This window comes from Dendrobates tinctorius, unplaced genomic scaffold, assembly GCF_039654945.1.
Source record: "Dendrobates tinctorius isolate UK_male_01 unplaced genomic scaffold, ASM3965494v1 ptg000159l, whole genome shotgun sequence".
In the NCBI taxonomy this organism is placed as follows: Eukaryota; Metazoa; Chordata; class Amphibia; order Anura; family Dendrobatidae; genus Dendrobates; species Dendrobates tinctorius.
Window position 1 is genome coordinate 12,154,252 of NW_027361826.1, and position 72,089 is coordinate 12,226,340.

The window sequence follows — 72,089 nt, forward strand, 5'->3', positions numbered from 1 at the left end:
AGATTTAGCCCAATCAAATGGAATAGCAGGAATATTTTTTTTTTTTTTTTTTTAAAGACGTTCGGAGTAACAAAGATATTGATTATGTTAACCTCTTTTATATTTTGTCAGATATGTATGTTTCACTACTTCCATGCTCTTCACCTTCTTTTTTACTTCTCCCACACTTTCTCCTTCATGATCCTCAGCAGCAGCAGCATCTTTTTCATCAACTTCTTCTTCACCTTATCCATGTTCTTCTTCTTCACCTTCTTCCTATTATTCTTTTTTTGTACATTATTCATATTCTTCTTATTCAACGATTATTCTTCTTCATATTCTACTTCTTCATCTTCTTCCTATTCTTCTTCTTCATCATATTCTTATTTGTGACAGGCATTTCTGTAGTTGTTATCTATAAAAGTTTGAAGATTACACCTTCCGTTCTGCCTGTCACAAAAGATTTACAACAGGATTTGTAGGCGTTCAGTTTGGCCTGCAGCAGCAGGCATTTTCCAGGGGCACCACGAAGAGGAACGGACTCACCTCCATACACTGCTTAGTCTTCTGCTTAAAATTTAGATAATATATTTTGCTCTGATTTTTAGTCTTATGCTTAAACGTTCTTCTGCTTTTGGTCTTTCTGCTTTTTGTTATTCTGCTTCTTGGTCTTCTGTCTCTTGTTGTTCTGCATCTTGGTGGTTGTCTTCATGTTCATTGTCCTCTTGGTCATCTTCTTCAGGGTCATCTTTTTGGTCTTCTTCAGTGTGGTCTTCAGGGTCGTCGTCTTCAGGGTCGTCGTCAGGGAGATCCAGAGTGAGAACCAAAAACCATTTCCATAAGCGTGAACTTGGAAAGTAGCAGAAGGTACAAGAAGGCTGAGGAACTGCCGAGAACCAGCTGATGGTACTGGAACCCGGAGAGGCAGCAGAAGGAACAAGAGCCAATGGCACAACCGTGGACCAGCTGACGGTGCTGGAACACGGTTACTAAGCAGGAGGTACCTGTGCAAGAAAGCACGACCAAGGACCAGCAGACGTTGCTGGAACTCGGATACCGAGAAGGAGGCACCTAGGCCAAAGGCACTGCCGAGAACCAGCTGACGGTGCTGGAACCCAGATGGGTAGCAGAAGCTGCAAGAGCAAATGGAACTAGCGAGGACCAGCTGACGGTGCTGGAACCCGGAGGGGCAGCAGAAGGAACAAGAGCCAATGGCACAACCGTGGACCAGCTGACGGTGCTGGAACATGGTTACTAAGCAGGAGGTACCTGTGCTAGAAAGCACGACCAAGGACCAGCAGACGTTGCTGGAACTCGGATACCGAGAAGGAGGCACCTAGGCCAAAGGCACTGCCGAGAACCAGCTGACGGTGCTGGAACCCAGATGGGTAGCAGAAGCTGCAAGAGCAAATGGAACTAGCGAGGACCAGCTGATGGATGCAGCAGAGCCGTGTGTGTAATTGTGTGGGGTCAGGAGGGGTTTTACAAGGTGGATGTAGCAGAGCCGTGTGTGTACTTGTGTGGGGTCAGGGAGGGGTTTACAAGGTGGATGTAGCAGAGCCGTGTGTGTACTTGTGTGGGGTCAGGGAGGGGTTTTACAAGGTGGATGTAGCAGAGCCGTGTGTGTACTTGTGTGGGGTCAGGAGGGGTTTACAAGGTGGATGTAGCAGAGCCGTGTGTGTACTTGTGTGGGGTCAGGAGGGGTTTACAAGGTGGATGTAGCAGAGCCGTGTGTGTACTTGTGTGGGGTCAGGAGGTGTTTTACAAGGTGGATGTAGCAGAGCCATGTGTGTACTTGTGTGGGGTCAGGAGGGGTTTTACAAGGTGGATGCAGCAGAGCCGTGTGTGTACTTGTGTGGGGTCAGGGAGGTGTTTTACAAGGTGGATGTAGCAGAGCCGTGTGTGTACTTGTGTGGGGTCAGGGAGGGGTTTACAAGGTGGATGTAGCAGAGCCGTGTGTGTACTTGTGTGGGGTCAGGAGGGGTTTTACAAGGTGGATGTAGCATAGCCGTGTGTGTACTTGTGTGGGGTCAGGGAGGGGTTTTACAAGGTGGATGTAGCAGAGCCGTGTGTGTACTTGTGTGGGGTCAGGAGGGGTTTACAAGGTGGATGTAGCAGAGCCGTGTGTGTACTTGTGTGGGGTCAGGAGGGGTTTACAAGGTGGATGTAGCAGAGCCGTGTGTGTACTTGTGTGGGGTCAGGAGGGGTTTACAAGGTGGATGTAGCAGAGCCGTGTGTGTACTTGTGTGGGGTCAGGGAGGGGTTTTACAAGGTGGATGTAGCAGAGCCGTGTGTGTACTTGTGTGGGGTCAGGGAGGGGTTTAACAAGGTGGATGTAGCAGAGCCGTGTGTGTACTTGTGTGGGGTCAGGAGGGGTTTACAAGGTGGATGTAGCAGAGCCGTGTGTGTACTTGTGTGGGGTCAGGGAGGGGTTTTACAAGGTGGATGTAGCAGAGCTGTGTGTGTACTTGTGTGGGGTCAGGGAGGGGTTTAACAGGGTGGATGTAGCAGGGCCGTGTGTGTTCTTGGGTGGGGTCAGGAGGGGTTTACAAGTTGTACGGAGCAGAGCCGTGTGTGTACGGAGCAGAGCCGTGTGTGTACGAGGTGTACGGAGCGAAGCCGTGTGTGTACGAGGTGTATGGAGCAGAGCCGTGTGTGTACGAGATGTACGGAACGGAGCCCTGTGTGTACGGAGCTGAGCCGTGTGTTTATGGAGCGGAGCAGAGCCGGGGGTGTACGGAGTGAAGCTGCGCGTGTACAAGGTGTACGGAGCGGAGCCGTGTGTGTACGAGGCATACAAAGCGCAGCCGTGCGTGTACGAGGTGTATGGTGGGGAGCATTTATACCTCCCGAGTCCCAACTGTCCCGGATCCAGCGAGACAGTCCCGATTTTGAGAGAGAGACTGCCCCAGCCGGGAGCTTACTTTCCCCGCGGGACACAGGAGTACACAGCGAAGCCCCAAGGAGCAATTTAAAACTTGCACGTAACGTTCTACCGGAAGTGACGTGCTGGAAGCTGACCAGAAATTAGGTCATTTCAGTAGGAGATTGTGACGGAACCATGGAGGCACTTCAGGGAATGCTTCAGATTCATCACCGTGTCCTCCTCTGACAGCGGACAGCGAGATCGCCTTGGAATCGGGGATGTCGGCCATGTGAGCGGATCATGATATGTCCTGCACCAGGAGGCTCAGGTGGGCACTACAATGGGAGCTGGGCTGCTATAGTATCTTTATAGAATTTTTCTTTCTCTGTTTCTTTCTCTCTCTGTTCTTTCTCTCTAATCTTTTTTTTCTCTCTCTCTGTTCTTTCGCTCTCTGTTCTCTTTCTTTCTTTCTGTCTCTGTTCTTTCTCTCTGTCTGTTCTCTCTTTCCTCTCTTTCTTTCTCTCTCTCTGTTCTTTCTTTCCCCTCTTCCTCTCTGTTCTTTCCCCTCTTTATTTTTCTCTCTACCTCTCTGTTCTTTCTTTCCCCTCCTTCTTTTTCTCTCTCTCTCTGTTCTTTTTTTCTGTCAACTCTTTTTCTCTCTCCGTTCTTTCTTTCCCCTTTTTTCTCTCCCTCTCTGTTCTTTATTCCCCTCTTTCTTTCTTTCTTTCTTTCTCTCTGTTCTTTTTTTCTGTCCACTTTTTCTTTCTCTTTGTTCTTTTTCTTTCTTTCTTCTTTCTCTCTGTTCTTTCTTTCCCCTCTTTCTTTCTCTATCTGTTCTTTCTTTCTTTACCCTCTTTCTTTCTCTTTCTCTCTGTTCTTTTCTTTCTCTCTCTGTTCTTCCTTTCTTTCTCTCTGTTCTTTATTTTCTTTCTTTCTTTCTCTGTTCGTTCTTTCTATGTGCTTTCTTTCTTTCTCTCTCTGTATCTTTCTCTGTTCTTCCTTCCATTCTTTCTCTTTCTTTCTCTGTTCTTTATTTCCCCTCTCTTCTTTCTTTCATGCGTACACTACTAATCAGTAGCCTCCATCACATGAACGTGTTTTGCCACAGAGCGAGTGTCCGTGTGGATCACATGCGTGTCCGTGTGATCCACACAGAGAGAAGTCCGTTTTTGGCCGTCACCACGGATGTCACACGGCATGAGTCGTGGTATGTGTTAAGGGGGGGCCAACTGAGACTTTTTCGCCCGGGGCCCTCAAAAACCTGGAGCCGGCCCTGTGTGCTACAAAGCACTACCAACGACCAGCAGACGTTGCTGGAACTCGGATACCGAGATGGAGGCACCTCAACCAAAGGTACTGCCGAGAACCAGCTGACGGTGCTGGAACCCGGATGGGTAGCAGAAGCTACAAGAGTCAATGGAACTACCGAAAACCTGCTGACGGTGCTGGAACCCAGATGGGTAGCAGAAGCTATAAGAGTCAATGGAACTACCGAGAATCTGCTGACGGTGCTGGAACCCGGAGTGGCAGCTGAAGGAACAAGAGCCAATGGCACTACTGAGGACCAGCTGACGGTGCTGGAACACGGTTACTAAGCAGGAGGTACCTGTGCTACAAAGCACTACCAAGGACTAGCAGACATTGCTGGAACTCGGATCCCGAGATGGAGGCAACTCAGCCAAAGGCACTGCCGAGAACCAGCTGATGGTGGTGCTGGAACCCGGATGGGTAGCAGAAGGTACCCATCAAAAACAAAGTTGCAAGGCCGCGAGCCGGCGATCTGTCACAGGCATTGAAGCAGACTTCCTCGTGCCTGCGCTTTGCAGGCACTGAGGAAGCCAGCTGCCTGCAGGCCCCCGGAGGTCCCTGTCACCATCTTGGACCTGCAGGGATGGAGCCGCCGCAGCAGCGCTGCACATTGTGTTGCTGTGGGAGGCCAAGGAAAGCACGGAGGGAGCCCCCTCCCTGCCAATGCTTCCCTTTAACCCCCTGTTACACCGCGATTGTGTTTGATCACGGTGTGCAATGGGCTAACGTGTTGGGGGCGGTCCGTGTCCGCCCCTGACACATTGTGCCGGGTGTCAGCTGTGATAATCAGCTGACAACCGGCTGCGATCAGCGGCGCTCACCACGTGAGCGCCGCTGATCGCTGTGACGTACTATCCCGTCCCTGGGAATTAAGTCCCAGGGCACATGGACGGGATAGTACATGACATGGCAGAAAGGGGTTAATGTCCAAAGAAACTTACAACTAGAACACAAAAGGTATCCTCTGGATCGCAGCCGGGAAACAAGACAGTCTGTAACCGAGACCGGTTGCCATGGGCGACTGCACCACTGTGTCATGTTGAAGGGTGCCAAGCCTTTTGGCCTGGCTTGGCTCCGTGTTACCTCACACAGACTGAGCTCTGCAGAACCTCCTGCTCTGCATGCTTGCAAGCCAAAACTGACACACCCAACCCTCTGCTGCAGGGGTTTTTACAAGGAACCTGTGGCCACAGGCCACTTGGAAGACCTGGCCGGGAGGAAGCGGTCCACCTCACTACCATCCTGTAGTCCGCTTTAAAAATAAAAGACCATGGCAGGTTTTCCTAAATCTGCCTTGAGCAAATAGCTTGTCTGAGACCAAAACTCACTTTTATTTTGCATTGCAATCACAGCTATGCCTGTGACTGCAATACACTCCCGCGGCCTCAATATGCTTCTGTGCGCATCCCAGGGGACACATAGCGACCCTCGCATATAACAACGGTCACTGCCTCACAACCTATAAAATGAAGAACATGTGCATATAATGTATTCTTTTCTGGTTATTTCACCATCTTTACCTCTTGTTTTCACTATTTTCAGAGCCTCCAAGGTGGGAAAAATTGCTGAAGAGCTCTATACAAGGAGTCGGGTCTGAGGTTATCCTGAACTGTTCAGCCACGGGGACACCTGAACCGGAAATCCAGTGGCAAAGAAGTAGAATCTCTATGAAAAGTAAAATCAAAAATTATGAACTGAAAGTTTCTTGTGTAATTGTAGTTATTTTGTGTTACCTTTGTGAGATCTCAGAGTACTTTGCTTCATGCGTTATTTTATTTTCAATACCTAATGATAAATCTAATAATCACATGTGGTACGATGATTAGATGCCAAGCGTCTGAGAAGAACCTGAATTTCCATGGAAGTGTCCCGGCTTTTCGGCAGTTAGCATTCCTCCATCCCTTTCATTTTTTCTTGAAAGACAGGTCTAAAATTCTAATTCTGGAGCCATCATTAAAACGTAGTTAGAGAATATTTGGGGAAGGTGAACTGACAAATTCAATGAAAGTAAAAAGGGCAGAGAGCTTTGGTGTGAAATGCTGTCCCTTCATATTGACTCACACCCATCAAAACTTCTCACATGTCGAAAGTTTGAAAAGCCATTGGAACCTTTTAAATATTCTTACGTGTCACATATATATAGAGTGGCTATGTGGCGGCTCATACTATATATAGAGGCTATATGGGGCTGATACTATTTATAGAGTGGCTATGTGGTGGCTCATACTATATATAGAGAGGCTATGTGAGGGCTCATATTGAATATAGAGAGGCTATGTGGGGGCTCATACTATATATAGAGTGGCTATGTGGTGGCTCATACTATATATAGAGGCTATGTGGTGGCTCATACTATATATAGAGTGGCTATGTGTGGTCTCATACTATACACAAAGGGCTATGTGAGGGCTCATATTGAATATAGAGAGGCTATGTGGGGGCTCATACTATATATAAAGTGGCTATGTGAGGGCTCATATTGAATATAGAGAGGCTATGTGGGGGCTCATACTATATATAAAGTGGCTATGTGAGGGCTCATATTGAATATAGAGAGGCTATGTGGGGGCTCATACTATATATAGAGGCTATGTGGGGGCTCATACTATATATAGAGAGGCTATGTGGGTTCTGACAACGTATATAGAGGGGCTATGTGAGGAATCGTACTGTATGTAGGAAGCTAGGTGTGAGCTCTTACAGTATAAAGAGGTATAGAGGAGAGCTGTATATGGGCTCATATGGTATGTATGGGGTGTCAGCATTTTTAATTCTGCTCAATATTAAGTTATAAAATTATTATTAATATAAAATAATAATTGTAATTAAAATGTTACAGTCTCTCATGTAGCCCCTTGGGATAAGTAATAGCCCAACCCTGGTATATAGTAACATTATCCTACAGTAGCATGTCCACCTCCCCATCCAACCATCCATATAATCTAATCTTCTATAATACTGGGATATATGGGTTATTATTATTGATTTATCACTGTTCAAATCAGTAGGAACTACTCCGGAATTACAGTGTATGGTAACATTGTGGCATTTTATAAAAGTTTTAAGAAGCGAAGGTGGATAATTAGAGTCCATTTTATGTATATGGTAATGAATTGGTTGTATGGCCTGCTCTGGTCTCTTTAAACAGCTGCTGCTCCTGCTGATGATGTCACGGAATGTTGAGGTTTCTGGCTCCGCCCCCTTGCATTATGACATCACACACAAACATTGTGTAAAGAGCTGCAGAGCCAACATTCCATCTGACAGTTGCAGACGGTGGAGAGAGAGGTAAGTCGGTGCTATGTCATCTCTTGTTGTGTCCTTCATTTTCTTCTATCATCTATTTCTCATGTATTTTTTATTCATTAAGGAGTCTTTATTCTCTATAATACAAGCAGGTCCAAAATAAATAGTCAACCCCTCATATTAGGAGATGTCCAAATTTTACAGCCTTTCTTCCAACAGTAAAGAGATACATAGGACGTGACGGGATTTATCTTCAAGTACAGAAATGACAATGATTTACCAATTATCCATCACATTTTACTGGTTTCTGACTTTCTTGCTCATCAGGTCCATAGATTAGTTATAATTGAGAGAATCCCCTCAGCCATAACTGGAACATGACGACTTCTCGATTTTTAGGCCATGTATTGTTATAGAATCATCCAAATCTGGGAGATTAAAGTTACATCCTGTAAAGGGAACACATGTAACATGAAGATAATTATGTAATTGTCGGATGTTATAGAGACACATAGTAAAATACAGTCCAGGTCAAAAATATAAATCCAACCAATATTGGGAAATCCTTGTACAACACCGATGTATATACATATTAGCTCCATATGTAGTAAAACTATTCAAATATTCCCCCACATTGGTAGGATTCATATAGTTTGATCTCTAGTATATTGGACAATGCACTTCAGTGGAAGTGAGGTTGTTGGATCCGCACCCACTAGCTGATACTTGTGATGTCACGGAATGTGGTGATTGTTGGCTCTGCCCACATTAGCTGTTCCTTGTTATGTCTTAGAGCAGCGTTCCCCAACTCCAGTCCTCAAGAGCCACCAACGATTCATGTTTTCAGGATTTCCTTAGTATGGCCTACGTCATAATTGCAGTACCTGCACAGGCAATAATTCCATCACCTGGGCAATACGAATGAAATCCTAAAAACATGAACCGTTGGTGGCTCTTGAGGACTGGAGTTGGGGAACACTGTCTTAGAGTGATGGAATAGTTGATCCGCCCCAAATAGCTGCGTCATATGATGTCACGGAAGATTATGGTTGTTGGCTTCATCCACATTAGCTCTTATTTTTCATTTCACGGAATGTTTTGGTTGTTAGCTTTGCCCCCATAAGACACTACTTGTGATGTCACTAAATGTTTTAGTTGTTGGTTTCACCCCCATTACCTTCTACTAGTGATGTCACTGAATGAATACAGGTAATAGAAATGTTAAGCTAGTCCTACCTGTATGCCTCAAATTAATGGTCTTGTTGTGGATAAATTTTATATTCTGTCTTTATACTAATGATCACCCCGAAGACTTATAATAACGCACAATTTCATCTGCTTTTTAGGTGGAAATTGGTCCCCTTACCTCTTGTCCTGTCTGCAGTTGTACAAGTTGCACCAACATGTCCGCCCCTGTCCACCCCTGAATGGAGCTATAGGAAGGATGACACTACAGCTACAGAGGTGACAGTATGATAGCCTAGCTTGACTATCCATTTCTCACGAAGACCCTTTCAGCTTTTCAGACATGGGTGGAGGACATGATCTATGAAAATAGGGTCCCACAGCTGCACCCCAACAGTTTGAGCATCACTCTTAGATGAGTACATACCATCAGAGCAGAAGGCAGAGCATCGCCTCTCACTGTGTCACTGAGGAGGATAGCATTCGCTAGGGATTACTCCGGAGTGGTTGTTGTGGTGGGATGCAGGTCTGGACAGCTGTCGTCATCCTATTAGATAGATAAGAGTTTATATATGTCTGTTTATGAATTAAACTGAATCTGTCACCCCCTGCGAGACGAATATGGCCTATTAATATGTGCATACAGGTAATAGAAATGGTAAGCTAGTCCTACCTGTATGCCTCATATTAATGGCCTTGTTGTGGATAAATTTTATATTCTGTCTTTATGCTAATGATCAGCACAATGACTCATCATAACGCACAGTTTCATCAGCTTTGGAGGTGGAAAGTGGTACCCGTTCTTACCTCTTGGCCCATATGTAGTTGCACAAGTTGTACCAACAACATGTCCGCCCCAGTCCACCCCTGAATGGTACCATAGGAAGGATGACACTGCAGCTACAGAGCTGACCGTCTGATAGCCTAGCTCGATTACCCACCTCTCCTGAAGACCCTTTCAGCTTTTGAGACTTGGGTGGAGGACATCATCTCTGAAAATAGGGTCCCACAGCCGCACCCCAACAGTTTGAGCATCACTCTTAGATGAGTACATACCCTCAGAGCAGAAGGGGGTGCGTAGCCGCTCACTGTGTCACTGAGGAGGATAGCATTCGCCAGGGATTACTCCGGAGTGGTTCTTGTGGTGGGATGCAGGTCTGGACAGCTGTCGTCATCCTAGTAGATAGATAAGAATTAATATATGTGTGTTTATGCTTTAAATGGAATCTGTCACCCCCCGCGAGACGTATATGGCCTATTAATATGCGCATACAGGTAATAGAAATTTTAAGCTAGTCCTACCTGTATGCCTCATATTAATGGTCTTGCTGTGGATAAATTTTATATTCTGTCTTTATGCCAATGATCAGCCCAATGACTCATCATAACGCACAGTTTCATCAGCTTTGGAGGTGGAAAGCGGTACCCGTCCTTACCTCTTGGCCCATGTGCAGTTGCACAAGTTGTACCAACAACATGTCTGCCCCTGTCCACCCCTGAATGGTACCATAGGAAGGATGACACTGCAGCTACAGAGCTGACCGTCTGATAGCCTAGCTCGATTACCCACCTCTCCTGAAGACCCTTTCAGCTTTTGAGACTTGGGTGGAGGACATCATCTCTGAAAATAGGGTCCCACAGCTGCACCCCAAAAGTTTGAGCATCAATCTTAGATGAGTACATACCCTCATAGCAGAAGGGGGGTGCGTAGCCCCTCACTGTGTCACTGAGGAAGATAGCATTCGCCAGGGATTACTCCGGAGTGGTTGTTTTGGTGGGATGCAGGTCTGGATAGCTGTCGTCATCCTTTTAGATAGATAAGAATTAATATATGTCTGTTTATGCTTTAAACTGAATCTTTCCCTCGTCCCCGGAAACGTATATGACCTAGTAATATGGGCATACAGGTAATAGAAATGGTAAGCTAGTCCTACCTGTATGCCTCATATTAATGGTCTTGTTGTGGATACATTTTAGATTCTGTCTTTATGCTAATGATCAGCCCAATGACTCATCAAAATGCACAGTTTCATCTGCTTTGGGGGTGAAAATGGGTACCCTTATCTCTTAGCCCATGTGCAGTTGCACAAGTTGTGCCAACAACATGTCTGCCCCTGTCCACCCCTGAATGGTACCATAGGAAGGATGACACTACAGCTACAGAGCTGACCGTCTGATAGCCTAGCTCGACTGCCCACCTCTCCTGAAGACTCTTTCAGCTTTTGAGACTTGGGTGGAGGACATCATCTCTGAAAATAGGGTCCCACAGCTGCACCCCAACAGTTTGAGCATCACTCTTAGATGAGTACATACCCTCAGAGCAGAAGGGGGTGCATAGCCTCTCACTGTGTCACTGAGGAGGATAGCATTCGCCAGGGATTACTCCGGAGTGGTTGTTGTGGTGGGATGCAGGTCTGGACAGCTGTCGTCATCCTATTAGATAGATAAGAATTTATATATGTGTGTTTATGCTTTAAGCGGAATCTGTCACTCTCGACACGTATATAACCTATTAATATGGGCATACAGGTAATAGAAATGTTAAGCTAGTCCTACCTGTATGCCTCATATTAATGGTCTTGTTGTGGATACATTTTAGATTCTGTCTTTATGCTAATGATCAGCCCAATGACTCATCAAAATGCACAGTTTCATCTGCTTTGGGGGTGAAAATGGGTACCCTTATCTCTTAGCCCATGTGCAGTTGCACAAGTTGTGCCAACAACATGTCTGCCCCTGTCCACCCCTGAATGGTACCATAGGAAGGATGACACTGCAGCTACAGAGCTGACCGTCTGATAGCCTAGCTCGATTACCCACCTCTCCTGAAGACCCTTTCAGCTTTTGAGACTTGGGTGGAGGACATCATCTCTGAAAATAGGGTCCCACAGCTGCACCCCAAAAGTTTGAGCATCAATCTTAGATGAGTACATACCCTCATAGCAGAAGGGGGGTGCGTAGCCCCTCACTGTGTCACTGAGGAAGATAGCATTCGCCAGGGATTACTCCGGAGTGGTTGTTTTGGTGGGATGCAGGTCTGGATAGCTGTCGTCATCCTTTTAGATAGATAAGAATTAATATATGTCTGTTTATGCTTTAAACTGAATCTTTCCCTCGTCCCCGGAAACGTATATGACCTAGTAATATGGGCATACAGGTAATAGAAATGGTAAGCTAGTCCTACCTGTATGCCTCATATTAATGGTCTTGTTGTGGATACATTTTAGATTCTGTCTTTATGCTAATGATCAGCCCAATGACTCATCAAAATGCACAGTTTCATCTGCTTTGGGGGTGAAAATGGGTACCCTTATCTCTTAGCCCATGTGCAGTTGCACAAGTTGTGCCAACAACATGTCTGCCCCTGTCCACCCCTGAATGGTACCATAGGAAGGATGACACTACAGCTACAGAGCTGACCGTCTGATAGCCTAGCTCGACTGCCCACCTCTCCTGAAGACCCTTTCAGCTTTTGAGACTTGGGTGGAGGACATCATCTCTGAAAATAGGGTCCCACAGCTGCACCCCAACAGTTTGAGCATCACTCTTAGATGAGTACATACCCTCAGAGCAGAAGGGGGTGCATAGCCTCTCACTGTGTCACTGAGGAGGATAGCATTCGCCAGGGATTACTCCGGAGTGGTTGTTGTGGTGGGATGCAGGTCTGGACAGCTGTCGTCATCCTATTAGATAGATAAGAATTTATATATGTGTGTTTATGCTTTAAGCGGAATCTGTCACTCTCGACACGTATATAACCTATTAATATGGGCATACAGGTAATAGAAATGTTAAGCTAGTCCTACCTGTATGCCTCATATTAATGGTCTTGTTGTGGATACATTTTATATTGTCTTTATGCTAATGATCAGCCCAATGACTAATCATAACGCACAGTTTCATCTGCTTTGGGGATGGAAATGGGTACCCTTATCTCTTGGCCCATATGCAGTTGCACAAGTTGTGCCAACAACATGTCTGCCCCTGTCCACCCCTGAATGGTACCATAGGAAGGATGACACTACAGCTACAGATCTGACCGTCTGATAGCCTAGCTTGACTACCCACCTCTCCTGAAGACCCTTTCAGCTTTTGAGACTTGGGTGGAGGACATCATCTCTGAAAATAGGGTCGCACAGCTGCACCCCAACAGTTTGAGCATCACTCTTAGATGAGTACATACCCTCAGAGCAGAAGGGGCGCATAGCCTCTCACTTTGTCACTGAAGAGGATAGCATTCGCCAGGGATTACTCCGGAGTGGTTGCTGTGGTGGGATGCAGGTCTGGACAGCTGTCGTCATCCTATTAGATAGATAAGAATTTATATATGTGTGTTTATGCTTTAAACGGAATCTGTCACTCTCGACACGTATAAAACCTATTAATATGGGCATACAGGTAATAGAAATGGTAAGCTAGTCCTACTTGTATGCCTTATATTAATGGTCTTGTGGATAAATTTTAGATTCTGTCTTTATGCTATTGATCAGCCCAATGACTCATCATAACGCACAGTTTCATCTGCTTTGGGGGTGAAAATGGGTACCCTTATCTCTTGGCCCATGTGCAGTTGCACAAGTTGTGCCAACAACATGTCTGCCCCGTCCACCCCTGAATGGTACCATAGGAAGGATGACACTACAGCTACAGAGCTGACCGTCTGATAGCCTAGCTCGACTACCCACCTCTCCTGAAGACCCTTTCAGCTTTTGAGACTTGGGTGGAGAACATCATCTCTGAAAATAGGGTCCCACAGCTGCACCCCAACAGTTTGAGCATCACTCTTAGATGAGTACATACCCTCAGAGCAAAAGGGGCGCATAGCCTCTCACTGTGCCACTGAGGAGGATAGCATTCGCCAGGGATTACTCCGGAGTGGTTGCTGTGGTGCGATGCAGGTCTGGACAGCTGTCGTCATCCTATTAGATAGATAAGAAATTATATATGTGTGTTTATGCTTTAAACGGAATCTGTCACTCTCGACACGTATATAACCTATTAATATGGGTATACAGGTAATAGAAATATTAAGCTAGTCCTACCTGTATGCCTCATATTAATGGTCTTGTTGTGGATACATTTTATATTGTCTTTATGCTAATGATCAGCCCAATGACTAATCATAACGCACAGTTTCATCTGCTTTGGAGGTGGAAATTGGTACCCTTACCTCTTGACCCGTGTGCAGTTGCACAAGTTGCATCAACAACATGTCCACCCTTGTTCACCCCTGAATGGAACCATAGGAAGGATGACACTAAAGCTACAGAGGTGACCGTCTGATAGCCCAGCTCGACTAGCCACCTCTCCTGAAGACCCTTTCAGCTTTTGAGACTTGGGTGGAGGACATCATCTCTGAAAATAGGGTCCCACAGCTGCACCCCAACAGTTTGAGCATCACTCTTAGATGAGTACATACCCTCAGAGCAGAAGGGGGTGCGTAGCCCTTCACTGTGTCACTGAAGAGGATAGCATTCGCCAGGGATTACTCCGGAGTAGTGGTTGTGGTGGAATGCAGGTCTGGACAGCTGTCGTCATCCTAGTAGATAGATAAGAATTAATACATGTGTGTTTAAGCTTTAAATGGAATCTGTCACCCCCCACGAGACGTATAGGACCTATTAATATGGGCATACAGGTAATAGAAATTTTAAGCCAGTCCTACCTGTATGCCTCATATTAATGGTATTGTTGTGGATAAATTTTATATTCTGTCTTTATGCTAATGATCATCCCAATGACTCATCATAACGCACAGTTTCATCTGCTTTGAGGTGGAAATTGGTCCCCTTACCTCTTGGCCCGTGTGCAGTTGCACAAGTTGCATCAACAACATGTCTGCCCTTGTTCACCCCTGAATGGAACCATAGGAAGGATGACACTACAGCTACAGAGGTGACCGTCTGATAGCCTAGCTCAACTACCCACCTCTCCTGAAGACCCTTTCAGCTTTTGAGACTTGGGTGGAGGACATCATCTCTGAAAATAGGGTCCCACGGCTGCACCCCAACAGTTTGAGCATCACTCTTAGATGAGTACATACCCTCAGAGCAGAAGGGGGTGTGTAGCCCTTCACTGTGTCACTGAGGAGGATAGCATTCGCCAGGGATTACTCCGGAGTTGTGGTTGTGGTGGGAAGCAGGTCTGGACAGCTGTCGTCATCCTATTAGATAGATAAGAATTAATATATGTACCTCTTCGTCCGTGTGCAGTTGCACAACTTGTACCAACAACATGTCTGCCCCTGTCCACCCCTGAATGGAACCGTAGGAAGGATGACACTACAGCTACAGAGGTGACCGTCTGATAGCCTAGCTCAACTACCCACCTCTCCTGAAGACCCTTTCAGGTTTTGAGACTTGGGTGGAGGACATCATCTCTGAAAATAGAGTCCCACAGCTGCACCCCAACAGTTTGAGCATCACTCTTAGATGAGTACATACCCTCAGAGCAGAAGTAGGTGCGTAGCCCCTCACTGTGTCACTGAGGATAGCATTCGCCAGGGATTACTCCGGAGTGGTTGTTGTGGTGGGATGCAGGTCTGGACAGCTGTCGTCATCCTAGTAGATAGATAAGAATTAATATATGTGTGTTTATGCTTTAAATGGAATCTGTCACCCCCCCGCGAGACGTATAGGACCTATTAATATGGACATACAGGTAATAGAAATGGTAAGCTAGTCCTACCTGTATGCCTCATATTATTGGTCTTGATCTGGATAGATTTTAGATTCTGTCTTTATGCTAATGATCAGCCCAATGACTCATCATAACGCACAGTTTCATCTGCTTTGGGGGTGAAAATGGGTACCCTTATCTCTTGGCCCATATGCAGTTGCACAAGTTGTGCCAACATCATGTCTGCCCCTGTCCACCCCTGAATGGTACCATAGGAAGGATGACACTACAGCTACAGAGCTAACCGTCTGATAGCCTAGCTCGACTACAGACCTCTCCTGAAGACCCTTTCAGCTTTTGAGACTTGGGTGGAGGACATCATCTCTGAAAATAGGGTCCCACAGCTGCACCCCAACAGTTTGAGCATCACTCTTAGATGAGTACATACCCTCAAAGCAGAAGGGGGCGCATAGCCTCTCACTGTGTCACTGAGGAGGATAGCATTCGCCAGGGATTTCTCCGGAGTGGTTGTTGTGGTGGGATGCAGGTCTGGACAGCTGTCGTCATCCTATTAGATAGATAAGAATTTATATATGTGTGTTTATGCTTTAAACGGAATCTGTCACTCTCGACACGTATATAACCTATTAATATGGGCATACAGGTAATAGAAATGTTAAGCTAGCCCTACCTGTATGCCTCATATTAATGGTCAGGTTGTGGATACATTTTATATTGTCTTTATGCTAATGATCAGCCCAATGACTAATCATAACTCAAAGTTTCATCTGCTTTGGAGGTGGAAATTGGTACCCTTACCTCTTGACCCGTGTGCAGTTGCACAAGTTGCATCAACAACATGTCCGCCCTTGTTCACCCCTGAATGGATCCATAGGAAGGATGACACTACAGCTACAGAGGTGACCGTCTGATAGCCCAGCTCAACTACTCACCTCTCCTGAAGACCCTTTCAGCTTTTGAGACTTGGGTGGAGGACATCATCTCTGAAAATAGGGTCCCACAGCTGCACCCCAACAGTTTGAGCATCACTCTTAGATGAGTACATACCCTCAGAGCAGAAGGGGGCCCATAGCCTCTCACTGTGTCACTGAGGAGGTTTAGCATTCGCCAGGGATTACTCCGGAGTTGTGGTTGTGGTGGGATGCAGGTCTGGACAGCTGTCGTCATCCTATTAGATAGATAAGAATTTATATATGTGTGTTTATGCTTTAAATGGAATCTGTCACTCTCGACATGTATAGAACCTATTAATATGGGCATACAGGTAATAAGGAGATTTTTGTGTACTCACCGTAAAATCTCTTTCTCTTAGCCTTTAATTGGGGGACACAGAACCGTGGGTGTTATGCTGCTGTCCACTAGGAGGCGACGCTATGCATAATCTAAAAAAGATTAACTTTGGCTCCTCCTCTGCAGTATACACCCCTGGACGGCGTCAGCCTTCTCCAGTTTTGTGCAACAGCATTAGGAGGAATATACCAGAAACATAACCATGCCTGTAAAAAAGGATACTATAAACAGGCTCAAACAACAATATGAGAACCCAACCTTAACAACGGCCCGCAAGGGCAACAGGGTGGGAGCTGTGTCCCCCAATTAAAGGCTAAGAGAAAGAGATTTTACGGTGAGTACACAAAAATCTCCTTTACTCTGTCGCCTTATTGGGGGACACAGAACCGTGGGACGTCCCAAAGCAGTCCCTGGGTGGGAAGCAGTGGACGAATATTGTGCTGACAGTCCCCTAGACTTGGGGTACTGCCGCCTGCAGGACCCGTCTACCCAGGCTCGCATTCGCTGAGGACTGTGTATGGACTCTGTAGTGTTTTGTAAATGTGTGCAGGCTAGTCCAAGTGGCTGCCTTACACACTTGATGTGCCGAGGCTTGATGCCGAATGGCCTAAGAGGCCCCTTCCGCCTGCGTAGAGTGTGCCGTGATACCGACCGGAAGGGGAGAATTGTTGAGGCGGTAAGCCTCTTGAATGGTGGACTTGATCCACCTAGCAAGGGTGGCTTTGGAAGCCGGTAGGCCCTTGCGAACACCTTCTGGAAGAAGGAAAAGTGAATCAGACTTCCAGAAGGGAGCAGTCCTAGACACGTAAATACGCAATGCCCTGACAAGGCCAAGCGTATGCAGAGCCTTCTCTACCCTATGAACGGGAGCCGGGCAAAGAGACCGTAGTGATATTTCCTCATTGAGGTGGAAGCTGGACACGACCTTCGGAAGGAAGGATGGTACTGTACGGAGAACCACCTTGTCCTGATGAAAAACCAGGAAGGGTTGTCTGCAGGAAAGAGCTGAAAGTTCAGACGCCCTGCGTAGCGAGGTGATTGCCACCAGGAAAACCACTTTCTTTGATAGAAAGCAGAGTGAGACCACCCTAAGGGGTTCAAAAGGAGGTGACTGTAGTGCTGTCAAGACCAGGTTGAGGTCCCACGTCTCCAACGGACGTTTGTAGGGGGGAACCAATCGGGAAACCCCTTGGAGAAAAGTCTTCACTTGCGGCTTGTTAGCAATACGCCTCTGAAAGAGCACTGAAAGCGCTGACACTTGGCTCTTCAGCGAGCCCAGGGATAGCCCGGCGTCCAGGCCTGACTGAAGGAAACCGAGGACCTTTGGAAGAGAATAGGGAAGTGGGATCTGCCCACGAGATTCGCACCATGTGAAGAAAACCTTCCAGGTACGATAGCAAATCCTGGCTGAAGTTGGCTTTCGAGCCCTGATCATGGTTTTGACAACGTCCGGTGAAAAACCTACTTGGGTCAAAACCCAGGTCTCAATGGCCACGCCGTCAAATTGAGAGCCCCTGAGTTCTGGTGGAAGAATGGGCCTTGTGACAGGAGGTCGGGACGTGTGGGGAGACAACAGGGAGCGTCTACTATGAGTTGCACGACGTCGGCGTACCATGTACGCCTGGGCCAGTCTGGAGCGATCAGAATGGTGGGAACACCCTCTTGTTTGATCTTCCTCAGGACTCTGGAGATCAGGGGGAGGGGTGGAAAAATGTACAGAAGCTGGAACTGGGTCCAGTCCTGAACCAGGTCATCTGCTCCGAGCGACCGCGGATCGCGCGTCCTGGCCATGAAGTTGGGAACCTTGGCATTGAGATGGGATGCCATCAGATCCACGTCCGGGGTCCCCCAACGATGACAGATCTGACAGAAGACTTCTGGATGGAGAGACCATTCCCCCGAGTCCATTCCTTGTCGGCTGAGATAGTCGGCTTCCCAGTTGTCCACACCCGGAATGTGGACCGTGGAGAGTACCGACCTTGCAGCCTCCGCCCATTGTAGGATACGTGTTACTTCGGTCATCGCCTGGATGCTGCGGGAGCCGCCTTGATGGTTCACGTATGCCACTGCCGTGGCATTGTCCGACTGTACTCTGATTTGAGAGTCTGCTAGCAAGTGATGGAAGGCTTTCAATGCCAGGAAGATGGCCCGAATTTCCAGGATGTTGATGGGCAAGGTCGATTCCCTTGGTGACCACCTGCCTTGCGCTCTGTGATGCAGGTGCACCGCGCCCCAACCCATAAGGCTTGCGTCGGTGGTCAAAACCTTCCATTGACCGGAGAGAAAGGATTTTCCCCTTGCAAGCGAGGTTGGCTTGAGCCACCAGTGCAGGGACCTCCTGGTGTTTGCTGATAACCAGAACTCCCTGTTGAGGGAGAACGGATTCCTGTCCCAGGACTTGAGGATGGCCAGTTGAAGGGGTCTGAGGTGAAACTGGGCAAATGGTACCGCCTCCATTGCTGCTGCCATCCTGCCAAGTACTCTCATGGCATACTGGAGAGATCTGGGGGACTTGCGGAGGAGTGTGTGAACTCCCAGACGGAGAGCCAGTGTCTTGTCCCTGGGGAGGATCACCAGACCCTTGAAGGTGTCGAATAGCATCCCCAGGAAGGTCAGAGACTGACTCGGGGTAGTCAAGGACTTCTGTAAATTGACTAACCATCCCAGGCGCCTCAGAGTGTCGATCGTGATCGAGACGTTGACCTCGCAGTCCTTGAGGGTGGGGGCCTTGATGAGAAGGTCGTCCAGGTATGGAACGACTACTATGCCTCTGGAGTGCAGAACGTCCATGGTAGCTGCCATGACCTTTGTAAATGTTCTGGGAGCCGTGGCGAGACCGAACGGGAGGGCCACAAACTGGTAATGGTCTTGGTTGATTGCGAATCTGAGAAACCTCTGATGGGCGGGAGCAATCGGTATATGCAGGTATGCGTCCTGTATGTCTATGGAGGCAAGATATTCTCCTTTTTCCATAGACGCAACGATTGACCGGAGGGATTCCATGCGGAAGTGACGAACTCGAACGTACTTGTTGAGTTGCTTGAGGTCTAGTATGGGTCGGACGCTGCCTCCCTTCTTGGGCACCACAAACAGGTTGGAGTAGAAGCCTCGGAAGCGCTCTTCTGCTGGGACTGGCACTATGACTCCTGCTCGCAGGAGGGAAGAAACCGCTTGACTGAAGGCCTGAGCTTTGAGCGGGGATTTTGGAGGGACAGAGGGAAAAAACCTGTGCGGTGGGCTGGTAGTAAACTCGATTTTGTATCCTGAAGACTCTATTTCCTTGACCCACTTGTCTTCTGTAATAGGCAGCCAGATCTGCTGAAAGAGTAGCAGTCGTCCGCCTACAAGTGGGGTGTCTTCCAGAGGGCATGAGTCAGAATGAGGGAAAAGTCTGAGGTTTTCCTCCTTTAGGTTTTGCCTGGCTTGCCTTTGATTGCCAGTTCCTGTCCGGCCTCTGTGCCGCACGTGTGTTGTCCCTGCGGGGGAACGATTACGGTTTTGTGCTGGGCGTGAGACGGACTAGCCTGAAGAATTCCGAAAGGATCGGAAACGAGATTGATTACGCCTTTTAAACGTGCGTTTTGGTCTTAGTTGAGGGAGGGAAGTACTTTTGCCCCCGGTAGCATTGGATATCATTGTATCCAGCTTTTCACCGAAAAGACGGCCACTGAAGTACGGGAGATTTGATAGGGACTTTTTTGAGGCCGCATCCGCTTTCCATTCTCTTAGCCAGAGAATACGCCGGATGGTGATGGCGTTTGATGCTATTCCCGCTATCCCTCTTGCAGAGTCCAACGCTGCATGGACCATGTAATCTGCCACTACTACAATTTGCACCGCCTGGTCCACCAGCTGAGGATTTGAAGCTTGAAGGCCCTTTTGCAATAGATCAGCCCAAGCCACGATGGCCTTGGCTGCCCAAACTAAAGCAAATGCGGGAGCCAGAGAGGCACCTGCCGCTTCAAAGATTGAACAAGCCATGCGTTCTACTTGTCTGTCTGCAGTGTCCTTGAGGGTTGAACTGTCCGGCAGCGAGAGAAGCGTTTGTGCTGCTAGTCTAGAGACTGGAGGGTCCACTTCAGGCGGATCTGTCCAATCCTTGGTGTCTTTCTGTGGAAAGGGGTATTTTGCTTCCAAATACTTGCGATTGGCGAATTTTTTCTCAGGCTGCGAAAAATGCTTAGAAAGGATTTTTTGAAATTCCGGGTGATTAGGGAAGACCTTCGATGGTTTCTGAACACTTTCAAAGGAAATCTTGTGTTCTGGTGCTTCCGGGGTTGGATCTGAAATGTCCAGCACCCGAAGGATGGAAGAGACGATATCCTCAACTATCGCAGTATTGCTAGGGGGACAAGGGAGCAAAGCGTTCTCAGTTTCATTATCTGAATTGGAGTCACATACGCCCTCTGAGTCTTGCGCGTCGCTAAGGAGCTCCCTAGCGGGCGAACTAGAGCAGAGGTTTCCCATAGTCTGGGATCGTTGTGGAGATCCGCATTGTCCTTCTCTATCAGGTGACGGCCTCGGTGACCTGAGGCCACTGTGTCTTTCCCTGGAGGGGGAAGACCTATTGCTATGTGAGGACGCAGATGAACGCGACCTGTGGGTCCGCTTACGCCTCGAACTGTCGGAAGCGCCCTGATCATGAGACCGGACGTCCCTTTGCTGGGTAACGTTCATAGCCGAGACATGACCCTGCAGAGCCTGCAGTAATGTGGAGGTCAGGTTATCTATAGACTGTGTCATAGACTACGACATCTGAGTCGCCCATTCCGGCGCAGTAGCGGTCGCAGAAGCGTTGGTAGGGACTTCTTGGGGTTCTGATCCTGTTTTTTGGGTACAATCCCGGCAGTGTGGGTACTTGCTGCCGCTGGGGAGAGTGGCCTTGCAGGCTGTACAGACTGCATAAAAGCAGTCTTGCCTGGTTCTTTTCCTTGAGCCCGACATAGTACCTAGGCTGATTAGTGGAGGCCCTACAGGGGTATCTACGCAGAGGAAAGGAGTAGGAGAGCGCTATAGGTTATAGGAATTCACAGCTGAGTACCAAGGACCCAGCTGTGATCTTACCCCACCGGTGCTCCCCCTTAGGTCCAGCGCTGATAAGTCCCACGTCCTGTGCCCCCCGGAGACTGCTGTGCTGCTTTCCTCCAGGTGCAGCAAGATGGCCACCGGATTCTGAGGTGGAGAGGGAAGGGGGCGGAGAGCTGGAAAAGGCCTCGCTGGGCCATGTAAAAGCGCGCCCTTCCTGCCTCGATCCGCCCCTTCTATGACACTACAGTGTCATTTTCGTCATCCGGGGGGGCAGGCCGGGGGGCGGGAATGGGGCGGCGACTTCGGCTAGGCCGAAGCCGCGGCCTAAATTTGAGGTCTCCTGCCCAGCAGGGCTCTAGGACGGCGCGGTCGTCCGGGGGGGGTCGGATTTAAACCAGACCCCCCCAGAATGAAAGGAGGGCTGGCGGTGGGGCCATGCGTGCGACTGGGGCCCTGTGGAGGGTCCCTTGGGGTGCCATTGCTGAAGAGACCGGGGCGCAGGGAGCCCGGTCTCTGATAAGTGCCGTACCTCTCTGCACCTCCCCCGCTCCTAAAGGGAGCCCACAGGTGGACTGGGGTCCCTGGTGCCTGGTACAGGCCCTACCTGCGGTGTCTCAACCTAATACCCCCAGAGGGGGATTAGGGAGGGTGCTGCTGTCACCGTCAGGGGGCTTCCTCGTCGCCTCGACCTCGACCAAGAGCCGGACGGAACTGAGGAAGGAGGGGGGTCTCGACCTCGAACCAGTACCCGAGGGACTGGTGAGGGAGCGACATGGGGAATAGCCACCTCGACCTCAACCGGGTACCCCTAATGGGGGACCGAGGAGGGAGCCATGCCGGGAGTCTCGCTGGAGAGCCTCTTTTCTTCATCTGTAGTCCTTTGGAAAAAAATCCAGGAAAAAGACGGAGTAAAAAAAAAAAATCTTAGGTGTGCCTCCTGCGACACTAAGCAAAAACTGGAGAAGGCTGACGCCGTCCAGGGGTGTATACTGCAGAGGAGCCAAAGTTAATCTTTTTTAGATTATGCATAGTGTCGCCTCCTAGTGGACAGCAGCATAACACCCACGGTTCTGTGTCCCCCAATAAGGCGACAGAGTAAGAAATGTTAAGCTAGTCCTACCTGTATGCCTCATATTAATGGTCTTGTTGTGGATACATTTTATATTGTCTTTATGCTAATGATCAGCCAATGACTAATCATAACGCACAGTTTCATCTGCTTTGGAGGTGGAAATTGGTACACTTACCTCTTGACCCGTGTGCAGTTGCACAAGTTGCATCAACAACATGTCCGCCCTTGTTCACCCCTGAATGGAACCATAGGAAGAATGACACTACAGCTACAGAGGTGACCGTCTGATAGCCCAGCTCGACTACCCACCTCTCCTGAAGACCCTTTCAGCTTTTGAGACTTGGGTGGAGGACATGATCTCTGAAAATAGGGTCCCACAGCTGCACCCCAACAGTTTGAGCATCACTCTTAGATGAGTACATACCCTCAAAGCAGAAGGGGGAGCATAGCCCCTCATTGTGTCACTGAGGAGGATAGCATTCGCCAGGGATTACTCCGGAGTGGTGGTTGTGGTGGGATGCAGGTCTGGACAGCTGTCGTCATCCTATTAGATAAGAATTAATATATGTATGTTTATGCTTTAAACTGAATCTTTCCCTCCCCACCCGAAACGTATATGACCTATTAATATGGGCATACAGGTAATAGAAATGTTAAGCTAGTCCTACCTGTATGCCTCATATTAATGGTATTGTTGTGGATAAATTTTATATTCTGTCTTTATGCTAATGATCAGCCCAATGACATATCATAACGCACAGTTTCATCTGCTTTGGAGGTGGAAATTGGTCCCCTTACCTCTTGGCCCGTGTGCAGTTGCACAAGTTGCATCAACAACATGTCTGCCCTTGTTCACTCCTGAATGGAACCATAGGAAGGATGACACTACAGCTACAGAGCTGACCGTCTGATAGCCTAGCTCGACTACCCACCTCTCCTGAAGACCCTTTCAGCTTTTGAGACTTGGGTGGAGGACATCATCTCTGAAAATAGGGTCCCACAGCTGCACCCCAACAGTTTGAGCATCACTCTTAGATGAGTACATACCCTCAGAGCAGAAGGGGGCGCATAGCCTCTCACTGTGTCACTGAGGAGGATAGCATTCGCCAGGGATTACTCCGGAGTGGTTGTTGTGGTGGGATGCAGGTCTGGACAGCGGTCGTCATTTTAGTAGATAGATAAGAATTAATATATGTGTGTTTATGCTTTAAATGGAATCTGTCACCCCCCCGCGAGACGTATAGGACCTATTAATATGGGCATACAGGTAATAGAAATGGTAAGCTAGTCCTACTTGTATGCCTCATATAAATGGTCTTGTTGTGGATAAATTTTAGATTCTGTCTTTATGCTAATGATCAGCCCAATGACTCATCATACCGCACAGTTTCATTTGCTTTGGGTGTGGAAATGGGTACCCTTATCTCTTGGCCCATGTGCAGTTGCACAAGTTGTGCCAACAACATGTCTGCCCCTGTCCACCCCTGAATGGTACCATAGGAAGGATGACACTACAGCTACAGAGCTGACCGTCTGATAGCCTAGCTCGACTACCCGCCTCTCCTGAAGACCCTTTCAGCTTTTGAGACTTGGGTGGAGGACATCATCTCTGAAAATAGGGTCCCACAGCTGCACCCCAACAGTTTGAGCATCACTCTTAGATGAGTACATACCCTCAGAGCAGAAGGGGGCGCATAGCCTCTCACTGTGTCACTGAGGAGGATAGCATTCGCCAGGGATTACTCCGGAGTGGTTGTTGTGGTGGGATGCAGGTCTGGACAGCTGTCATCATCCTATTAGATAGATAAGAATTTATATATGTGTTTTTATGCTTTAAACGGAATCTGTCACTCTCGGCACGTATAAAACCTATTAATATGGGCATACAGGTAATAGAAATGTTAAGCTAGTCCTACCTGTATGCCTCATATTAATGGTCTTGTTGTGGATACATTTTATATTGTCTTTATGCTAATGATCAGCCCAATGACTAATCATAACACACAGTTTCATCTGCTTTGGAGGTGGAAATTGGTACCCTTACCTCTTGACCCGTGTGCAGTTGCACAAGTTGCATCAACAACATGTCCGCCCTTGTTCACCCCTGAATGGTACCATAGGAAGGATGACGCTACAGCTACAGAGCTGACCGTCTGATAGCCTAGCTCGACTACCCACCTCTCCTGAAGACCCTTTCAGCTTTTGAGACTAGGGTGGAGGACATCATCTCTGAAAATAGGGTCCCACAGCTGCACCCCAAAAGTTTGAGCATCACTATTAGATGAGTACATACCCTCAGAGCAGAAGGGGGTGCGTAGCCCATCACTGTGTCACTGAGGAGGATAGCATTCGCCAGGGATTACTCCGGAGTTGTGGTTGTGGTGGGATGCAGGTCTGGACAGCTGTCGTCATCCTATTAGATAGATAAGAATTAATATATGTACCTCTTCGTCCGTGTGCAGTTGCACAAGTTGTACCAACAACATGTCCGCCCCTGTCCACCCCTGAATGGAACCATAGGATAAGAATTAATATATGTGTGTTTATGCTTTAAATGGAATCTGTCACCCCCCCCCCGAGACGTATAGGACCTATTAATATGGGCATACAGGTAATAGAAATGGTAAGCTAGTCCTACCTGTATGCCTCATATTAATGGTCTTGTTGTGGATAAGTTTTATATTCTGTCTTTATGCTAATGCTTTGTTGTTTTTATACTATGTTTCTCAGATCCCACAAAATGACCTTATTTTCATTGTTCTGATTGGTTATATGTGTTGTCTTTGTTTTGTCTGTTTTCTTTGTTTGTTTTATTTTCTGTTATTGGCACTGTAATTTTGCAATTTATGTATTTGACCAAAGGGTTAAACTAAATGACTCTAAAGAAAATAGATTTAGTTAGTAAAATGTTTAGTGGGAATGTGTTATGAAGCTTTTATGTTTTGGACATTGACCACTATCTGGTCATTGTTAACCAATGTGTATATTATTGCCATTGTTTATTATTATAGCTCCATTTTTTCCATGGTGCTTTACATGTGAAAAGGGGTGTACATAATAAACACAAGTACAACAATCTTAACCCCTTAACTTCCAATGACGGACATAGTCCGTCATTGGACATCTCCCCCGCTTTGATGAGGGCTCCGGCTGTGAACAGTTGACATGTGCCTGCAATAGGCGCAAGTGGAATGGCCATCCACCTTCGCCTATTAACTAGTTAAATGCTGCTGTCAAACACTGACAGCGGCATTTAACAAGCGCTCTGGCCGCGTGGTCAGAAATACGCTCACCGCTGACCTCCGTCACGTCATAAGGGGGTCACAAATGCGTTGGCACAACAACCATAGGTCTCCTGGACACCTCTATGGTTGTTGATGACGGATTGCTATGAGCGCCACAATGTGGACAGTGCTCATAGCATTGCTGTATTTCTGCTACATATTGGCGATCTGCTCATCGCCTATATGTAGCAGTGGCGATCAAGCTTTGGCAGCTTCTAGCCTCCCATGGAGGCTATTGAAGCATGCTAAAAGTAAAAAAAAAAAGTATTTAAAAAGATGAAAAAAAATATAAAAGTTTAAATCATGCCCCATTCAAAATTAAACAATAAAATTAAAATCACACATACACATATTTGATATCGCCGCATTCAGAATCGCCCGGTCTATCAATAAAAAAAAGGATTAACCTGATCGCTAAACGGTGTAGCAGGAAAAAATAAAAAAAACAGAATTACATTTTTTTTTGGTCGCTGTGACATTGCATTAAAATGCAATAACGGACGATCAAAAGAAAGTATCTGCACAAAAGTGGTATTATTAAAAACGTCAGCCTTATCATCTCAAAAACATTCGTCAACAATAACCAGAAAATGTCCAATCCTTTTAATCATAGTTTAAAGTTTTGCAAGAATTTACTTTAAATTTTGTCACCCCTTATATCATAAAATAATAAATCAAGAGAAATTACTTTTCTAATAGACTGGCAGGTCCAGAAGAGATCCCTTATTAGCAGTCTCCTCATTATCATAATAGGCAGGAATACAATGAGAGTTAACAGAATTCACCATTCACAGTAGGTAGTGTCACAGCTCACCTCTTCCCCCTTCCTGCACAATGACATCTGCATGTCACTAAACATGAGAACATGAATAGAAAACTCTGCCAAGGAAATAGAGTCCCTTATAATGTCTTATGATATACACTCACTGGCCACTTTATTAGGTACACCATGCTAGTAACGGGTTGGACCCCCTTTTGCCTTCAGAACTGCCTCAATTCTTCGTGGCAGAGATTCAACAAGGTGCTGGAAGCATTCCTCAGAGATTTTGGACCATATTGACATGATGGCATCACACAGTTGGCGCAGATTTGTCGGCTGCACATCCCTGATGCGAATCTCCCGTTCCACCACATCCCAAAGATGCTCTATTGGATTGAGATCTGGTGACTGAGGAGGCCATTTGAGTACAGTGAACTCATTGTCATGTTCAAGAAACCAATCTGAGATGATTCGAGCTTTATGACATGGCGCATTATCCTGCTGAAAGTAGCCATCAGATGCCTGTTCTTAGCTGAGAGGAGTGGTACCCAGTGTGGTCTTCTGCTGCTGTAGCCCATCTGCCTCAAAGTTCGACGCACTGTGCGTTCAGAGATGCTCTTCTGCCTACCTTGGTTGTAACGGGTGGCAATTTGAGTCACTGTTGCCTTTCTATCAGCTCGAACCAGTATGCCCATTCTCCTCTGACCTCTGGCATCAACAAGGCATTTCCGGCCACAGAACTGCCGCTCACTGGATTTTTTTTCTTTTTCGGACCATTCTCTGTAAACCCTAGAGATGGTTGTGCGGGAAAATCCCAGTAGATCAGCAGTTTCTGAAATACTCAGACCAGCCCTTCTGGCACCAACAATCTTGCCACGTTCAAAGGCACTCAAATCACCTTTCTTCCCCATACTGATGCTCGGTTTGAACTGCAGGAGATTGTCTTGACCATGTCTACATGCCTAAATGCACTGAGTTGCCGCCATGTGATTGGCTGATTAGAAATTAAGTCTTAACACACAGTTGGACAGGTGTACCTAATAAAGTGGCCAGTGAGTGTATATACTGTACATGTATATGTCCAATGTCCATATCTCCAAACAGGCAAGAGAGCAGCTTCCATAAATGTACAGGAAACAGAATACAATCATCTGCAATCAGAAATACAGATTATACAAAAGATTATAACAATCTGATTTCAATTAATTTAAAAGTTTTATAAATGTATGTGACACATTCCCTTAAAGAAAAATAAGTAAAAAATATGCCTAAAAAGTTTATTGGATATTTTAAGAAATGTTTAATACGTTAGAGTAGAGTAGGGCCCTGCCAAAAGAGTCTACCTTGTCGTGGTGGCAGGCTTAAAAAACCTGTTGGTCAAAACAAAAGCTGATGGTTACATATGTGATATTGTTCCATGGGAACTATTAATGTGTGATTGGTGACGACGGGGCAGAAGAGTTTTTCGAAGAGTAGGCGGTGGGACTGTGGTAAGTTCGAGGGGTGTAGGCGGGGCTTGGGGGTAGAGGCAGAACAGGGGTGGAGCCTGGGTGGAGTCTCAAGGGAGCCCGAAAATGTTGCCACTATGGGGCCCTGAAATTCCTTTTGGTAGCCCTGATCAGGAACATAGCTAGCTTACTGTACATAATATGTGATAAAGAAACTATCAAACTGGTGAGATACTGTCAAAGAAATGATAATTCCATTGTTTTACCCTTGATCTTAATATCTCTTGGTACATGTATCAGAGATACAATAACTGTTATTGCTTTGTGATAGTTCCTTCTCCCCTTTTCCTTTATTTTCCCTTGTTTCACCATATTTTTCCTTTTCTCTTACTTCATGCTGTTTAACTCCATTTTGTATAATAATTAGAACATTTTCAATAAAAACAGTTTGAGCAACAAATGGAATATCTGCTTAGTAAAAAAAAATGCTTTTGTGACTCCTTCGTGAACCTCATGTGCTAAAGAAGAGCCACGTCCAGCTGAACCACGGAGAAGGATGATAATGGACTTTATCTGGTCACTTCATGAACATTCTTGATGGTGCCCATCAGGACGTGGCCAGGTGGCATTGCTGCATTTTTTTTCTCATGCCAAATTAGTATGAGAAAAAAATAGCAGATCTGCTCTGCCCAGTGGAATAACATTGGGTCTTGTGTAGTGTTGAGCATTCCGATACTGCAAATATCGGGTATCGGCCGATATTCGCTGTATCGGAATTCCGATACCGAGTACCGATATTTTTTCAATATCGGATACCGGAATCGGAAGCTCCCATAATGCAATGAGACACTGTTGTGGCTGTGATTGGCTGCTGAAATGATGTCATCATGATGCGCGGTCTGTGCGGATCATGATGCGCGGTCTGTGCCGGCTGTCGGGGGTCTATACGGGCCTGCCGGGGGCCTGTGCCGGCTGTCGGGGGTCTGTACGGGTCTGTGCCGGCTGCCGGGGTCTGTATGGCCCTGCCGGGGGCCTGTGCCAGCTGCCGGGGGTCTGTACGGGCCTGCCGGGGGCCTGTGCCGGCTGTTGGGGGTTTGTACGGGCCTGCCGGGGGCCTGTGCCGGCTGTCGGGGGTCTGTACGGGCCTGCCGGGGGCCTGTGCCGGCTGCCGGGGGTCTGTACGGGCCTGCCGGGGGCCTGTGCAGGCTGTCGAGGGTCTGTACGTGCTTGCTGGGGGCCTGTGCCGGCTGTCGGGGGTCTGTACGGGCCTGTGCCGGCTGCCGGGGTCTGTACGGGCCTGCCGGGGGTCTTGTGTGTGTGCAAGCATCGTCCGATGGGACTACAAGTCCCATCGGGCTATGCCTGCTACAATGACAGTGATTGACACATTAGCCGATGATGGGACAGTAGTAGTCCCATCTTACGGCTAATGTGTTGAATGTAAAAAAACAAAACAAAACATACATACTACATACATACTACATACATGCATACTACATACATACTTCATATATACTACATTCATACAACATACATACATACTACATATATACTACATTTATACAACATACATACATACTACATACATATATACTACATTCATACAACATACATACATACTACATACATATATACTACATTCATACAACATGCTATAGACATACATACAACATACATACTACATACATACTACATACAATACATTCATACAATACATACATACTACATATGTACTACATTCATACAACATACATACATAGAACATACTACATACATACTACATACATACAACATGCTACAGACATACAACATACATACTACATACATACTACATACAACATACATACTACATACAATACATACTACATATATACTACATTCATACAACATACATACATAGTACATACTACATACATACAACATGCTACAGACATACAACATACATACTACATACAATACATTCCTACATTCATACAATACATACATATAGACATACAGTACATATAACATAGAGTACATACTCACCATCACTTGTCACTTTGATCCCCGAAGCCAGTGTCATCTATGGAAAAAATTAGAAAAAAACAAACAAGCAATATACTCCCTGATCCGCAGAAATCCACGAGTGTCCCACGACGATCTGCTGCACTGCATCACTGAGAGGTTACTATCGTTCACTGGTCTCACTTTATGGCAAAAGCTGCGTGGGAACTCTCTCACACAGCAATGCCAAAAGTGAGACTAGGGACTATTCTTTTACAGTGGCGGAGGAATACAGTGCGGAAGGATACCTACCTCCCGTCATTGGATTCCTGGAGCCCCTAGAGAGCGGTCGAATCAGCTGATGCTGCTGTTCTCCATGGGAGATCGGCGTGGGACACTTGTGGATTTCTGTGTATCAGGGAGTATATCGGTTGTTTGTTATTTTCATATTTTTTCACAGATGACACTGGCTTCGGGGATCAAAGTGACAAGTGATGGTGAGTATGTACTCTATATTATATGTGCTGTATGTCTATATGTATGTATTGTATGAATGTATGAATGTATTGTATGTAGTATGTATGTAGTATGTATGTTGTATGTCTAGCATGTTGTATGTATGTTGTATGTATGTATGTAGTATGTATGTTGTATGAATGTAGTATATATGTACTATGTATGTAGTATGTATGTATGTTGTATGAATGTAGTATATATGATGTATGTATGTATGTTGTATGAATGTAGTATATATGTAGTATGTATGTATGTTGTATGAATGTAGTATATATGAAGTATGTATGTAGTATGTATGTATGTTGTATGAATGTAGTTTATATGAAGTATGTATGTATGTATGTTGTATGAATGTAGTATATATGTATGTAGTATGTATTGTGGGGATGTGACTCGCTTAGGTGCAGCGGGAGACAAATGTGAGACAGGTTCTTCCACAGTGCTTGCAGTTTATTCACGGCATAAACGCACAAGGCAACGTAACAGCAAACAAATAGCCTTTTAGCTCAGGCAAAATAACACAACGTCCGTAGTTGTAGACTCAGAGCAGGAGTCTCAGCACACATGGGAGGCTTAGTCCTCCCCACACACAGCTCCCTGGTTCAGGAGCAGGTCACATTATAAGGCTGTAGCCACACCCACGTTCCCAGCAGCTGACTGGTCACCTGACTGTGACCTCACCACAGGTCCTTCAAACAAAAACAATAACAATATCTGTTATGCTTTACTTCTGCCTTACATTATGGAGATAAGCCATTTATGAGACACATATCTCCCATCAATTACACGACCCTTAGCCCTGCCACATACCTCCCCCCTCTGCCTAAAGCCGTGGGGCTTGGCACTTTCACCTACCAGGCAAGGGATTCTGGAGAGGGCATCGGCATTACCATGTAGCTTCCCGGCCCTATGCTCTACATGGAAACTGAAGTCTTGTAGGGCTAAGAACCAGCGGGTGACCCTAGCATTCTTGCCCTTGGTTTCCCTCATCCACCTGAGTGGGGCATGGTCGGATATTAACCTAAACTTCCGTCCCACCAGGTAGTACCGTAATGTGTCCACTGCCCATTTTATGGCCAAACACTCCTTCTCTACAACTGAGTAATTTCTCTCACAAGAAGTCAACTTCCTACTCAAGTAGAGAACAGGATGCTCCTCCCCACGTATCTCTTGGGAAAGGACTGCACCTACCCCGACATCTGAGGCATCTGTCTGGAGGACAAATTCACGTTTAAAGTCTGGGGCCACCAAAACGGGCTGCTTACAAAGAGCTTCCTTCATTTCTTGGAAGGCTGACTCTGCTTCTTCGGACCAGCTGACCATCACTGACTTTGTCCCTTTAAGCAGATCAGTTAGAGGTGCAGCCATTGTGGCGAAGTTTGGGATAAACCTCCTGTAATATCCCACAATCCCCAGGAAGGCTTTAACTTGCTTCTTTGACAGAGGTCTCGGCCATGTTTGAATTGCCTCCACTTTATTGATTTGGGGTTTGATCTCGCCACGCCCCACTACATATCCGAGGTACTTGGCTTCTTCTCTCCCCAAGGCACACTTCTTCGGGTTTATTGTAAACCCCGCCTCTCTTAGAGCATCAAACACTGCTTGGACCTTTTCCAGGTGAGTCTCCCAGTCCGGGGTAAAGATGACGATATCATCCAGGTATGCGGCAGCGTATAGCTTATGAGGTGCAAGGATTCTATCCATCGCCCTCTGGAAGGTTGCTGGAGCTCCCTGTAGGCCAAACGGCATCCGGACATACTGGAAGCACCCGTCTGGTGTGGAGAATGCCGTCTTCTCCTTGGCTTCCTGTGCCATGGGGATCTGCCAATATCCCTTGGTCAGATCCAAAGTGGTTATGTACCTGGCAGGTCCAAGTCTCTCGATGAGCTCATCAACGCGTGGCATGGGATAAGCGTCGAACTTGGAGACCTCATTCAGCTTCCGGTAATCGTTGCAGAACCTCCATTCACCATCAGGTTTTGGGACCAGGACAATCGGGCTCGACCAGCCGCTCTTGGATTCCTCAATGACCCCGAGCTTCAACATACGCTGCACCTCCTTGGAGATTACCTCTCGCCGGGCCTCAGGAATACGATATGGTTTCACGTTCACCCGCACATGTGGCTCGGTCAGAATTTCGTGCTCCACCACCTTCGTGCACCCCGGCAACTCTGAGAACAGGTCGCGGTTTTTCTGGAGTAACTCCCGGCACTGCTGCTTCTGGGCCTTCGATAGAGTCTCCGCTATGGTAACGGCTCCAACCTCCCCTTCTAGGTTGCCCAGCAAGCACGGAGTTACCGCTGGCTCTCTATCTTGCCACGGCTTGATAAGGTTAACATGGTAAACCTGGTATGGCTTCCGTCTTCCGGGTTGGTGGATCTTGTAGTTTACGTCTCCCAGTTTCTCCACCACCTCATATGGCCCTTGCCACTTGGCCAAGAACTTACTTTCCACCGTCGGTATTAGCACGAGAACTCGGTCTCCCGGATTGAACTGCCTCACTCTGGCTGACCGGTTGTAGACCCTGGCCTGAGCCTCTTGTGCCTGGCGGAGATGTTCTTTAACAATGGGCATCACCTTCGCAACCCTCTGCTGCATCAGTGCCACATGCTCAATGACGCTTCTGTGGGGCGTGACTTCGGCTTCCCAGGTTTCCTTGGCTATATCTAGGAGACCTCGCGGATGCCGGCCGTACAGAAGCTCGAAGGGGGAGAACCCCGTGGAGGCCTGGGGAACTTCACGGATAGAAAACAGTAAATACGGTAAGAGACAATCCCAGTCTCTACCATCTTCCTCTATGACTTTTCTCAGCATGCTCTTCAGGGTCTTGTTAAACCTCTCAACAAGGCCATCTGACTGTGGATGGTACACTGAAGTCCTCAGCTGGGAAATTTGCAAGACTCTGCACAATTCTCTCATCACCTTGCTCATAAAAGGTGTCCCCTGGTCGGTCAGGATCTCCTTCGGCAAACCCGTCCGGGAAAACACATGGACCAGCTCACGGGCTATACTCTTCGCAGAGGAGTTTCTCAGGGGAATGGCCTCAGGATAGCGTGTGGCATAGTCCAGGATGACTAATATATACTGATGGCCCCGAGCTGATTTAACTAAGGGACCGACCAAGTCCATGGCAATTCTCTCAAATGGCACCTCAATAATGGGCAGTGGCACAAGAGGGTTCCGAAAATGAGATGTGGGGGCAGTTAACTGACATGTCGGGCAGGACCTGCAATAGTTTACTATTTCCCGGTGACACCCAGGCCAATAGAACCTCTGTACAATCCGTTCCTGGGTTTTTTCCACCCCCAGGTGTCCCCCCAAGATGTGTGAATGGGCCATGTCCAACACTTTTCGTCTATAGGGGCCTGGTACTATTAACTGCTCTGCCACCTCCTCCCTTATTTTCGTGACCCGGTACAACAATTCCCCACTCAACATAAAATGGGGAAACCTTGTGTCTGCTCCCGGCTCTTGTGCAACCCCATTAATGACGGTGACATTGTTAAAGGCTTCCCTTAGTGTGGGGTCCCTATGTTGGGCAGTCCCAAAATTCTCCCCGGCCACCCCTAACTCCGGGATGTCAGGTACAGGGGACCCTTCCTCTTCATCCCCAACAAGGACACATAAAGGGAACTCGTCTGCCTCTGGTGGTGGCGATACCTCAGTGGGGTGGATTGGTTCCCTGCTCTTGCTAGCACACTCAGAACCCATCCCCCACAGATCCCAAAACAGACAGAAATCCCGGCCAATAATTATGGGATGCAACAAGTCTCGAACAACGCCAACTTCATGCGACTCGGTGCCATGCGCCGTTTCAATCTTCACCCTAGCCATAGGGTAGTCCTTTGCATCGCCATGTATGCACCGAACACCAATCTTTTTACCCGGGAGTATGTTTAGAGGAAAACTGGCCCTCACAAGGGTCACCAAGCTCCCGGAGTCCAGAAGCGCCATTACTGCTCGACCGTTCACCTTCACGGGACACGCTTGTGGCCCCTTGTTAGGTAGCGAGTTCACACTGCAAGCTGGATATGCGTAGTATGAACTACGGCGTCCCATGCTGCAGTCCATCTGCTCGGTGGTCTGGGGACAACGGGCCGCTATATGTCCTGGCCCATGACACTTCCAGCAAATAACACCCGAGGGGACCTTGGGCACCGCCTCCCCCGCCCCTTTTGACCTTGGACGCACCACCCCTTTTTGTGACACCGCCCCCTGCTGGGACCCCCAATATGGAATGGGCTGCTTCCCCAAGGAACCTTCCATCCCCTGGTATCTCTCGACCAGCCCAACCAGTTCATCAGCATTTTGGGGATCACCCTGGGCAACCCAAGTCTGTAGAGGTCTCGGCAGAGAATGCACAAACCGATCCATCACAACTCGCTCTACCATCTGTGCCGGGGAAGCCGACTCTGGCTGCAGCCATTTCTGGACCAGGTGCAACAGGTCAAACATTTGGGAGCGCGGGGGTTTGTCCCGGTGATAGGCCCAACGATGCACTCTCTGTGCCCTGGTAGTCATTGTTACCCCCAAGCGGGCGAGAATTTCCGCTTTTAATTTGGGATACTCTCTGGCATCTTGTACCGTCAGGTCAAAGTACGCCTTCTGGGGCTCCCCCGTTAGGTAAGGGGCCAGTACCTCCGCCCACCGCTCTGGCTGAAGTTTTTCCCTCTCAGCCACCCTCTCAAACACCGTCAGGAAGGCCTCCACATCATCCTCAGGGGTCATTTTTTGTAATGCGCGTCTTACCGCCTTCTCGACGTCGGTGGCATCAGCCCGACCTGGGGTTGGGGCGCTCGTCCTGCCCTCCTGGATGGCGGTTGCCAGAAGCTGCATCTGCTGCCGTTGTTCCTGCTGGCTCTGCTGGAACTGCTGCCGCTGCTCCTGCTGGCCTTGCTGGATCTGCTGTAACAACAGCTTGTTGGTTTCCTGCTGCAGTGCCTGGGACTGGACCAGGTGTTTCAGCAGGTCCTCCATGATTCCCGGCAGTGCTTGTTGCCCCGCTGCAAACTTCACCCAGGACATGCAGCAACTGTCTCAAGTCTCTGCTGGGACCGCTGCCCGCATTCTCCACCAATTGTGGGGATGTGACTCGCTTACGTGCAGCGGGAGACAAATGTGAGACAGGTTCTTCCACAGTGCTTGCAGTTTATTCACGGCATAAACGCACAAGGCAACGTAACAGCAAACAAATAGCCTTTTAGCTCAGGCAAAATAACACAACGTCCGTAGTTGTAGACTCAGAGCAGGAGTCTCAGCACACATGGGAGGCTTAGTCCTCCCCACACACAGCTCCCTGGTTCAGGAGCAGGTCACATTATAAGGCTGTAGCCACACCCACGTTCCCAGCAGCTGACTGGTCACCTGACTGTGACCTCACCACAGGTCCTTCAAACAAAAACAATAACAATATCTGTTATGCTTTACTTCTGCCTTACATTATGGAGATAAGCCATTTATGAGACACATATCTCCCATCAATTACACGACCCTTAGCCCTGCCACAGTATGTATGTTGTATGAATGTAGTATATATGAAGTATGTATGTATTTTGTATGAATGTAGTATATATGTAGTATGTATGTAGTATGTATGTATGTTGTATGAATGTAGTATATATGTAGTATGTATGTATGCTGTATGAATGTAGTATATATGTAGTATGTATGTATGTTGTATGAATATTGTATATATGTAGTATGTATGTAGTATGTATGTATGTTGTGTGAATGTAGTATATATGTAGTATGTATGTATGTTGTATGAATGTAGTATGTATGTAGTATGTATGAATGTAGTATATATGTAGTATGTATGTAGTATGTATGAATGTAGTATATATGTAGTATGTATGTATGTATGTTGTATGAATGTAGTATATATGTAGTATGTATGTATGTATGTTGTATGAATGTAGTATATATGTAATATATATGTATATCACCTGTCATTGTAGCAGGCATAGCCCGATGGGACTTGTAGTCCCATCGGACGATGCCTGCACACAGACACAAAGATGCCCGGCAGCCCGCACAGACCCCCGGCAGCCCGCACAGACCCCCAGCAGCCGGCACAGACCCCCGGCAGGCCCGCACAGACCCCCGGCAGGCCCGCACAGACCCCCGGCAACCGGCACAGATCCCCGGCAGGCCCGTACAGACCCCCAGCAGGCCCGCACAGACCCCCGGCAGGCCTGCACAGACCCCCGGCAGCCGGCACAGACCCCCGGCAGGCCCGCACAGACCCACGGCAGGCCCGTACAGACCCCCGGCAACCGGCACAGACCCCCGGCAGGCCCGTACAGACCCCCGGCAGGCCCGTACAGACCCCCGGCAGTCCGCACAGACCCCCGGCAGTCCGCACAGACCCCCGGCAGGCCCGCACAGACCCCCGGCAGGCCCGTACAGACCCCCGGCAGGCCTGCACAGACCCCCGGCAGCCGGCACAGACCCTCGGCAGGCCCGCACAGACCCCCGGCAGCCGGAACAGACCCCTGGCAGGCCCGTACAGACCCCCGGCAGTCCGCACAGACCCACGGCAGTCCGCACAGACCCCCGGCAGGCCCGTACAGACCCCCGGCAAGCCCGCACAGACCCCCGGCAGGCCCCTACAGACCCTCGGCAAGCCCGCACACACCCCGCCCGCACACACAGACACGCAGAGTGTCCGCCCACGCACCGCCCACACTCTTCCCCCCTCCCGAACAGGATGTGCAAGTACAGAAAGGGTTTTTTTTAATTCCGATATTTCTGTCCCATTGACTTGAATGGGACTTCCGGTATCGGAATCGGCGATACCCGATACTTTTTGGGTATCGGCAGATCCAATACGATCCGATATTTCTCAATATCGGACGGTATCGCTCAACACTAGTCTTGTGCTATCTGATAAAACATCAGATAGTTCTAGGCCTTTTGTGAACAAACTCTTATTGTAATAAACTATTTTTTTTTTTTAACTTGGAACATCTGTGATCATGTTGGTTTACTATCCAAAACAGGACCCCTCTATTACTGACAGCTGTAGAAGGTCACTTACACACCTGCAGTAAACAGATTTCCCTTGTGTAATATTGTAAGAGGTTCGTTGGATGCAGTGAAGAGTCGGAGGCAGAGAAGGGGTTAACAAGATTTACTACAACAGGTTATGGAAGTACAAGGAATACTCAGCGCAGGGAGATCAAATCAACAGTGGGAAAATGAAGAAACTCTGAGCGCAACAACAGGACTTCCACAAAAAACACAATATTTTGAAAAGGGTGTTCGAAAAAGAGATAACTTAGGCTAAGTGCACACGTACTGGAACTCTCGCGGAAATTACCGCGAGAATTCCGGAATTCCAGTCCGCGGGAAAATCGCATTTTAAATTCCCGCGATTTTCCCGCGGAAAAACTAGCATTTTGCAAGCGTATTTAGCTTGCAAAATGCTGGCGTTTTCCAAGCGATCTGTAGCATCGCTTGGAGAACTGATTGACAGGTTGGTCACACTCGTCAAACATAGTGTTTGACGAGTGTGACCAACTTTTTACTACTGAGGCCGCCTATGCAGCATCAGTAGTAAAAGATAGAATGTAAAAAAAAAATAAAAAATAGTGTTATTCTCACCCTCCGACGTCCCGCGCAGCCGTTCCCAGTAATCCTTTGCGAAAATGCCCGCGATGACGTCCGTTCTCGCGGGATCGCGACGTCTCGCGGTCATTCGCGATGACGTCGCGCGAATGACTGCGAGACTTCGCGATCCCGTGAGAACGGACGCCATCGCGGGCATTTTCGCAAAGGATTACTGGGAACGGCTGCGCGGGACGTCGGAGGGTAAGAATAACAATATTTTTTATTTTTAAATTCTGTTTTTTACAGGGATATGGTACTCAAAGCCCGGAGGACAGTCTCCTCTCCTCCGGACCGTGGGTACCATCCGCAAATGTTCTGCTTACTTTCCGCATGGTGTGCACAGCCACATGTGGGAAGTAAGCGGAACAATGCATTCCTATGGGTGCGGGATCGCCGCGAATCCGCAATATTAATGAGCATGCTGCGGTTTTTACCGCGAAGCGATTCCGCCGCGGTAAAAACCGCAGCATTAGCACAGCATTGCGGAATCCCATAGGAATGCATGGGATGCTTATTTTTCGCGTTTTCGCGGCAAAATCGCGCGGTTAAAACCGCCGCGGAAACGCGAAAAAAACGCCACGTGTGAACTCAGCCTTATCGCTTGAAGATTTTGTTGGGGGAAGGCTGGAATATCTCCCGCCGGCGTCATAGACCGTGGACAATGTCTGTGGCTCTGTTATGGAGGAACGAAAAGCACTGTCTCCCCACTAGGAAATGTCATTGCAACATTTCACAACCCTAGCTGGCCATGTGGTGTGTGACACATAAGCAGACACCTCTTGTTTCATTTATGAAGGATGGACTCTTAAAGTCACAGAGCCTATTTTTACAGGGGCATCAGGCAGCATTATTCTTCTTAAAGGGACATTATTAAACAGTGGGTCTCCTATGTTGTTATTGCCTATGCAGTGAGTGGATGTACTGCCAAGAATTACGACGCACCCCAATACCCTTTTCACGAGCGGTACAAGAGGGCTTCCTGAAAAAATGTTGCATTAAATGTGGGTCGCCCTCCCAGGGCTGTGGGGTACTTGGTACCGGGCCGGTATTAGTGGGATGTGTCAAAGTAGTGGTGACCCGGACCGTGGCCCTGGGCGCCCAAGTAATGGGAAGATGTGAATGGTGGAATGTAGTTAGATGAATAGTTTGTGACGCCACCTGTGGTGTTCGGCAAGGGAGGTGTTAAGCCGACGCTGCATGCAGATCCGCTGGTACTGATGGTATGGCACAGCAAAGATGTAAAAGCTCCCCACAGGTGAAGCTATAGTCCCAGGGCAGTGTAGATGTGGTCAGCATGGGGATGTAGCGGTGCCAGAAAGGTAGGAAGCAGACAAGACACAGCGGGGTGCAATTTCTGTACCTTTACTTGGTAACTGCAGTCCAGGGTCCTGATTACAGATAGTAACGGAGCAGGCTAGCCTGGAAGCAATTCAGGGATTCTCTCTCAGCAGATGGGTTGTGCAGTCTCCTTACTAGCGCTTATTCGAATGAAGTACTCTCAGTACTGAGTTACACTAGAGTTCCTCCGGACAGATGTTCTCAAGAACCTCACTTGCATGGCACACAGCTGTAGCCTATCTCGGGGACTCCTCTCTCCTGAGTCCCGGCTCACTATCCAAGCTGCTGTTGTGCCCTCAAGTCTTAGATGGGAGTAGGGCATTTACAGCCTCCTACTCCTCTGGTGTATGTTGCAGGACCGTTAGTATCCGTACAACCGTGGAGACCAGGCTCCAGTTCATGCGCTGTCTCCAGAGATGAGCTCGTCCTCTCCGCTCTATCTCAGTGCTCCTTCCACACGTCTGCACTCAACCTCTGCAGACTAACTACTTAAACCACCCCTTTCTCTTGGCCCTCAGAGAGCACTCCTTCCCTTAATCCCGGTTCAGAGTTCCCCCTGCTGGCCTGGAGTGGAACTGTGTTGCATGCATAGATTGACTGCAAGAGAGACCCATCATTGCCTCCAAGCCTGGCATTACTCTCCCCTGGAGAAAGGCAAAGCCACTGTGTTGACCATACCCCTGGGGGCGCCACACTCCCCCCTAGTGCAAGTTCTCTGGCTCCACTGCTGGTGTGGCATCTGCTGCCTGATTTTCCAGATCCTCAGGATTTCCTTGAGTCACATCTTCCTGTGCTGCCAATTGGGGAAATGTCAACACTGGCACCACTATAGCGTCATTTACTTTGGTCCAATTCTCAGGGAATTCCCCCAGTTTTGTGCTGACCTTCTCTTCTTCCTCTATGAATTGGATGTTATCTGGGTCTTCCACTCTTTCCTTCAGTGGGTCAGGACATAGTTTCATGTGATCTCTTGATATTGCTGCTGAGGTTTCTCCTCCATCTTTGCTAATAAGGCATACCTTGGTATTATCAAAGTTCGAGGGCAGAATAGTATAAGGTTCAGCTTCCCATTGATCATCCAATTTCTGCAATCTTCTCTTCCTTTTTAAGACTTCCGGCGACAAAGGAACGGCAGGTGCATTTTGATTGTAAATCTTTTCCTGCTTTTGTCTTGCCTGGGCTAGACTCTTTTCCACGCATTCTTGAACTCTCCTGTACTGTTGTTGTCTTTCTGTATCCCAGTCAGCATCTGGTGAAGTTACTTCGGCCGTAAGGACTCCCATGTCCAAATCAATAGGCAGTTTACCAGGTCTTGCTCTCATTGAGTAGGCTGGGGTACAGTTGGTGGAATTCACTGGAATATGGTTGTAGAGGTCCACCAGATCTGGCAACTTCTCTGGCCACAGATTCCTCTCCTCCAAGGGCAAAGTCTTCAGTAGGTCAATCACTACCTGGTTCATCTTCTCACACATGCCATTGGTCTGTGGGTGGTACGGTGTTGTCCGGATCTTCTTACAACCATACAAGTTACAGAATTCTTGGAACACTTCTGCCTCGAAAGCTGGACCTTGATCTGTAAGCACTCTTTCAGGATATCCATGTGGTCTACAGAAGTGCTGTTGGAATGCTCGGGCTGCTGTCCTAGCTGTCTGATCTTTGACAGGCACAACTACCAGCAATCTTGAGTAGTGGTCCACAATGGTAAGAGCATAGATGTAGCCGGACCGGCTTGGAAACAGCTTTACATGGTCCAGGGCTACCAACTCAAGGGGCTGTTTAGTGATGATTGGCTGTAGAGAATCTCTCTGGCTGTTTCGATCCTTTCTGCGCAGGTTACATTGTCCACACTCCCGACACCACGTCTGAATGGCTTTTCTCATACCAGCCCTGTAGAACCTCTCCCGGAGCAAGGCTTCCAACTTCTTCTATCCGAAGTGTCCAGCTCCATTGTGGTATGCTTCCAGGACCATTGATGCCTCTCTCTTTGGGACTATCACCTGCCAGACAAGCTCATGAGTGCGGGTATTGATACTCCTCCGACACAGCTTTCCTTCATAAATGAACAGCCGACCTCTTTCCTTCCACAACTGCTGGGTTTCTTCAGGAGCATCCGACTCTGGGCGTGAGTCAGCTTGTGACAGTAGCTCCTTCACCAGGCGGACTGCAGGGTTACTATCTTGTGTTTCTGCCCAGTCATGATTGGGCAATGGATTCAGGGTGACCTCCTTCAAGCCAGACTGTCTGTTTCTCACTCCTTGAGCACGCTGGGCCGCAAGTGGCCGGTGGAAGGGAGGCAACTCTATTTCCTCAATAGCCTCAGGGTCTTCTCCTGCATGTGGTAAGTTAGGCATTCTGGACAGCGCGACAGCATTGGCATTCTTGTGCCCTGCCTGGTACTTGATGGTAAACTCATAGTTAGATAGCCGAGCCATCCATCGCTGTTCCAGTGCAACTAGTTTTGCAGTGTCCAAGTGCGTCAATGGGTTGTTGTCCATGAAGACAGTGAACTTGGTGGAGGCTAGGTAATGTTTGAACCTTTCGGTGACAGCCCAGACTATGGCTAGGAACTCCAGCTTGAAAGAACTGTAGTTGTCAGGGTTCCTTTCAGTGGGGCGCAGCTTCCTGCTAGCGTAGGAGATCACTCTTTCTTTCCCATTCTGTACCTGCGACAGTACTGCTCCTAGTCCCATGTTGCTGGCATCAGTGTACAGCACAAAGGGTTTGTCATAATCTGGGTAGGCCAGAACTTCATCTCCTGTGAGAGCCATCTTCAACCTGGTGAAGGACCTTTCCAACTCTTCAGTCCATTCAAAGGTGGAATTTTTCTGTTTGGTCTACTTGGACTGCCCCACCAGAAGATTTTGCATAGGGGTGGCTATTTCAGTAAAGCCTTTGATGAATCTTCGGTAGTAGCCTACCAGTCCAAGGAATTGGCGTACTTCATGAAGGTTGCTGGTCTTCGGCCAGTCCCGGATGACTGTGACCTTATCAGGATCTGGTGCCACACGTTCTGCACTGACCACATGACCGAGGTACTGCACCTTGGGCTTCAGGAGGTGGCACTTGGAGGGCTTCACCTTCAGGCCAAAATTGGACAAAGCTTCAAACACTTCAGCCAGGTGTTCCAGATGATCTTCATAGGTTTTGGAGAAAACAATGACATCATCTAGGTACAACAGGACCGTCTCAAAGTTCATGTGTTTCCCAGGCAGCACTCCATCAGCCGTTGAAATGTTTCTGGGGCTGTGCAGAGCCCGAATGGCATATAATTGAACTCACAGAGACCCATTGGTAAACACTGTCTTTTCCTTGTCTGCCTCTGCCACAGGAACCTGCCAATACCCACTAGTGAGATCTAAGGTGGAAAAGTAATTAGCAGTTTTAAGGGCAGCTAATGATTCCTCAATTCTAGGTAGTGGGTAGGCGTCTTTATGTGTAATGCTGTTAATTTTCCTGTAATCAACACACATTCTCATGGTACCATCCTTTTTCTTTACAAAAACTATGGGAGCTGCCCATGGGCTACAACTGTCTTTGATAACGCCTGCTTCCTTCATCTCCCTCAACATACTCTTAGCACATTGGTATTGTGTTGGGGGTATAGGTCAGTACCTCTCCTTTATGGGTGGATGGTCTCCAGTGGGGATATGATGTTGAACCCCTTTTGCCTGCCCAAAATCTAGTGGGTGTTTGCTGAATACTCGCTCATACTCTTGTGTCACTCTGTAAACCCCATTTTTCTGGTAGGAGGGGGTAGAGTCAGTTCCCACCTGCAGTTGCTGGCACCACTCCTCCATCTGCTTCACAGAGCCATTGTCCTCCACCTGATCGGATGAGACCAAGGGCTCTGCTGCCTGCAAAGAGTTGTTATTGACAGTGAGCAGCTTAGCAACTGTGGCGTACCGAGGTATTGTGGCCTCTTCCTCCCCACAATTCAAAAGGCGTACAGGTACTCTCCCCTTTCGTACATCAACTACCCCTCTGGCTGTCAGGACAGTGGGCCTGCTATCGGAGTATACTGGTTCTACCAATGCCTGGCAATCTCTCCCTCTAAGACGTATAGCTGCCCGACACCAAACCAACATTTCACATCTGGGGGTATTGCAATGGGGAAGGGATCACTCACTCTGACACTGCCAATTTCTCCGCCAGAGAGTTCTACCTGTTGTCTTTGCATCAGGGCTCTGATCTCCTTCTGCAGGACTCGTTGTTCACTGGAACCAGCATTCTCAGCCACCTGTTGCAACAAGACAATAACCTCGGACAGACAGTTTTCAATTACATTTGTACCAAGAGTCATCATGGGATTACATTCACGTCGATCAATATCAACAACTATCAGACCTTGAGACTCTAGCTCTACCCGACCCACTTTAACAGTAATTTCTTTACATCCTATCTGTGGCAAAGACTGACCATTACTGGCAACTACTGTCAGTTCATCAGTTGGGCCACGGTTAAGTTCTGAATCAGCCCAATACCTCTTGTAAAGAATGTACGGAATAGTGGTCACCTGGGAGCCAGTGTCCAGCAAAGCGTTCATTGAGATGCCGTCAGTCACCACAGGAAGGATCGGTCTCCCTCCCACATACTTGGCTCGCCAGTTCCTTGGGCCTTGTGGTCCTACTCCTGGGGGTTGGCCCTCTGCCCCATGGTTTGCTCGTTTAAAGGACAAAATCTTGCAAGATGTCCGGCCTTGTAGCAGCGACGACAGATGGGACGCCCGTCCTGGTCATAGCGATCGTTGTTACTCCCTCGAAGTGGCGGGGTTCTCCTCCTCCGGAGCAACGGGACATCCTCTGGACTGGAAGCAAGCTGGATCTTTTCCTTGGAGGCCACCTGCAGGGACTGCACGGTTTTGGTAAGTGCAGCCATCCCTTCGGTCAACTCCTGGACCTGAAGACGCAGCTCCTCAGTTGGATCCTTATCCAGAGTCTGTGCATCAGCCTCCACAGGGATGGAAGGGAAAGAGGTTGCTTCCTGGTGGTAAGTGATCGCTGGGCGCCTAGGGGGCGCTGGGCGGCTGTCAGTTGATTCCTGCAGTACCCGAATAGCCTTGTCCTTAAAATCAGCAAAGTCCAGATCAGGGTTTTGCAGGGTTATGATACGCAACTGTCCTCTGTGGGTACTGGATAGGAGTCCTTCAATGAACTGCTCTTTTAACAGCTTATCCTCCTCCTTCACACTGTCAGGATCAACTTGCTTAACTGCTCGCAGCGCCTCCTGCAGGTTGAGAGCATAGTCCCTTATACTGTCCTGCACCTTCTGTTTACAGCCAAAGAACCTCATCTTGATTTCAGCTGCAGTGAGGGTGTCAAAGGTGCTTCTCAGCTTGGCCAGGATCTTTGCAACAGTCTCTTTATCAGTGTCCTGCCAGGCTTTCAATTCTCTCTGCGCTGCACCCGTTAGCTGTCCAATCAGGATATTCACTTTCTGGCTCTCAGACAGAGGGTAGACTTTAAGCAAACTGCACAGTCTCTCTTTAAATTCACTCAGGGTATGTGACTCACCCGAGTACTGCGGTAGCCAGGCCGCTCCCGGTATGTAGGGCATAGACAGCGGCATTATGGAGACCGCTGCGGCGGGTGCTCCACCTTGCGGCGCTGCGGGGTTGGCAACAGCGTCCGCTGCTGCATTGCCGTGTGGCGCGTACATTCTCTTCCTCCCCCCTAGTTAACGTTAGCCAGGGCCAGGGGTTGTGTGAGCTCACTGGCGACCGCTTCGCAGGCCCGATGCTCTGGGCTGTAGGCCTCAGCTCCTCTTCTTGCGCGCTGTCCTCTCTTCCCGCACGGCACTTCACTTCTTCGCGCTCTGTGCCTCCGTCCACGAAGGCCTGCCCCTTTTTCTTCCCACGCGCGCCAAGCAGCGCGGCAATTGGCGCCAATTTCACACGCAGTCTTTTACACAAACACAGTCTATGGCACACAGGACCCGGGAGGGTACCGGGCTCTGTAATCCTGTTTGTGATGCCAAGTTGTGTCGTCCTCCCAGGGCTGTGGGGTACTCGGTACCGGGCCGGTATCAGTGGGATGTGTCACAGCAGTGGTGACCCGGACCGTGGCCCTGGGTGCCCAAGTAATAGGAAGATGTGAATGGTGGAATGTGGTTAGATGAATAGTTCGTGACACCACCTGTGGTGCTCGGCAAGGGAGGTGTTTAGCCGACGCTGCATGCAGATCCGCTGGGACTGATGGTATGGTGCAGCAAAGATGTAAAAGCTCCCCACAGGTGAAGCTATAGTCCCAGGGCAGTGTAGATGTGGTCGGCACAGGGAAGTAGCGGTGCCAGAAAGGTAGGAAGCAGACAAGACACAGCGGGGTGCAATTTCTGTACCTTTACTTGGTAATTGCAGTCCAGGGTCCTGATTACAGATGGTATTGGAGCAGGCTAGTCTGGAAGCAATTCAGGGATTCTCTCTCAGCAGATGGGTTGTGCAGTCTCCTTACTAGTGCTTATTCGAATGAAGTACTCCCAGTAATGAGTTACTCTGGAGTTCCTCTGGACAGATGTTCTCAAGAACCTCACTTGCACGGCAGACAGCTGTAGCCTAGCTCGGTTACTCCTCTCTCCTGAGTCCCGGCTCACTATCCAAGATGCTGTTGTGCCCTCAAGTCTTAGATGGGAGTAGGGCATTTACAGCCTCCTACTCCTCTGGTGTATGTTGCAGGACCATTAGTATCCGTACAACCGTGGAGACCAGGCTCCAGTTCATGCGCTCTCTCCAGAGATGAGCTCGTCCTCTCTGTTCTATCTCAGCGCTCCTTCCACACGTCTGCACACCTCACCCTCCGCAGACTAACTACTTAAACCACCCCTTCCTCTTGGCCCTCAGAGAGCATTCCTCCCCTTAATCCCGGTTCAGATTTCCCCCTGCTGGCCTGGAGTGGAACTGTGTTGCATGCATAGATTGACTGCGAGAGAGACCCATCATTGCCTCCAAGCCTGGCATTACCCTCCCCTGGAGGAAGGCAAAGCCACTGTGGCAACCATACCCCTGGGGGCACCACACTCTAGGTGGGATTCATAAGTCTGCAGATATACACAAAGTGACTACAGGTTTTATCGATTTGACCGGACAACCCCTTGTGAGACAGTGACCGGCATTATTGTGAATGGGTGGTATGTTTAGCAGAGGCGGAGGTCCTCTGCACTGTAAGACTGGAATGTTTCTGTGGGACCTGTAGTTCCACGAGCCATGCTTAGTTTATGAGGGCTGGGCTTGCAGGTTAGCCGGAGAGCTGGGCGGGTCTGGCTAAACACCTAACTCCCATCAATGGGTGTGTCTCATGGGATATAATGAGACTGTTGTTTGGTCACATGGTCTCTGCGTTGGAAGGTCCTGGAAGAGGACAGGTTTTCGTGGAAAGCACATGGAGGAGGTCATATGCCTGCAGAGACCGGGACGGCTATCTGAGGTGGGGGAAAGATACTGTCTTTCTGAAGGTCTAGAATTGACAGGTTTGAGCTTGTCGAGCAAGTCATAGTACGGGTCAGTGATCCCAGTAAGGCAGCTTCCCTGGAAGTCAGGACTGACAAGAAATCAGCCTGTGGAGTGGAGCTCCTGGAAGGTAACCTCGGACAAGGGGGATATAGGAAAGGCAGACATATGTATCTGCTATTGGAACATACTGGCGTATTATGATTAGGTCACCGAGGAGGATAGCCAAGGAATAAGCTAGGCAACCAGAGAACCAAAAAGCTTGGTAACTGAGCGGATTGCAGACCCCCAGTTAGGCATCACAAAACCAGCTATCGATCAGCATGACACCAGTAGTCCAGCCTTGTCAACAGGAAGACAGGCTACTGCTCTGTTGAAGTGATGTCAGTGAAATTCTGTGACTGCTTTGTGCTCATGTAATAAGGTGCAGGTGCTGCGTATGTCACCACGGAACAGACGGACCAACAGTTAAAGGGGAGGTTTATTTACAGGGATTAACACTGGCAAAATAACAGTGCAAGTATTGGTAATAGGAAACTATCAAAAAGGCATAACCAGAATTAAACAGTATTATATGGAGTTTTCTTATGAAGGAACTTATCAGTCTGAAGGGGTATTGATTGAAGAGTCAGACTTCTCCCACGTTGGCACCGAATCACCAGCGACACTTGTCGTCTGAAGTCTCTATCTGTGGTCTTTACAATCCTCTGCTGGGGTCTCAAAGGTTACTGCAGGAGGCAGAGGGGGTACTGGACAAACGATGTCCCCTCTGTTCTGAGTCTTTTGTCTAAGCACAACAGCCTCTCCCAGGGGAAATGGGTCGCCATCGCACACCCAGGGCAGCGGGGTACTCGGTACCGGGCCGGTGTCAAGGCGGGAATGTGTCACAGCAGCGGTGACCCGGTACGTGGCCCTGGGCGCCCAATATCAATGGCGGTGGTGTTTGGTTGTAATATAAAGTTCGTGACGCCACCCGTGGTATTTGGCAAGTGAGGTGTTAGCCAACGCTGCGTGCAGATCCTCTGGGGCTGATGGTGTGTTGCAGCTTAGATGGTGTAGCTCCCCACAGGTTAAGCTGTAACCCAGGGCAGTGTATAAGTGATGGGCACAGGCATGTAGCAGTGCCGACAGGTTAGGAAGCAGACACAACACAGCGGGGTGCAATTTCTGTACCTTTACTTGGTAACTGCAGTCCAGGGTCCTGATCACAGATGGTGTTGGAGTAGGCTAGCCTGGAAGCACCTCAGGGATTCTCTCTCTCAGATGGGCTGTGCAGTCTCCCTAATAGCGCTGTGTGTGTGAAGCACTCCTGTCCTTAGTTACTCTGAAGCTCCTCCTGTCAAATGTTCCTAGACTTCCACTTGCACGGCAGACAGCTGTAGCCTCTCTCTCTGGGACTCCGCTCACTCTCTGAATCCCCGGCTCTCTATCCGTTTTGCTGTTGTGCCTCAAGTCTTCGATGGGAGCAGGGCATCTACAGCCTCCTACTCCTCGGGTATCTGTGGCTGGGTCCGTTAGTACCCGTACCACCGTGGAGACCCGACTCCAGTTCTGTGCGCTCTCAAGCTCAGAGCTCGCCTGCTGCAGCTCAACCTCCAGCTTCCCATTCTCCGTCTGCACACTTCACCCTCCGCAGACTAACTGAACCTTCTTCCTCCTGGCCCTCAGGGATCACTCCTCCCCTCAATCCTGGGTCAGAGCTCCCCCTGCTGGTCAGGAGGGGAACTGTGTTGTATGCATGGATTGACTATGAGAGAGTCCCATCATTGCCTCCAAGCCTGGCATTACCCTCCCCTGGAGGAAGGCAAAGCCAGTGTGGCGACCGTACTCCTGGGGGCGCCACAGAAACAACACTCCATCCCTTGTTAGATCTCTCAGAAGCAATCAGGGGCTCTGCACCAGCACCGCAGGTATCGGGGCTACGCGCGGGGGTCACGGTCCCTGCACAGATCACTGTCTCTGCACGAGCGGCTGTCTCTGCAAGGGCTGCTGTCTCTGCACGGGCTGCTGTCTCTGCCCTAGCTGCTGTCTCTGCACGGGCTGCTGTCTCTGCACGGGCTGCTGTCTCTTCTGAGCTGTTGTCTCTGCACTGGGCACAGTCTCTATGCGGGGGTCACGACACACCTCATATGTTACTGCAGACTCCAGCTTCACGTAGTCACGGGCTATGGTCTCTCTGTGCGGTCCCCCAGCCTTTGTCTTCTGAACGGGAGCTCGCTCTCTCCCTCGGTCTGCAGCTGCATCTTGTCCTGCTCTGAGGTCTGCGCACGAGCTTTTCCCGCTCTCTGCCCGGCTTCCTTCCTGTGTAGCCTCACATTCTCCTCCCCACTGCTACTGACAGGCTCATGATGCAATCGGTCCAGGTCCAAAAGTCTTCCCCCTGGCAACCCTACTGCACAGCTATATGGTTCCGGGCATGGAAGAGAGGAGGTAAACCCTTTCTTGTCCTTCTTATGCTTCAGCCTCTTACATTCCCCCTCTCTTAGATCTCGCCATTCCACGGGCGAGGGGTCTTCGTGCTTCTCTTTGCTCTTTTGAGGGGAGACAGATACGTGTAATTCTCGCGTCTTCTCCTGCCTTTCTTCTTCCACATACTGCCAAACTAAATGGTCTAGGAGTTGCTCATCGGTCAGGTTGAGATATTCTTCCTCTACTTCATCGGCAGCCATAGATGAAAATTCCTCAGACGAATTTTGTGTTGTCACATTAAATTTTCCAACGGCATCCACTGTCTTTGTGGCGCCCCTGAGGGTTCAGTCACCACAGAGGTACTGCACCTCCTCCTGAGGTGTGGTACCCAACCATCCAGGTAAGGTGGAGACACCTGACCACGCTCCAACACCTGCATTCCACACAACATAGTAGTGTAGCAAAGCACCTTTTGGTGGCTCCCTGCTTGGAACACGAAGCGTGCTGGGAGGCGGATGGAGTTTAGTTTGCACTCAAAAGAGCGGGAAGAGTGCAAGATTTAGTCTGTTCGTCACAGGAGTCTGACTAGGTCAGTCTGTGAGAGGAGTTCCCCTGAGTGGGATGGATGGAAGGAAGTGCTGCAGCCGACCTCAGTGACCTGGGTCCGCTGGCACAGGAAAGGAACATTAATAGAAAGCCTGACTCTCCATAAGAAGGAAAAGATTAGTACGGAACGTGAGGAGAAGAAGAGGACTAAGGATTAGGGCTAGAGGAGAACCCTTCCCAAGTTCTAAGTGCAAGGCCAGGGTCCGGTCCCCGAGGTTGTAAGGATACTAATGGTCCTGCAGCAGACACCGGAGGAATAGAAGTTGTCACGACTTTATTCCCACACAAGACTTGGGGGCACAACAGCAAGGAGAGTGAGACGGGAATTGGTAGCAAGGAGTCCCTGAAGCAGGCTACAGCTGTCTGCCGTACAAGTAGAGCTCATAGGAACATCTGACAGGAGGAACTCCAGTGTAACTCAGTACTGTGAGTACTTCACTAAAGGCGCTAAGAAGGAGACGTTCTTAAAAGGCACATGTTGGCGGAGTGTTGGAAAGGAGTACTTCATCTTGCCTGGAAGTTGGCTGAGCTCCTGACCCGGAGGACACGGCACGGATGCGGGCTCTTGTGCCACAACAGACTGTGAGTAAAGCTTTGGAACTACATGCCCTGGTGTCCTCCTCTTATTCCTGCGTCAATCTGCTCAGCACTGCTACATTCCCCCTGCGCCTGACACTACACCAGCTACGTGTAACTTCACCTACTCTGCCCTGGGACTACAGCCCTGCCTGTGGAGGGCTATAACATCATTACTGCACCACACCATCAGTCCCAGAGGATCTGTCTGCAGCGTCGGCTTAATATCTTCATTGCCGAACACCACAGGTGGCATCACGACTCATTCATTCATAAACTCTAATCATCACAAGCACACTGAACATTCCCCTTTTACAATGGGCACCCAGGGCCATGGGCCGGGTCCCAGCTGCCATGACATCTCCCATTGAAGCTCATCGGGCCCGGTACCCCGCCAGCCCTGGGAGGGCGACCCATCTTCTTCTTTTTCTTCTTCTTGGCTTTGCCGCTAGCACACGTTTCGCCCTTCCCTTTAACATCAGCAGGAACTGTAGGGACTTCTTGCCTGGGCTCCTCAGTTTGGGGACTTAGCCCTGGCAATTCTTCTCCATAGCTCCCCCCTCTTTGACAGGAGCACCTTGATCAAAATTAGAACCGGATGGATTAAGATTATGCAAGCCGGAACCTTCACCATCCGCACCAGGTTCCGCGGACGTCACTTCCCAGGGCTTCTCAGTCACACTCCCTGTCTCACACCACTGTTCTATCTTCTCTGTCCAGTTGGAATCTTGTGAGCCATTAGCCGGCACTGGCTCCACCTCAGAGGATGACACTAGTGGCTCTTTCTTCTCTTTGACCAGAACCGCAGGAACGTGTATCTCAGAAACTCTTGTCTCCTCTTTTCCTTTGTTAGTAGCTTGTGGCGGGTCTGATAGTAACTCATCTCAATGGACCACTCAGGCAATCGTCTCTTCCTCCTCTGCAGGTCGAAATTCACTGTCGTGACCTCTAGACCCAGGTTGGGATTCTACCAATCCCGCCTCCACGTGCTGCGACAGTACAGACATTTGTTCCTGGACAGTCGACATCCTCTCCACTTCTTCTCGGCGTCCGGCACCAAAACACTTTCTTTCTCTGAGTGGAGCTCTCCTTCTCCCGCCATACCATTCCTTCCAGGGGCAACGCTCCCTCCAATTAACAGGACCCTCAGAGGGGTGAGCGGATCTCTGCCACTGCTTTTCTTGGGTAGGGTAATTTCTGGACAGGTGTCCCACTCGTCTACACGCCCAGCACTCACGTATGCATCTGTCTGGTGGGCGCTTTGGTCTGGATCGTCGACCTCGGTGGGAAGCGTCTCTCATCGGTGGTTGCTCTTCACTCCCGGCTACATGGTTACGCTCTGGATCCGCTGCTGAAGTCTTCCTCATGCTCCGCACTTCTCCTCTATCTCTCTCTGTCTGCTTCCACACGTTACCTCGAGGCATGCCGCTGGTCCCCAAGATAGCAGTAAGGGCTTCCCAGACTCTCAGTCTCCTCACAGATTCTTCTTATCTTCAGCCGGGAATGCCGGTTCCATGCCATCTCTTCTTCATTCGGGCTGAGTACTCCGCTGTAGTAGCATCTTCTTCGTCGAGCGGCACTAGTCTCACGTTGGGGGGCAGTCTCCACAGCAGGAGCCCTCTTATATTCAGCCATTTCTTCACAGACCTGCTTAATCTCTTCTTTCAAGTCTTCCACCCATTGAGGGTCAGGTACCTTCCTGCTCCATAACTTCCCCACCGGTGCTATTGCACCCTGTTCCTGCTCGCGCGTGCGCACCTCACTCCCAACCTGAGAGAAAGTCATGTCTGTTTTTTTCCGCATGCGCTCTCGCAGGGCCTGCTTCATCAACACGTCTCCCAAGCCCATTACCAATTAATCTCATAACACAACGTCAATTGGCCCTACACCTATGCCGTCCTTCCGTACAATGGCAGTATGGAGTTCCTGCAGGACATTCATAAACTGCGTCACGGTCTCCCCCTCTATTTGTACCCAGCGAAACAGTCGCATGCGCAGCTCTCCTACGTCAGTGGGGTCCCCAAGCGTCTCCTCAAGTATACGTAATACTTTGTCCAGGGTATCTCTCTCCCAGGGGGACCTATGCATGACAGAATCCCATGCCTCCCCCTCCAGGGCCATCAATGCAATATCTGCCTCCAGGGCTGGTGTCATGGGATGCATCCGCATCATTCCCCGGATGCGTTCCGTCCAACCCCACAACATCACATTGCTCCCAGTAAACCTTGGCAAATTATTCAATATGGCTCCCAGGGGGATGCTAGTCCTGGGGCTTTCCCTAACTGCTTGGTCCGCCCCTTCCGCACCATCATGTGACATCCTGCCGACTACGCCAAATGTAATAAGGTGCAGGTGCTGCGTATGTCACCACGGAACAGACGTACTAACAGTTAAAGGGAATTAACACTGGAAAATAACAGTGCAATTATTAGTAATAGGAAAACAGTCAAAAAGGCATAACCAGAATTAAACAGTATTATACAGAGTTTTCTTATGAAGGAACTTATCAGTCTGAAGGGGTCTTGATTGAAGAGTCAGACTTCTCCCACGTTGGCACCGAATCACCAGCGACACTTGTCGTCTGAAGTCTCTATCTGTGGTCTTTACAATCCTCCGCTGGGGTCTCAAGGGTTACTGCAGGGGTACTGGACAAACGGGGTCCCCTCTGCCCTGAGTCTTTTGTCTAAGCACAACAGCCTCTCCCAGGGGAAACAGCACTCCATCCCTTGTTAGATCTTTCAGCAGGAATCAGGGACTCTGCAATAGCACTGCGGGTACCGGGGCTACGCGCAGGGGTCACGGTCCCTGCATGGATCACTGTCTCTGCACGACCTGCTGTCTCCGCACTAGCTGCTGTCTCTGCATGGGCTGCTGTCTCTGCACAGGCTGCTGTCTCTGCACGAGCTGTTGTCTCTGCACTGGGCACAGTCTCTATGCGGAGGTTGCGACACACCTCATCTGTCACTGCAGACTCCAGCTTCATGTAGTCACGGGCTACGGTCTCTCTGTGCGGTCCCCCAGCCTTTGTCTTCGACCGGAAGCTCTCTCTCTCCCCCGGTCTGCAGCTGCATCTTGTCCTGTCCACTGCCCAGGCTGCTCTGAGGTCTGTGCGCGTGCTTTTCCCGCTCTCTGCCCGGCTTCCTTCCTGTGCGGCCTCATTTTCTCGTCCCCACTGCTAATGACAGGCCCATGATGCAATCTGTCCAGGTCCAAAAGTCTTCCCCCTGGCAACTCTACTGCGCAGCTATATGGTTCCAGGCATGGAAGAGAGGAGGTAAACCCTTTCTTGTGCTTCTTATGCTTCACCCCCGTACACTGGCGCAGTGGCAGAAAATGGTGTCCGGAACAACAGGCAGGTAAGTAGCAACTACCTGCTTGTTAGTGCTGAGGCAGATTTTTTTTTTAAAGTCCAGGATATCCCCTTTAAAGGAAACCCGTTTTCAGATTCATGCTGCACAAACCTGGCAGAATGAATCAGACTTTGGATAAGCAATTGCGGCCAGGTATGCTTTACTCTGAAATGCTGTGGCGTGACTAGTCCAAGGTGTGTAACAGACATGTGCCACTCCAACAGTTAGCTGATAGGCAAAGTCATGACCAGAGTCCTATGGGCCCCAGTGAAAATTGGGCTTTGTGACATGGCCTCCATTATGCTGGAAAAATCATTGTTAATCACTAAATTGTTCCTGGATTATTGGGAGAAGTAACTCTTGGAGGGTGTTTAGATCCCATTCTTTATTTGTCACGCACAGTGTGAACTAAGTGCAACATGAGGGGAAGAGGGGAAGGAAGCCCAAATCCTAGGAAAAGGGGGAGTCGAGACCCCTAGGCAGATCTAATAGCATCCTTCCTCCCCTACCGTCCCCATATTGGTTCCACACCAATCGCCGAAAAGGAACGTAAGCCCTATATCCCTAGAGCTAGGCCCTGAATAGGGAAGAGGGGATGAGCACTGGTCAGTCCCCACAAAACACTAAAGAGAAGAAGGGAGACAAATAAGGGGGAAGCAACTTATTTTGAGCAGACTCAAAGAGGTAACACCAAACATCCACAAACAGTACAAGAGAGGAAGAAAGCCAACTGCTATAGCTCCAAGCCTTCACAAGGGAAAATGTGAATATCATCGACGACTCTCTGAAGCAGACTGGGAGTCTATAAACACACAGGTCTAGGTGCGTCAATTAGAGCCGGAGGGAGGTTGCCACTGGGTCCAAAAGTCAGAAGGATTAAGAAGGCGTCTGCAATGCCAAACGCATAGAACTTCTGCTGCCAGATGCAGAGCAACTGTCTGTAGCATCTGACACACCCGTGACATTATTCATGTGCAAAAAAACCCCTGTTTGGGAAAGAAGAAGAGACAATTTGCGGCGCCCTAAGTGCGTAAACACAATATTGTAGTCTTTAAAGGGTGCACAATTTTATGCACTCACCTGATAGAAGACTAATATAGCTTTGGATTATGTATCCTCAAAAATCCTTCCTTTTGGGATACTTCTCAGAAGACAGGGCTTGCAGCTTGCCTCGGGTGGATCCAAGTGAAAGAGCCAGGTTCAGGCTCACACAGGATGAGTAAATCAAGAAAAACACATCCAGCCCATAAACGGCAGTGCTTCCCAGGACTCACATCCAAAGATGATATTCCATATTTTTTTATTTCATAGGTTAAAAAAGAGATACAACGCGTTTCGGATACAGTGTAAATCCTTCATCAGGTATCATAAAAACACAGTACAAATCCTAATAGTATAAAATTCAGTTACACTTATATATAGTAGCAACCTTTTATCCCAGTCTCAGAAACTTGATTTAGGGTGTGGACCAAGTTCAGGAACACAGTTCAGGAACACACCCACTGATTGATCCAACCTTGACAACATGGATGCAAGACAGAAAAGACAAAAAAAAACCCAAAAGGAAAAAAAACACAGAGAAAAAAAAAAAAAAAGCAACGTTCAAACTCTCTCTATGATATCATTCGATCCATTTGCATATAATGTTCCCAGACGATATATCCAAAACGTTTCTTTCCGGTTTAAAAGAGCATTCCTATTTGCAACACCAGAGGGTATCTGCTCCACCGGAGTTACTTTTATGTTAAAAACTTTGTTATGTTTAATTAGCAGATGCCTTGAGAGACTATGTTTTAAAAAGCCGTTTTTTGCTCTATTTCTGTGACCATTAATGCGTGACCGCAGTGTCTGCACAGTGCGTCCCACATATTGCAAACCGCAACTGCATGTGATTACATATACAACAAAATCACTGTTACAGCTGAGTCTTTGTGAAATCTCAAAGACCTCACCAGTACTATTACATTTGATGGTTTTAGCCCCGTGATCTAGGATCCCACAGGTACAACATTTTTTAGAGGTGCATTTAAAAACTCCGGTTCCTTGAGAAACACCACATAAAATTTGATCCATACTTTTTTTTTATAGTTTTTTCCTTTTGAATCCAACTGTTTTTTTTTAATTTACTGGGGGCCACCAAATTTTTCAAAGTTTTCCCCCTTCTATATGTAATCCCTGGTTTATCAGGGAGATGTTTTCCCAAAACAGGGTCACGCTTCAAGATATACCAATATTTTGAAAGCACAGTTCTTATTACTTTATTTACCCTATTGAATGTGGTCACAAAATTCAATTTCCAGCGATCATCCCTTTTTTCTTTACCAATGGTCAAATTATCCCCCTTCCTATTTTTTCCTTTTAAACATTCCTCCTGTGTTTTTACTTTGTTATCCCTATATGCACTAATTATCAAGTTTTTTGGGTATCTTTTTTTCCTTAAATTTTCTTTTTAGAATTTTAGACTGAGCTACATAATCAGATTCTCTCGTACAATTCTTTCTTATACGAAAAAATTGGCTGTGGGGTATATTAACCTTCCACTTCTTGTAATGTGCACTGTTAAAATCTAAAAAGCCGTTTGAATCCACCTTTTTGAAGTGGGTTTTTGTAATAATTTTTTTCCCACTATGGCTGATCTCTAGATCAAGAAACACCATTTTTTCTTTATTAATTTGTGATGTAAAGGTAATCCCCCAGGTGCTATTATTGAGCTCCTTTATTAACTGTACTGCTTCCTCCTCTGTCCCCTTCCATATAATAATCAGATCATCAATGAAGCGCTTATAAAGCCTTCTTTTGTCATTGAAAACAGGCTTAGAGAGTGACGATGAGGACTCGAATCGCCCCATGAATAAGTTTGCGAAACTTGGCGCGACCCGAGTCCCCATCGCGGTGCCGAGCAACTGTAGATACAGTATGCCTTCAAAAATGAACACATTGTGTTCAAGAATGAATTTGAGACCCTTTAACAGAAAATCTCTTTGTTCAGGGAGCATCTCTGTCTCTGCTAAATAAAAACCCACCGCATTTACCCCCATTTCGTGATCTATGTTGGAATCTAATGAATTTACATCCAACGAGATAAAGGAATAGTTTTCTTCCCATTCAATATCCCTCAGTTCCTCGATTAATTGTGTGGAATCTCTCAAATATGAAGGAAGAGACTTTACCAGATCTTGTAAAAACAAGTCAATATAATGAGAAAGGTGACAAGTCAAAGACCCAATTCCTGATATAATCGGTCTGCCAGGTGGTTTTTCAGGGTTCTTATGCAGTTTTGGTAAATGATAAAATAACGCCATGGTTGGCGCAGAATTTGTTAAAAACTTTTTTTCTGTTTTATTAAGAATATTTCTCTCATAGGCTTCCTTGATCATATGGTGATAGTCCCGGACAAAGCATTGTGTGGGATCTTCTTTTAAAATTTTGTAATATCTCATATCAGACAATATGTTCAAAGCTTCCTCAATATAGTCAGATGTTTTGCACAACTACTCCCCCCCCTTTATCAGCTTGTCTTATTAATATATCTGTGTTTTTTCTCAAATTCTCCAATGCCACTTTTTCTCTTTTAGAGATATTGTTCTCCTTTTTTACCTTGTTTTTTTTCCCAATTCCATGCTTTTCAATTTTATTTTTATTATTATTTTCCCACTTCCTAAATTCTTCAGATACTAATGAAAAAAAAGTGTCTATATTTGGTCCTCTGTGTTGATGAGGATTAAATAGAGATTTTGGGTGTACCTCCTTGTGGATATATTCACTTTCTTTGTTTGTCTCTGTTGGGATCAGTATTTTTTTGAGATTCCCAATGTCCCCATTTTTTTCAGTCAACAAGAAATGCCTTTTAAGAGTTAGTTTGCGAGTGTATGCATTTAAATCGAGAAAAAGATCAAATGCATTCATATCTTGAGCAGGGCAGAAATTTAGTCCCCTACTTAAAATTTCCATTTCTGAAAAGGATAAAATGTGGGATGATAAATTAAATATTTTAACCAGAGGCAGAGGCTGTGGCGTGACTAGTCCAAGGTGTGTAACAGACATGTGCCACTCCAACAGTTAGCTGATAGGCAAAGTCATGACCAGAGTCCTATGGGCCCCAGTGAAAATTGGGCTTTGTGACATGGCCTCCATTATGCTGGAAAAATCATTGTTAATCACCAAATTGTTCCTGGATTATTGGGAGAAGTAACTCTTGGAGGGTGTTTAGATCCCATTCTTTATTTGTCACGCACAGTGTGAACTAAGTGCAACATGAGGGGAAGAGGGGAAGGAAGCCCAAATCCTAGGAAAAGGGGGAGTCGAGACCCCTAGGCAGATCTAATAGCATCCTTCCTCCCCTACCGTCCCCATATTGGTTCCACACCAATCGCCGAAAAGGAACCTAAGCCCTATATCCCTAGAGCTAGGCCCTGAATAGGGAAGAGGGGATGAGCACTGGTCAGTCCCCACAAAATACTAAAGAGAAGAAGGGAGACAAATAAGGGGGAAGCAACTTATTTTGAGCAGACTCAAAGAGGTAACACCAAACATCCACAAACAGTACAAGAGAGGAAGAAAGCCAACTGCTAAAGCTCCAAGCCTTCAAAAGGGAAAATGTGAATATCATCGACGACTCTCTGAAGCAGACTGGGAGTCTATAAACACACAGGTCCAGGGGCGTCAATTGGAGCCGGAGGGAGGTTGCCACTGGGTCCAAAAGTCAGAAGGATTAAAAAGGCGTCTGCAATGCCAAACGCATAGAACTTCTGCTGCCAGATGCAGAGCAACTGTCTGTAGCATCTGACACACCCGTGACATTATTCATGGCAGTGATCTTAAGCAAACTGCCGGTTGAAACAATGTCAAAATAGCTGTTTTCTCAACCTACCAATCAAACAATAAACGTTTATTGTTATTTTAAATGTACTCCAAAGTGGTTATATGGAAATATATTACTAGTTTTGTAAAATGCAATCCCTTAAAAGGTAACATTGACAGAAAATCCCAAAAAGTTAGGGTATGTTTCCACGTGACGTATTAGCAGCGTTTTGGACGCAGCTCTCCCCAAAGCGCTGCCAGCTTTTGTTCGCACGGTGATTCCGCATGTGTACATTGAACACATGCAGAATCACCGCATCCTATACATAGACTGTGTAATTTATCTTCTGGAGACTGAGCGTCTGTGCAAGATAAATAGACATGCTGCGGTCTATAAAGAGTCTCCGCATGTGCGTATACGCAGGTCTGCCATCTGCGTCTTTGAACACATAGTGGAGATGGGATTTCATAAAATCCCCTCCACTATGCTGTAACATCTGGCCGCTGCGGATTGGACACTGCGGCTCTACGCAACGTCCAATCCGAAGTGTTTCCTGACCGTGGAAACATACCCTTATGGTTCTTTATATATCCATATGCATACAGTCATGTGATATAATCTCATGATCGTATTGTCCCTGTGCTGTATTACTGTGAGTACATCTCTGCTTATAATACGGTCTATCTCTCAAAAATGAATTGTATACATGGATTTTCAATTCTTATGTAATTATTTATTTCTACAGTGGATTCTGACCCTCATTTTGTGATAAATGTTCCTGAGAAGAGTGATGCACTGCGCTTCAATATTCAGGAGAAGCCTGGTGTGATCCTGAATCTTATCGAGGATTGACAGCTAGGTAAGTGTTAAGATTTACAAGTAATATTTATAGCATACTAGTGTAAATATGTCCTTACTTTTCTATATCTCCTGTGGGCTCAAGATATCCAAAAAATGCGACACAAGGTGAGTGGTTATGCTTTACAATGGGGAAAATAAATATTTGATACATTGCCGATTTTGCAAAGTTTCCCACCTACAAATAATGGAGAGGTCCGTAATTTTATTGTAGATAGACTTCAACTGTGAGAGACAGAATCTAAAAATAAAAGAACTGAACATCACATTGTATGACTTTTAAATAAATTGCATTTTATTGCATGAAATAAGTATTTGATCACCGACCAACCAGCAAGAATTCTGTCTCTCACACACCTGTTAGTTTTTCTATAAGAAGCCCTCCTACTCTGCACTCATTACCTGTATTAGTTGCACCTGTTTGAACTTGTTACCTGTGTAAAAGACACCTGTCCACACACTCAATCACACTCAAACCTCTCCACCATGGAAACTACAAAGAACTAAGGACAACGGGGACAAAATTGTGGACCTGCACAATGCTGGGATTGGCTACAGGACACTAGGCAAGCAGCAACAACTGCAGGTGCAATTATTGGAAAACGGAAGAAACACAAGATGATTGTTAAAATTCCTCGGTCTGGGGCTCCATGCGAGATCTCTCCTCTTGGGGTTAGGATGATTCTGAGAAAGATCAGGAATCAGCCCCGAACTACACAGGAGGACCTGGTCAATGACCTGAAGAGAGCTGGGACCATAGTTTTAATCCTTACCGTTACAAAACAGTGGTCATTCCTGAAGAAGAAGTCACGTGTACTTCGAAATGCGTTGAATAAATCACTGCTTTGTTTAACCTCACTGGGATATATGTCTCAAAAACTTATCAGCAAGTGCATAAACCATCCACTAATCCCTTTCATCCTTGAAATCATAAAGCTAGTGATGAAGTGGCCCTTGACATGCTCATCGGTTGCATTTGGTTGTCATTAAAGGTATTTTCTTACTGCACTCACTGATTACTCATCAAAAAGATCTGCCATAGATGTAAGAACAGACCTTCATGAATCCCAAAAATAGTTCTGCCCTGTAGTGTAGGACGCAAAAAAGATCGCTTTATCCCTAATTAGAAAACCAATATTATTAAAGTTGGTGGACCTGCTAGAGATTTTGCATTGGAGCCTAGAAGCTTCAAGATACAGCCACATCTGGGTTCCTCATAATGTGATGATAAACTAATAATAGTATAATCAGTATTGTTAAAAACAAAAAATGAGAAAGTCGATAATTATTTTCGAGGTATTGCAGTCAATGGAGAACTTATCGGAAATAAGAAAATTGACAAGAATGTCATATCAAGTGAAACTTATTTTGGAAGAATTGGGATTGTAAACAGCAGTGAAGATAATAATTGAGGTGACTACTGAGAAAGTCACAGTCCTGATCCATAAAAACAGAGAAACCTTCTTATGGCAGAAAACCGCTTCTCTAAGTGAGGAAGGGTAAGAAACTTCTAATTCTCTACTATTCCTATAACCTGTCCCTAAAATCCAAAATAAAGTAAAAAAAGTCAGCCGACCCGTGCAGGTTCCTGACGTTTTAGGGGCACAACAAAAACAAGAAAAAAAGAGGATTTATGCATTTGGTCATCGAGAACAATGTTCGCTGTGAAAGTGTCATATTTTAGTCATTCAAGAGGTTAACCCCTACTTTCCAACTTATACTTAATGGGACATGGGTGGTTTAAGAAAAAACAGGTGTACTCACTTCTTGGACTGGCACCTCTCCTCTGCACTCGCTATTGTATCCCCTCTCTGTTGCCAGTCTGCTAGCATCAACATATGTCATGGGGCATTGTATAACTGCTGCAGCCAACCAATGGCCACTGATCGACTGTAGTCTTCTCATTTCTTATCTCACTCCCAACTCCTTCTTTCCCACTCTCTTTCCATTCCTTTTTACTTCCCTCTCCCCATCCCTTACCACTTCCTTCTCTCCTGTAAAGTGGTGCAGGGCGGCAGCAGTTGTCGAGGTTCTCATCTTGTACGCCCCAGAATGTTACATGAAAGTAGAAGTCCTGGCTGGGTGTGTGGACTTGTGTTGTGAGGGCACATATAATCGATGATGCTGGTTTGCCAGCACCATGTTTTACATTGAAAAATTAACTTTTTACTGAACAGGAAATTGCCAGGGAATATCTACAGAAGATAGCAGGTACACAAATTTATGGAGATTTCCTTCACAACTCGGAGCATTTTCCACACAGTTTCAAATAATTTCTCTTTACTCTCTTTACTTATCCTCTGTATTCCCTATTCTCAGTACTTCATCACAACTCAACTCAACACTATATTTCCAATTAGGAAGAGTCCTTTACCCAACCCGCAGTTCCGCATATCCTTTCTCCTTAGAGGATCTATGGTGCCAGTATGACCAGTACTTATCTTCTCTGATGCTAATGCTCTGGAACTCCTGCCCTGGGCACTCTATTCCTCTTGTGTACTCTGTCTTGTCAATGCCTGTTACCTTTAGGAGTTATAAACTCTGGGCCATACTGCTAGGCATCATCCCCCAGGACCTGTCTCCAGTAAATAACTCTCTCTCTGTGTCACTCCTCTTAGTTTATGTCTCAGATCACGCTATCTCCTTCTCCCGGTCTCCTCACGAAAACACTCATCATACCGCACCGCTAACATTAGACCTATAGCAACATAATTAATTCACATCATAGTTCACATTGCACAACATAACATTATACGCGTTCTTTAAGAGGGAATGTGGGCAGTGTGTCCATCTCCTTACACACCTTACCTACCTCCTTCTCTTTTTCCCGTTCTCTCTACTTTACTCCCACTCTTAGCCGTCCCGTCTCTCCCGCCTTTACTACTCTCTCCCATTTTTTGTACCAAAGAGCAGAAATTACGCCAGTCACACATTTCAGGTGATTGAAGAAGTATTGTACAAGTATGGTATAAGTAAATAGACCTGAAAATCAGTGCATATGGTACAGAAACTGTTATTATTTTTCTACTTGTTCTCTTCCAGGTCTAATCTGGAAGTCATAAAGAGAAGTAATGTGACATTTTCATTCGGAGAAGGAGCAACATTTGTTATTATTCTGCATGAAGTATGGAAAAATCATCCTGTACACAGGGATTTCTTAGGTTTTTACACACTGGATGAACATAAATTTTCTGAAGGAGTCCATGGACTTCTAGGTAACCATTATTTCTGTTTTATATACATAGTAACGTTCAGTTATTATTTTGTTTGTGTGCACTCTTTATTGACAGGACACAAATGTACTTTGCTTCCACTTAATTCTTGATTTCTGAACAATTTGGACCTCTCGTAGTCACAGCACTTTTCACAAACATGTACAAGGCATCCTTGAATTCTAAAAGCAAAAAAGCATGTTGTACTCCCAAACTCATATATTGTCAGACACATTGGGGCAGTCCTATTAAAACTGTCTTCTTTTTAGACAATGTAAACTAAGAATAGACAGTCTTGAAATGCACTAGGTTTATCACAGTAACTCATGATGGTTGATGGACGATAAATGTAATGCAAATTTAGATTGTCTTGTCTAAGCTTACATCACCTAAACAGGCTCGGACTGGCCCACCGGAGAACCGGAGGATTCTCCGGTGGGCCCAGGCACTGACACCTGCTGGCATACTGGCAAGCAAGTGCCTAGGGCCCCCACTGCTTGAGGGGCCCCCAAGTCAGTGGGTATTGGGCCCCTGAGTCAAGGGGGTCCGCCCTGTGCCAGCTAGCAGCAGCGGGAGACAAGTTCCTGTCCCCGCTGCTAAAGCAAAATTAATATTCACGCTTCTCCATGCCCCTATGGGCATGGAGAGGCATGAATACCATTCTTCTTTAATAGCAGGCAGCCCATCCCCACCACTGCGTCCACACCACACACACCGCATCACTCTCTCACACTCACACACACAGCACCACATACACACGCAGACACACAGCACAACTCATCTCCTCACAGCCGCAGCACATCCCGGCTTCCTGCTTTCTGGGTGTTTCCTGTCTGTGACAGCCCAGCTGGATGACATCATCCAGTGTGCAGTATCAGAGAGAAAGCTGCCGGAGAGAAAAAGGCTTCCGGGATGTGCTGCGGCTGCGGGGAGGTGAGTTGTGCTATGTGTCTGCGTGTGTATGCGGTACTGTGTGTGTGTGTGTGTGTGTGTGAGTGATGCGGTGCTGTGTGAGAGACGTGATGCGGTGCTGTGTGTGATGAGTTGCTATGTGAGTGAGTGATGCGGAGCGGTGCTGTGTGTGTGTGAGTGTGAGAGGGGTGGTGGGAGGCAATGATGGCAGTGGGGGATGCAATGATGGAGGTGATGGGCAATGATATTGGTGGAGGAAGCAATGATGGAGGTGATGGACAATGATGGCAGTGGGGGAGACAATGATGGAGGTGATGGGCAATGATATTGGCGGGGGAGATAATAATGGTGGTGATGGGCAATGATGGCCATGGGGGAGGCAATGATGGAGGTGATGGGCAATGATGGAGGTGATGGGCAATGATAGCGGTGGGGGAGGCAATGATGGAGGTGATGGGCAATGATGGCGGTGGGGAGGCAATGATTGAGGTGATGGGCAATGATGGAGGTGATGGATAATGATTGGTGGGGAGGCAATGATGGAGGTGGGGGAGGCAATAATGGAGGTGATGGACAATGATGATGTTCGGGAGAGGCAATAATGAAGGTGATGGGCAATGATGGCAGTGGGGGAGGCAATCATGAAGGTGATGGGCAATGATGGTGGTGGGGAAGGCAATGATGGAGGTGATGAAATGGACAATGATGGTGGGGAGGAATGTTATGAATTGGTCACCGAGGAGAAAAAAAACAAAACAAGCTAAGCCACAGAAAACCAGAGAAGTTGGTAACTATGCAGATTGCAGATCCCTGATCTTACCACACAACTAGCAGTAGCCGTGGAGTGTGCCTACGATGTTCCTAGACGCCTCGTCACGGCCGGAGGACTACATAAGCCTAAAGCAAGAAAAGGGAAAACTAACTGCCCCAGAGCAGACCGCAAAGGAATAGATAGCCCCCACGCATGTTTTGACGGTGAAACAAGATGGAGGCACAAACACAGGCAGGAAAATAGGCTGAGCAAATGATGGGGCCCAAACTAACTCTAACTAGACAGGAAAGGAAAGGCAAGTCACTGTCTGCAACCTGCAAAAAACCCTACAAAAATAATGTCCAACACTTCTGATAGCAAAATTAACCCTGAAGTCACTAGACTTCTCCCACTATATCAGCACTCTGGAATATTCTGAGACAGAGCAAAAAGAGACCGAACTAGTAAGGGACAAAAAGCCAATTGGCAAAATACTGATAAATAAGAGTGGAAATTCAGCTCAGCCCCCAGCCGGGGCTGGCAGACCACACAAAAAACTGAATAGACCAACAAAATCAAGTGTGAACATTAGCAGAAAAACTTAGCTTTAGATGACTGGAATGACTGGAACAGAGCTGAAAACCAAGAGCTGATAAGCCAGAAGAAATCACCAGCAACTGAATAGGGCGTCGGCTGTCTTAAATCCAATCTGAGAATCCTGAGATCCAATCGTCATCCTCATTCTCAGGTGGCAGATCTCCACCGATCAAACCAGCCTCACCACCTCCCGAACTAGAGAATGAACTCACAACAGTACCCCCCCTTGAGGAGGGGTCACCGAACCCTCATCCACGCCGTCCTTCCCCTCCTTCTTAAGCACTATGATATTAGCTTCGTAAAAGGATTCAGGCATAGATTTCCCTTCCCAAATTCCCCGAAATACTTTAACTAAAAGTGGCGTTAATATATCCCGATATTTTCTGTACAATTCAATAGGGAATCCGTCCGGTCCAGGGGCCTTCCCGGAGGCCATGTCCATTATGGCACTTTCTATCTCCTCCGCAGTAAATTCAGCGTCCATAAGGGCCCGCTGTTCAGGGTCTAATGTAGGGAATGTCACATCTGATAGATAGTCTAAACACCCCAAGCTGTCAACATCACTTTTAGACCTGTAATAATCATAAAAACAGCCAAGTATTTCTTTGGTTGAAGATACCAACGAATCATCCGGCTTACGAATCGGTAGTATTGTGTTTGAGGTGTTGTGTTGGCGCACCAGATAGGCTAAGAGTTAGCTTGCCTGGTTTCCCAGCTCAAAATAAGATTGGCGAGTAAAGAATAGTTTATGCTTGGACTTAGTATCCGTAAGCTGAGCATATAACCTCTGAGCAGCCAACCACTCAGTCCTGTTACCGCTAGTTTGGTTAGATATATATGCAGCCTCTGAATCTTTCAATCGCCTCTCCATCTCATCATCCTCCCTTGAGGTTACCCTTTTAATATAAGAAATCGTAGAGGATAAGCAACCCCTCAGATATGCCTTAAGGGCATCCCAAAATAAATTGATATCTTGAGGTTCTGGGTGGGACGAGATGAAACAATGCAATTGATCAATCGTTCTATCTGGAGTCACCATCAACTTTAACCAAAAAGGATTCAACTTCCAGAACATCCTATTATTTGGTTGCCCATATTTAAGTTTAAGAATGACCGGACTATGGTCTGAAATCCTCCTAGTGCCATGTTCTATATTGTCTACCCACATCGCCAGACCGCTGGATCCGAATATATAATCTATGCGCGATAGACATCGCTTAGTGGATGAGTGGCAGGTATACTCCCTTGATTCAGGGTGACGCATCCTCCATAAATCTAGCCACCCGCTACCCTCCATAAATAGTGACAGTTGGGTCACATTCAGCGAAGAGACTCCCCCAGACGTGCCTCCCTCTAATCTCAATTTGTCAAGGTAGGTATTCATGACCATATTGACGCCTCCAATACAGATAACATCTGCGTCTGGATAATTTAGGGCAAAGTTCATTGCTTTTTGAATAATGGACATTTTGGCCAGGGGGGGAGTTATAAACACATAGGATTACATATTTCCTGGTATTTATCAAAGCATGTACAAAAACAAAGCGACCTTCAGGATCCCTCCAGGTCTTCCTGGCTTCCCATCTAACATTTCTATGTACTAGCAGTGAAACCCCTCTCGAGTAACTAGTGTAAAATGCATGGACAGACCATTGTACCCAAGGTTTCCGCACGCACCGAGCAGTATCTCTGGTCAGATGCGCCTCCACCAAGGCCACAATGTGAGGACGATAATGTCTGACCCGTGAGAAAACCTTGATCTTTTTCCGAGGAGCCTTTATACCTCTCACGTTCCATGTCACTCACACATATCATCTCAGACCCCATATTTACTCTGTTGAACATGGCATACAATACTATCCGAGCAGAATTTAGAGGCACCACATAGAGATTGAGATTTCCATTGGCTGCCACTTTTACCTAAGTAACAATCAAAACTGTTGTAAAAAAGAAAACAAAACAGAAACCAAACATTATTGGAGCCAAGTCTCACGCTCCTAGCAAAACACAAGCAAGGGGATACCATCACTGGTCTCAGTGTCCGGTATAGTTGGTAAACTGGGTACCTGCAAGGAGAGCCCCCCCATTAGACCACTAATAAAAGAATTTAGGTTAGCAGTAAATATATTAGGATTCCTTTGCAGGGGATCCCATATGAGACCGCAGCCACTCAGTCGCCTCCGCTGGATCCGTAAAAAATACAGAGGAGCCCCCGTGAACAACCCAGAGCCGGGTCGGATAGATCATTGAGTATATAACATTTCTCTCTCTGAGCTGCTTCTTTACTTCGATGAATTGTGCCCTCTGTTTCTGAAGTTCCATGGAAAAATCCGGGAAAATCGAGATCACGGCATTGTTGAACTTGATGGGGCCTTTTTGCCGTGCAAGACGCAGAATAGTGTCTCTGTCTTTACAGTTGAGGAGACGTGCCAGGAAATGTCTAGGTGGGGCTCCCGGAGGAAGGGGTTTTGTAGGGACCCTGTGAGCCCTTTCGACGGCAAACATTGGAGAGAATTCATCTCCCAAAGAAGCCTTAAGCCAACTTTCCAGAAATTGCTCAGGATATTGACCTTCTGAGCGTTCCGGCAGTCCAATGACGCGAATATTATTCCGACGCATTCTATTCTCCAGGTCGTCCGCTTTCTGCCTCCAGGCGTTCACAGAACCTGCCGCTTTTGTTAACTTGGCCTCCATAGGCGCGATGGTGTCCTCCACCTGGGATACTCTTGTCTCCACTTCTGTAATACATCCCCTCATGGTTTGCATATCCTGTTGAAGTCGTCCCACCTCAGTGTATACGACCTCTATTTTCTCAGTCAGGGATGTCCTAGTCAATGAGATGTCCTGCATCAACTGTTCGGACGCCTGTCTGAGGGTCAGTTCTTCCTGCTCAGATTCTTCTTCTCCCCCAGATGTACGATTTTTACGCTGAGCTTGAGAGGGATTGGTTCTAAGAGATCGTGCACTTTCAGAGGGATCAAGTCTGGCATACTCTTTCAATTTTTCTGCTGCTCCTGATCCCTTAGAACAATTCATGTTCAATGGCAGTATGGCACAGCAAGATAACTAAAGGTACAGTATATGCTCCGGTGATTCCCCACGTCAGATAATGAACACAGCAGGGCTATTTTTAGATGATTACAGCCCAGGAATAATTCCCACACAGAGGAGCCACGTGAGCCCATGAGGACAACGTCCGGTGCCAAGTCAATAGGATTTCTTGCGGCTAGGAGGGGAGAGGGGGATCCGCAGCACCCAGAGACCGCAGCAGGTGTAAAGGCCGACTCCGCAGTTCTCACTGCCAGAGCGCGCGTCTAAGATGGCCGCCGCCTCGTGCAGGCCCCGCCGCCCATCTCGGCCTCACCAGAGACGCTCCACGTCCTTCCACGGGAGTCCAGGGGGGTCCCGATATCCAGGGGTCCAAGTACCGCCAGGTATGTTACAGTGATAAGGTCCTCATTGCAGGATAAAGGCAGGATTCTTTGGAGCTCTCCCAACATGTGTCCTCTCTCTTCAGCTACATAGCCACGCCCCCTCAAGTGTTTTTTTTATATTTATTAACCACTTTACCCCCAAGGGTGGTTTGAACGTTAATGACCGGGCCAATTTTTACAATTCTGACCACTGTCCCTTTATGAGGTAATAACTCTGGAACGCTTCCATGGATCCTGGTGATTCTGACAATGTTTTCTCATGTCATATAGTACTTCATGTTAGTGGTAAAATTTCATTCATATAACTTGCGTTTATTTGTGAAAAAAATGGAAATTTGGAGAAAATTTTGAAAATTTCGCAATTCTCCAACTTTGAATTTTTATGTCCTTAAATCACAGAGATATGGCACACAAAAAACTTAATAAGTAACATTTCCCACATGTTTACTTTACATCAGCACAATCTTGGAACCGAAATTTTTTTTTGTTAGGAAGTTATAAGCGTTAAAAGTTGACCAGCGATTTCTCATTTTTGCAACACCATTTTTTTTTAGGGACCACATCACATTTGAAGTCACTTTGAGGGGTCTATATGATAGAAAATACCCAAAAGTGACACCATTCTAAAAACTGCACCCCTCAAGGTACTCAAAACCACATTCAAGAAGTTTATTAACCCTTCAGATGCTTCACAGGAATTTTTTGAATGTTTAAAAAAAAATGAACATTTAACTGTTCTTCACAAAAAAATTACTTCAGGTCCAATTTTTTTTTATTTTTCTAAGGGTAACAGGAGAAATTGGACCATAAAAGTTATTTTGCAATTTGTCCTGAGTACGCTGATATCCCATATGTGGGCGTAAAACACTGTTTGGGCGCATGGTGGAGCTCAGAAGGGAAGGAGCGCCGACTGACTTTCAATGCAAAATTGGCTGGAATTGAGATCGAATGCCATGTCACGTTTGGAGAGCACCTGATGTGCCTAAACAGCGGAAACCTCCCACAAGTGACCCCATTTTGGAAACTAGACCCCCTAAGGAACTTTTCCAGATATGTGGTGAGCACTTTGAACCCCCAAGTGCTTCACAGAAGTTTATAACACCCGGGCGTGAAAATAAAAAAAATCATATTTTTTCCACAAACATGATCTTTTGGTCCCCCTTTTTTTTTCTCAAGGGTAACAGGAGAAATTGGACCCCAAATGTTGTTGTTCAATTTGTCCTGAGTACTCTGATATCCCATATGTGGGAGAAAACTACTGTATGTGCACACGTCAGGGCTCGGAAGGGAAGTAGTGATGTTTTGGAATGCAGACTTTGAAGGAATGGTCTGTACTATCCCGTCCATGGGATTTAAGTCCCAGGTCACATGGACGGGATAGTACGTCAGATGGCAGAAAGGGGTTAATAAAGTTATTATGTTATACATTTTTCTATGAATAAATTGTATGGTTAATGTCTGATTTTTGGTCTGGGACACAGACCAAACTTGCCAAGTATTTGGGCCTGTTAAAGAAAAAAAAACAGACACAACTCACACATGACATGTGCTGTCTGTTTGATAACAAAACTCTGAGAAACCTCGTTTTTTTTTCTTTTGCATATGAGAAAAGACTGATGAAACTGATGGTAAAACTGACACTGATGAAAAATTGGTCAGTTTTTTTTATGTATGAGAAAAATCATTGTCTGAATGAGCAATAACGCCCGTCCTTCTCATGTATTTTACAGAAAAGTCCCAAATGAGGTCCAGCAGCCAGCGCGGTCACAGTCACGGGGACCCGCTCTATTTCCCAGTGGATATGCAAGAGCAGTTTCCATTTTATTTACATCTCAAAAATGGAGACTTTGGGTAAAAAAAAATAATACATTTGAGTTTATTTACTAAAGATAATTTGTTGGTGCGACAGTATGGTAAAAAAACACTTTGAAGTTCTGAAAATAGTGTGATAAAAACAGAAAAGAGTATACACAGTGATTGAGTGGGTGGAGTAACTCATTCATTGCCAGTATGTCTTGTGTGATTAGACAGTGAAGGCCGCCGATCAGTGATCAGACCGGCCAACTGGACCTCTAAGGGTAAGTGCACACGTTGCGGATTCTGCTGCGGTTTTGCCCTGCGGTTTGACACCTGATCATGGAGCAGTTGTAAAACCGCTGCGGAATCTGCACAAAGAATTGACATGCTGCAAATTAGAAACCGCAGCAAAACCGGGAGGAAAATTCTGCAGCATGTGCACAGCGTTTTTTGTTTTTCATAGATTTTAATGGTACCGCAGGGTCAAAACCGCTGCGGATCCGCAGCAGAATCCGCAGCGTGTGCACACACCCTAAGCCAAGAATAAGCAAGGATATGAATGGATTCTCGTTATACTGAATCTGTCACAAACGTCCAGTACACATCAACCGGCTCAGATGCTCCTTCACTCTAACAATGCCAATGGATTTCATAGCATTTTCATGGTGACAGGTTCCCTTTCAATACAAAGATTTGTGTGGTAAGGACAAATAGCGACATTTGGAATAATACAATTTAGACAGCGACGTAGCAGAAGACGTCTAACTGTAGATTTATCTTCACCATCCAAATGATTCCATTAGACATTTATAGACCGAGATATGGCAATTTTACAACCCAACCATAGAGCATGCCATTGGCATCAGCTATAAAATCAATAAAACACTTGTAAGATAAAGAAAATTGGTATCAATACTAATCAAAGCCCTTTATCAGCCATTCACACACAGTGCACATACTGTCTACAGGCACTGAAAAATACAGAGTGGACTAGCAAGTCTTCATTTATAGGCCGAGGGGGAGTATATATAATTACCCACCTAGTGATTAGGATAATAACGTACAAAATAATGATACTCAAACTTTGTTTGACTCTTCAGCGAGTCACGTGCCATTCAATGTGTTGCCTCCCCATCCTACTAATGTGGTTACATGCGGCCCTGGCTTTAGAGTCAATTTACAACACTCACAGAATAAATTGACAAGCTGCATATTGCAACTCCACAGAGACGGTCACCTGACACTACCGATATTCTTAAAATGTCATACACAGCTCTGCTACATTGGAAAGGGGTTGCATTTTGGACACACACAACCATAAAACATTTGCAATGTACTGTGCAAGGAAAAAATGCTGAAAAATAAGAATGGTTTAAAAAAACAGAAATGTGACTAGTTTATTTTTATCATTTCATAAAATTTAAAGTGAATGAACAAATGAAAAGCATAAATCAAATCAATATATTTGATTCAATTGATAATGGGGAGAGAAAGATGGCAGAGGTGTCAGCAGCAGTTACAGACCGCCAGCCATGCTGCATTTAATACAACAATTACGGTACCCCCGTCTTTTGTCTTTTATTCCTAATGCACTAGGAAGCAGCAGCAAGGCAGCAACTTTCTCTTTTTTTTTAATCAGTGTCAGCGATTTTATTATTTTCACGACTAAATGTTATAAACTTCTGTGAAGCACCTGGGGGTTCAATGTGCTCCGCATGCTTCTAAATATATTCCTTGTTGGGTCTAGTTTCCAAAATGGTGTCAATTGTGGGGGGGTTTCCACTGTTTAGGCACA

At 47.2% G+C, this 72,089-nt stretch overlaps 2 long non-coding RNA genes across 2 annotated transcripts; both read right to left on the minus strand.

Annotated features, from left to right (window-relative positions):
- Window positions 1-9,019: 9,019 nt before the first annotated feature.
- Window positions 9,020-14,124, minus strand: LOC141052246 (uncharacterized). Its single transcript, XR_012220765.1, has 9 exons — window positions 14,004-14,124; window positions 13,385-13,503; window positions 12,768-12,886; window positions 12,148-12,267; window positions 11,520-11,640; window positions 10,898-11,017; window positions 10,270-10,390; window positions 9,641-9,760; window positions 9,020-9,131 (listed from the first exon to the last, which is right to left on the minus strand). It is a non-coding gene; the product is annotated as an uncharacterized lncRNA (long non-coding RNA).
- Window positions 14,125-15,039: 915 nt separating this feature from the next.
- LOC141052247 (uncharacterized) lies at window positions 15,040-23,779 on the minus strand. Its single transcript, XR_012220766.1, has 5 exons — window positions 23,661-23,779; window positions 23,038-23,157; window positions 16,271-16,391; window positions 15,651-15,770; window positions 15,040-15,144 (listed from the first exon to the last, which is right to left on the minus strand). It is a non-coding gene; the product is annotated as an uncharacterized lncRNA (long non-coding RNA).
- Between the last annotated feature and the right edge of the window lie 48,310 nt (window positions 23,780-72,089).